Here is a 61,721-nt window from a genome sequence, read left to right on the forward strand (position 1 = left end):
CTCCTGTGTTGGCTTCATGCTACATCCAAAGAAGGAATCTAGAAGGCAAGACTGTGGCTTTTTATCTTCATGTGCCAATTGCCAAAACCAATCCCAGAACTTGTCTGACTGGCTCTACAGAGGCACAGAGATAAACAAGGCTTGAGTAAACAAAAGGAAAACCTGCCTGTCCATCACATGGCTAGGCAAGCAATGTAGGATGCCTTTGTGGGCACTTGCTAAATCAGTTCCCATCCCAGCAATAATGCAAAATATCCTTCCCGAGAAATGTGACTGATTATCATGTTGATAGCAGTGACTTAGGGAAGGAGAAGAGTAAAAGATGGGGCCCCACTGTAGTAGTAAGAAACTAAATACCTTAAGGGACTGGGGGTTTCTTAAACCTTTCTGGCAGGAGCATGCACTGGCCTCTCTTTCATGAATGTGGGTCATTCTCATCACCTTGGGATGCTAGACTTTGGCAGGTCTGGTGATGTAACAAGGCTGCACATGCTCGTGAGAAGAAATGACCTTCCCATCCTTGATCTCCTTGGTGATGGTGCATATCTTAACCAGTATCCGGGATGGGGGTCCAGAGGCACTGCAGGGCTTGTGAATCTCAGGCAGTGATGAAGATGTATAAACTGGGGTAAAATACTCCACAGCTCTGGCCTGGAAGGAAGGCTCACATTTGGTGGCACATGGGTTACAGGGAAGCCTAAGTAGAAACAACAAAAACAACAGAATTTTAGCTGTGATTAAGGAAGGGCAATACTAGTGATGGAGAAGATGGGAATGGCTAAAACTGTCAATACTTGTCATTCAAAATAAGCACTGCTGAATGCTTATTCATTCATTCATTCTGTGCTGTGGTTAGTAGAAGAACCACAATCAGAGCAATTCTATTGGAAGACTGCCTCCTAGCTTGAGAAGTAGTTTCTGGCTTAAGCTTCTACTCTAGCCCCATGGGAACCACACTGCACCAGCAGTAAAAACAGGGATAGGGCCCAGCTTTCTTGTTTGCCAGTGGGTGATGTTGGGTGAACCAGTCAGCCCTCCTGAGCTTTAGTTTTGTATGGGCAGAATAGACACAATGGGAACTAAGGAATGCAGCAAGCAAGCAGATCTGCTTATTGTCTGGGAAATGGAGATGAGTTTGATAATTTTCTTGTGTTGGGGAAAGTTTTCATATAATTAGTGGTGACTTGAATCCCACTTATGCAGGAGTTTTTAGAACATCACCAGGAAGTGTTGAAGTGCCCTTTGGATGACTCTAAGTTTTTTTTTAATTGGAGTAGCCAGAAGTTTGTAGTACACTCTTTTTATTGGATAACTGACTGGTGGCCCTTGGGCATACTGTAGTTCTTTAAAGGGACAGCGTCACTTAGCATTGTACTTGTGCTGTGTGCATGTGACAATAAAGAATACAGTGAAGAGAGGTGACTGATTGTTTTGGGGCAGTTGGTGTCCTTTGCAATTTTAATGAAGCATTTGTGGGGTTAGTTTGGCCTGAGTTACTTCAAAGAACTCATTTTTAGCTGAGTTCTTTATGGGTCGGTTGGCTTATTATCATTAAAAAAACAAAACGAAAGACATAAAGCTTCTTATTTGTAAAAGAAAAGATGTGGAAACACACATTTCTCTTGGGGTGAAGGCAATATCTAATCAGGGTTGGGGGTTTCAACATGAGCACCGTGGTCCCCTACAGGGACCAGGGTAGTTAGTCCTTTCTCTTCAGCAAAGTCCCATGTTCATCTTAGACCAAGGCTCTTCAACCTTTCTAATGCTGCGACTCTTTAACACAGTTCCCCATGTTATGGTGACCCCCCAACCATAAACTTATTCTTGTTGCTGTTTCATAACTGTAATTTTGCTACTGTTATGAATTACAATGTAGTAAATATTTGATATGTCTGAGTTCTTAGGAGGCTCCTGTGAAAGCGTTGTTTAGGCCCCCAAGGGGTCATAACCCACCCACGGGTTGAGAACTGCTGTCTTAGTAGGACGAAACCTGTAAGGAATTAATTCGGTATGTTGCTCTTCAAACCAGTTTAGTTCAACCCACAGCTCAAATTGGGACTTGGCTATGCTTGTAGGTCTTTAGAGAAGATTTGATAATCTCCATCTAAATTTTCCCATTATTGCCAAGAATATCAGAGTGTTATTCTCTGATATTCTGCCCCCTCACTGTGTGTGTGTATGTGTGTGTGTCTTTCTCACATATACGGTTTTAATTTTATATACCTGCCATCCAAGTTCTCCAGAAGGCTGCGGTAGGTGGCGATCTCACACTCCAGCCGGGACTTGGTGTCCAGCAGAACTTCGTATTCCTGGTTCTGTCTTTCCAGGGCACTCCGGATGTCTGCCACCTGAGCCTCCAAGTTATGGATCAGACCCTGAATTTGGGCCAGCAGGGTTGTGTAGCGGGCCTCTGTCTCTGTCAGAATGCATTCCTGGGAATCTCTCTATGTGGGAAGAGGAAAACAGATTCAAATGATGACTCCCTTAAAATTCCCTTAAGATCCTTCTTAAGGTCATTTTAAATAATCGTTTCTTTGTGACAGTGCTAATGGCCCTCTACGCCCTTTATTACTTCCTAGCCAAGTACATCTAAGGAAAAAATGATAATTCTGTTTTCTTTTTATCCCCTCTCTGGTTTATTTCTGCACCCCCACACCCACCATTTAATCTGTCACCCTCTGGCTCATGAGAGAGAGGGAAAAATCTGCCTCACTTCACTGAAGCTCTGACATTAAAACCATGCCAGGATACCTCATTCAGTTGGCATCTGAGTCTTTCAAAGGAAGTGGGCATTTCCCTCAGTGGATCAATTTTTTTTATAAGTAAAACATGAGTGTTGAAAGTCGAATGTGTCAAGTTCTTTCTTGTTCTATCATTTTGCAAGTCTATAGATAATGGGATTTTAGGTTTTAATAACCCTGGTTATTCACACTATTATCTCAATTTTTATAGATGACAAGAATGAGGTTCGATGAGTTGTCCAACATCACATAACTAACAGGTGATGAAATCTGGGGCAAGGTTTTCCTAATGCTCTTCCTAACAGGACATTTGAGTACTGTCTTATTTCAGAGATGCAGTCTTAGGAAACGCTGCTGGCTCTGAGATCTGATCCTGACACATTTCTTTGGTGACTTTGAGAAGGTCACTCACTGCTTTAGATCCCAGTGTCTCCATCTGTGAACTAGGTGTGATGGCATTTAGTGTGGATCTGGCTTGGGTAAATCCTCCGCATTCTTGGGACCTCACCAGTAAAGTTGGGTAATGGTTTACATCATCTCTTTCAGAACTTTGTTTTAGAATTCCAATATGATAGTTTACAATAGTGCTTTGCAAAAAATAAATCAAATTCTCTCCTGGTGTTTCTATGGGTCATAATCAGTATGATATACCCTTGTGGAGTGTGGGGGGTGTAGGGAGAACTTCTACAATCAAATAAGTTTTGGAATGCTAAGTACTGCATATCTCCTTTTTGGAGATCCATGGTGTATGTCACCTTGTAGGGCAGCTGTAGAAGGGCAAACTTTTGTTTAATCCAACATTTCCAAGACTTACGCGACCATGAATTTCTTTTTTAGCCACAGACCCCTTAACCAACAGGAACACAGTCTAGGAAATAGTGGGACACTCAGACAAGGACTGTTGCCACCAGAATAAGGTTAGGCATGGTCAGCCTCCTGGGTACCATTCGGTGTTGGGCCTGCAGTTCAACCTCAAGGGAACTCATGGTACGTCTCAGTTCAATTAAGTCCTTCTGGCAGCATTGTTGTTGTTGAGAGCTGGTTATTACTTGTTGATTCAGTTCCTCCATCTGTGGAAACACAAAGATTCCAGGCATTTTGTAAGGAAGCATGACTCAAAGAAGGACTCCTAGAATGGTCAGCATATTAGTTTTGACTTGTTTGCTCTCCCCACCTGTGTATTGAACCATTGTTCTATGTCTTTACGGTTTGTCTCCACAATGGACTCGTAACGACATCTCATTTCTTGTAGAATTTTATTTAGATCAATGGAAGGGGCAGCTGTTACTTCAATGTTGATTCTGTCCCCAAGTTGGCACTGTAAGGAATTGATTTCCTATGGAAAGAAAAAGAATGTGAAGTTATTTAGTGAATCAATGACTCTTCCCTACCATGTTCTTGTTTCAATCTGACAAATAATTAAGTTTGACTGGGTTTGGAATACATCCCACAACAAAGGGGTACATGATTTATGGGTGTTACTGAGATGCCCTACAATGATTGAAGGTGATTTCAGGTATGACTCTGTGCACAAATAATATGTGCGAAAAAAAGAAAGAATTGACTAACGAGATCAGCGTTTCAAGAGTTTTAAGATCATTTCTAGGAATGAGAAAATGGAGGCAGTAACACGGAGGTGGGTTTTGTATGAAAATACCACCATCTCCATGATGTCCATATGACATCATGTGTTAGAATTGACTTGCTCCAGAATTGGCTTTTTCCAATAGGAGGTGGAAGAAGTCTGTTCAAGGATTTCTATAAAAACCAGTGAAGATGAGAAAATTGCGATGATGGAGAATATTCTACCCATGTGGCAACAGATATAATATAGCAAGCTAGTGGTAAGAGCTGTGGTATCATGAGGGCTGACAAATGAAGAAATGCCTTGTGGGGGGATACACTTCGTTATGTACAATTAAAAGGAACCAATGATAATTTTAGGGTTTTAGCTTGTGCCGATTCTTAGCCTTTGTCTCACCTCTTCATGGTTAGTTTTGAGGCACAGGAGTTCCTCTGTCAGAGATTGGACTCGTGCCTCCTTGTCAGTCTTGCTCAAAGTCAGCACATCCAAGATCTGCCTCAGGCCATTGGCATCGGTTTCCACTAGCTGGCGTAGGGATAACTCAGCTTCATAGCTTTAAAAGTCAGAAAGAAAAGACAAGGCATTAGGAAGTAGGTGTACAAGGCAAGCTAGGCAGAACCTCCAGCTTCATTCTCCTCTGGGACGCTCACTGAGTGTTTCTATGGAAGACTTCATTCTTTGTAGAAGTGAAACCCTTTGATCCATATCATGACTTAATCTGCCAGAGGGATGCCACTTTGCTGTCTTTAGAGATGAAGGAATTTATTTTCCTTCCTTCCTTTGCTCCCAAAGACAACACATTATAAGAAAACCACTGGGTTTGGGTTCAGAAAGCCTGGGTCTGCATTTTTGGCTCTGTCTCGTATTGCAAACTTTTGTGTAAGTTTCTTCCTCATTATACCAAGGTTTTCTTGCCTGGGCCAAGGTTACCCACCTATCTCACTGCAGGTAATCCTATGGGTCTGTATGCTGTCACTGCAGGTGCTGTGTATCATGTTAGGGCTATTAATCTCAAGCAATTGAATCTGAAGGTCTTTTCTGGGTTAGTGTTGATAAGCTATGGTTAGTGGATGTGGGGACCGTCTCCTTGGGAATGTTTAAGTCAGACCCGGGGTGGATCCTATCACCGGCGACAGTGCTGGGTAGGCTTACTTGGCTCTTAAGTCATCTGCAGCCAGTTTGGTGTTGTCAATTTGTGAGACCAGTCTGGAATTCTCAGCCTTGGTACACAAGATCTAGAATTAAGAGATTGAACACACAAATGAGACGAACACCAGGATCCCCTACTTTAAGAACCAAAGGGCCATGTGTTACTTAGCAGAAGACTAGTTAGAATTTTCCTGAATCTTCAGAGGGATGCTTAAGAAATATGGGAAACATTGGAGAATCAGAGTTCATGTTATTTTTTCTGAGATTAGTGAAAAGCCATGTAAATAAAAAACTTTTTTTGTATATTTTTCTATTAAAATATAGTATCTTTTCTAATTTTCCCCCAATTTACTGTGACATACTAGAAAGCAAATCCTTGATCTCAAAGGCTAGAATGGTAGCTGCAACATTTTTGTTGGTGTTCAGTAAATATTTGTTGATAAAAACAAAAGCTAAGCAATCTCTGGACAGGAAACTGAGGTTTGGTATAGCGACACAGTAAATGCTGTGAAGATGACAACATGGGCATTAAAGGTCCTAGTAGTTACTAACATAGATTAAGGCTAAAACTATTTGGAGACTTTAAAAAACAAAACATCTTCTTAGAGCCCTGTTCCCTTATTTTTATTTAAGATATGGTAGCAACCCATTAGCTTTCAATCCTGAGTTATTTGGTTATAAAATGGCAGAACACACATTAAATAAAAAAATATAGAAAACTTTGTGTGTATTATCCCAAAATGAATTTCACTCAAGGGAAATCGAGTGAAATTTCCCTCCCTCCCTCTCTCCCACCCTCCCACCTTCCCATCCTCCTGCCCTCTCTCCCTCTCCTGCCTTCCCTCTTTCCTTATTTATTTTGTCTTTTCCAGACAGGGTTTCCCTGTGAACCTCTGACTGTCCTGGAACTCATTCTGTAGATCAGGCTGACTTGGAACTCAGAGAATTAATTACCTGCCTCTGCCTCTCAAATCTTGAGATTAAAGGCATGTACCACAACAGCTAACTTCTCTTTTTATTCTTAAAAACATACCAGCATAGAAGGATCTAGAAAGACTAAAATGTAACAGATAACCCATAGTTTGATTCAGCACTTTGACACACTTTGACGAGTTCTTACCTTCTGCTGTAGCTCCTCAATGGTGGTGTAGTAGGATAGGTAGTCAGAACACAGGACAGGCAGTGCCTTGCTGCACTCCTCCTGGATTTTGTTTTCTAGTTCTGAGTTCTCCCCTTCCAGCATCCGCACCTTTTCCAGGTAGCTAGCAAGGCGTTCATTCAGAGTCTGCATGGTCTCTTTCTCGTGACTGTTAATGCCTTCGCTGCACCAGCTGTAGTCTTCCAGACAAGGATGGAAATGGTAGGGTCTTATCAAGTAGTTAGCGGTGCGGTAAAGGCAAGGAGTGGGCCCACAGCCCCGGCTCTGGGGAGTTCTTTGAGTAAGGCCAGTTGGTTGGCTATCTGGACAACAGTTGTTGTTAGAAGAGCTGATCCGAAAATTTGTATCTCCAGAGCTGTTTTGGGGTGCAGTTGAAGAAGAAATAGTTACTGTAGAACCCTTGGTCTCCATAGTGTGTGTCCAGTTTCAGGTTGTCCCAGAGTTTGTGGTCACCACCCGAAGCACCCTCAACTTATCCCAAATGCCAGTCCTGTGGCTGTTCTTCTTTGATGTTCTTATATAGCCTTCCTTCCAGGTGGTGACACAAGAGGTGGGGTGTTTTCCTTTCTAATGTTTATATCGAATCCCACAGGAACATCTCATTAATCTGCTTTTTACTCGCCTGAGAAGAGTTACCTGTCTCATAAAAATGTGCATTTAGATGGTTACTAAGTTATTACCCATCGCAACTACTACCTGTCATTGGGCCCAGAGCTTCACGTTGGGTCTTCAAAAGGAACAGCCGTCACACTCTCAACAGCATCCATCATTAAGCAGGTGTGAGTGTGTTAGGCTCTTTAAATCCTTGTTGACCTCTTTAGCTGGCATTCAGCTTCACCAAAAATGAGTCCAGCCTTCTTTTCCTTTCTTCTTTAGAAAAGGGAAACTATTAATATCTGAAAATTATTGGAGAACTTAGAAACCAGCATTTCATTTTGATCTGACCAACTCATTTTCCTATTTCCCTTACTCAGACATAGCAAATATGGATTAAAATGTTTAAACAGGACTTTACAGATCCAACTGTTGGGATCATGTCTGAGCTTTCCCGATAGGCTTTGAGTGCTAACAAGTACTAATATTTCTTAGGAAAGACACCGATTGCTTTGTGGTTGCTCACAGCCCATATCTTATAGCATTTTTATTGCTCAGTGTTTGCATGTTACATGAATCTGTTGGGTTTGATTTGATGTTGAAGGTAGGTGTGTTCTTTCTGAGAAAAACAGCATTTCAACATTTCTAAGAAGTCACTTGATTCTGGTGCTTCATGGAGGCTGTAAGAGAGGAAGATTTTCTCACTTTTCCTAGCTTCTAGAGGCCACCCACACCTGCTGTGTTTGGATAAATGTCACTTAAAGGTCAATGTGTCATTGGCTTGGTCAATCAATGTGGTTACTATGAGGAGATGGTTGAATCTTTGGGAGGTAGAGAGAAAATTAGATGAGTGAGGGTGATCTAACTGTGTCTGTGAAGGAGATCTTGGGCCCTTAGTACCATTCTCTTTGCCCTAGTTTGATTCCTATTGCTTTAGTAAACACCAAGACCAAAATCAATTTGAGGAAGAAAGGGTTCATCTTACATCTTACAGTCTATCTGAAGGGCAGCTAGGGCAAGAGCCCAAGCCAGAACCTGGAGGCAGGAATTGAAGCAGAGGCCATGGGGGAGCACTGCTTGCTGGCTTGTTCTCCAGGCTCATGGTCAGCTACCTTTCTTAAGCCTCTCAGGACCGCCTGTGCAGGGGTGGCACTGCCCACAGAAGGATGGACTCTTCCATATCAATCGTGAATCAAGAAAGTACCCCCCCCATGCCTATAGGACTATCTGAAAGAGGCATTTCTTCAGGCGAGGCTCTCTCTTTCTAGATGACAATAGCTGTTAGGTTGATAAAAACTAACTAGTATACTCCCTTTTCTCCTGGCCACCATGAAGCAAGCAGTTTCCTCCACCACACACATCCAAGTAGGCCATGGAGACAACTCAGCATAGACTGCACCTGCTGTAAGAATGAGCCAAAATACATGTTTCCTCCTTCAAAGTAGTTCATATAAATATCTTTCCCTCACGGTGATGGAATTCTGATGACTATCACATCCTTGGTTGATGGTCCTCTTAAATCTTCAAAACCAAAAGTGTCCCTTGAGTTTTGCTAATATCATACCACTCTGACACAGCTTTCACCTCTCTGGCCCATTTAAGGACCTCTGTGATAACAGTGGGACCACCCAAATAATCCAGCATAATCAGATAATTAGAAATTTTATGTCCCTTTTGCCATGCAGCATAATATATTACCAGATTCTGAGATTAGGGCATGGCCACGTTTGGAAGGAACCCATATTTCTTAATAGTAGCAACAAACATAAAATTAAGGGAATCCATTTTGTTTAAAAAGGTACAATATTTGCATAAAAAGCATGTTCAACTACATCTAAGGACAAAAAACTAGAGTACATAGAAAGGCATGTCATGCTTTTTGGTGGAATCATAATTCACATCATTAAATGAAATCTCAACTGTATGCTAATTTAATTAACATACCAATAATGTATTGAGACCCTCTCAAAAATAAATGTTTTTCTTGAACTTCAAAATATGACATTTTGAAGTTATATGAGAGGAATTAGTCAGGAAAACAGAAATAACCCTTTTAAGATGTTACAACAAAATGTAAAACTTCACTAATTAAAATAATGTGCTATTAATGTGTGAATAGTCAGACCAATACAATAGACCAAATATCCTTTGAAAAGAGTCCTAAGAAGATTTGGATTTAGTATGTGACAAACATGATGCCTAAAAGCAATGGGGAAAATGGAAACTGTCAGCTGTACTCTGGGGGACATTCTGCATCACTATGCATAGATGGTGAGTGCAGTCTCCCCCAGGACAGACATGAAACAACAGATGAGGGAAGGTGGCAGAAACTTCCAACAATAACTGGGAGGTACTTGGCGGGGAGAGCATAGAGGATGGCTGAGGATACAGCTTAGGTAGGATGAAGAGGAGGACAATGCTGGCTAGGTCAAGGCCATGCAGATAATCATTGCCAGTCAATGTGAAACCTGAATCATTTAGTTTGTTGGCTAACTTAAGATTCCTACAAATTTTATGTTTGTTGACTATCTCAATATTGATAAAGAAATACATCAAGATAAGTTATGCAGAATATCCACAGCATAGCCAGAATGCCCAAAGTGAGCAAATGATCCGGTGGTGGAAAAATGATGTTGACAGTCCCTACTGTTCCGTGACAATGTAGAGGGGCCTTTGTGGAAGAAGAGCATCAGAACTCCGGGAAGAGGGTGCTATGGATGGGAAGCAAACGTGCTTACAGGGGAAGCAAAATGGACCACGTGCTAAAGAAAACCCACATTAGGAGTCCATCCACAGATTGTGGCTTTGCAGGAATCAAAGGGGAATCAGCTCAATAGTGCAAAATAAGGAAGTGAGTCATGAGTGAAGCAACTAACAGGGAGTGAACCACTAATCTCAAGGCTTGCCTTTTTTGGTACTGAAAGTAATAAATCAACTTGTGGAATTTATATAAAAGAACACTGAAAGAAAGCTACTGATATTACTGTTATGTATCTCCGTCTGGTCTTCTTTATACAGCTTTGAGATTATGAAATGTCTCAAACGTTATAGTCAAGACTGTGGATATTTTATAGAGTCTTCATTTTGAGTTGCTGTTACAAAGCCCTTCCTCATTCTGAAGTTTTAGATGAATTTTACATTCTACATTTTCTTTTTAGCTTGTTTGTGATTTGCATTTTATTTTTGAAAGCTTGATCTGTTTGGAATTGGAATACATGAGGAGAGCAGCGAAGGTTCAAATGTACAGTTGCAGCACATCTTGATTTCTAATTTTTATAGCAGAGGTTTGGATGTAAATGCATGGGCACGCGCACGTGCACGCGTGCGCATACACACACACACACACACAAATAATCACTCAGATTAAGAGATAGAATAGATTATCAGATACCACCAGCCTTTTAACTTCATGTTCTGGGTGGTGGTGGAGCATGCCTTTGATCCCAGCACTCGGGAGGCAGAGGCTGGAGGATTTCTATGAGTTCAAGGCCAGCCTGGTCTACAAAGCTACACAGAGAAACCCTGTCTTGAAAATCCAAAAAAACAAAAATAAAAAAATTCAAACCAACGATTAACTTCATGTCCTTTCAAGCTAAATCACCCTGCTCATAGTGGCCACCACTTCAGACACTCAATGCTGTAGGCAAGCTTTGCTTGTTCTAGAAGCTTACACAAATGTAATCATATTGTTTATGCTTCCTTGTCCCTAAGTTCCTCACCTCATCAGGTGTCTGAGGTTCATCTGTGCTCTGATAACTAGCAGCTCATTATCACCTCTGTGGACTGCCATGCTATTAATTATGCCTCAGCTTATTGATATCGCTCTGTGTGAGCAGTTGGGCTATTTCTATTTTCGTTCTATTAAGAATATAGCCACTGTGAGATGTTTTGAATGAGTCTTTTCTGTAGCATGAAAAATAAAAGACCCAGAGATAGATATTAAGGTTCAAATTTCAAGCTTTCTGAATCATCAGGCATGCTTAATAAATCATAAACAACATATCACCATACTTCTGTATGTGTGCATATAGTTATTTCTCTTGGGAGCCTAACTGGATGTGAATTTTTGGGTCATAAGAAATGGATTTTTCTAGGTAGACACTGATATGTGTACAAATTCAAAATACAAATGTGTGTTTATACATAATGTTAATGGCAAGTCTTTTGTTTCATCTCTAGAGAGAATAGAATTTCAGTATAAATATACTAAACGAGAAGCCTAAAACATGTAACATGAATAATAAAAACCCAGAGACAGATATTGGGATTCAAGCTGAAGATCAGAAAAGCAAAAGGCCAACCATTAGCTCTTACCTCTACCAACGCTGAAATGGAGATTCTGTCTTCCCTGTGACTGGAACTAAATCTCACATGAGACTCTTTTCTTCTTTATATACCTCTCTAGTGCTGGGATTAAATGTGTGAGTTCTGTTACTCTTTAGACTGATTCAAGGGTGGCCTTGAACTCACAGAGATCCATCTGCCTCTGTCTCCTGAGTCCTGGGATTAAAGGTGTATGCTATACTGCCTAGTGTCTATGGCTAACTAGTGTGGCTAGCTTTGCATTCTGATCCCCAGGCAAGTTTTATTAAATCATAAGCAGTTTATCACCACAATACCTAACTAGAGAGGTATATAAGATAGGAACAGGGCATTCAGTATTCAGTATACTGGCAATTAGTCTCCAGCCACGTTGAGGACAGGATTCCCCTTCCAGTCTTGGTAGAGGTAAGAGCTCTCTGGTAGCTTGGCTGCTTTGCTTCTCTGATCTTCAGGCAAGCTTTATTAAATAATAAACAATATATCACTATAAAACATACATGAATATGTTTATGTATTATATATTTAGAGTATAATATCCTTTATATTTAATAAGACATGGACAAGGAAGGAATATTTCACCCAGTCTGTGACTATATAACTTTCTTAGCTATTTATTTTCATCCATAAAATGATTTAATGATGATGGAGTTCAATCTACATTTAATGGTGTCCCCTGTGCTCTGTCTTTGTCTGTCATTAAAGCCATGTCTTGTTAACATCACACGTAAATATTTGATTTATCTTGAAGAACAGCTTAGTTCTTCTCTTCTATGGGACACATGGGAGGATGAACATTCTTGACTCAGGGCAGTTAGGTCATTAAGCCTTTGCTTTTTAAAATTTTATTTTTATTTTGTGTGCATGAGTATTTTACCTGCATGTATGTCTGTGTAGTATGTGTGTGCTTGGTGTCCACAGAGGACAGAAGAGGGCATCAGATCCCTTGGGACTGGAGTTACAGATGGTTGTGAGCCACCATGTGGGTCCTGGGAACCAAACTCCTGTCCTCAGAAAGAGCAGCAAGTGCTCTTAAGCTCTTAACCACTGAGCCATCTATCTAGACCTTTGATTTCTGACTCCAGATCCTTGGATAGTGAACACGTCTGAGGTGTTCCAAGTACTGGGTGAATATGTGTTTTCTCTTCTTCTGGTCTTACAATTTTGAGGTTTCTAAGTAGTAAAGTTTAAGTTCAACTTCTCTCCCATAAGAGCAAATCTAAGAAAAATGACAGGCATTTTCTTCACAGCTTTGTTTTGGGTAGAGACCTCTGGGTGTGGGGCAGGACAGGGGAAGGTGGCTTAGCAGCCAGCCTGTGATGGGTAGCTAAGGGCTAGGCATGGTCTCTCTCCTTCTGTAAGCCACTAAGGGCTCCTTGAATTGCAAACACAATCTTATCTTACATAAAAATAATATCAGTTACAATGGACTGACTGTGCAGACCAAGGTGGGGTCATAGTATATTGGAACTGAAAATATCCCATCCCCCAGTGACACTGTGACTATTATGATGTCCTATGCAGTGTTTGTGCTGGTGCAAGCAGACGGTGCTGTAGACATTACAGCACATTCAGTTATGTGTAGGATATGATTATAAACTATTCACTGGTTCATTGATTTACTATCTTGTCCCTTTAATGATCAATTTTAGAATACATTCTTTCTATTTATAAAACAGCTTACTATAAAGCCTTATGCTCGCCAGGAATGATGGTGCATGCTTGTAACTCCATCACGTGGGTGGCTAAAGTAGGAGGATTGTGAGTCCAAGGATAGTCTGGGTTACTTGGCTATACCCTGTCTCAAAGGCAAAACAACTGTAAAATTCTAATAAAGTAGCATATTGTGTCATACCAAGCAGCCTCATTTAGCTTATGTTTCCCATACTTTTTATTGCCTCAAGAGGTCTGACTGGCCACTGTCACCTAAGCTTGCATAACTATCCTCTGATGTTCACAAAATGAAAAATACTGCCTAGCAACACATTATTCAAACGTAACTCCTGTTGTCAAGTAAGATCTGACTGTCCTAAATACATACTGTGAGGAACAGGAGCCCCACAAGCCATGGATTCTTCTTATAACTGAGGTTCAAGGCCGTTGTTCTTCACTACGGCCCTTCTGGTGTGTGTGTGTGTGTGTGTGTGTGTGTGTGTGTGTGCGAGCGTGTGTGCCCGTGTGTGTGTTAGTGCTTATACATGGAAGGCCACCATAATTTTTATGTAACTCTAAGTATTAAAATTGGAGGCATCCTGCTAAGTGAATTACTAATGCTATGAAAACTTTATATTCTTAATAAAAAATGAAGACCCATCTACATTTTAATGGGTGAATTTTTATTATTCAGTCCAGAGGCAAATTGTCCCTTAAATGATTAACAATCCAGAAGAATAACTACTGTATATGTGCATGTGTCCTATGCTGAAAGGAATGTGGAGAAAGGACTCTCAGCACTGTTTGAGATGTCAAGCTTCCCAGGACTGACATCCCTGCCCTTCGTATATAATTTGCTCTTGGTTTATCATCATCATTATCGTCATCATTAGTAGAGGCAGCAACATCGTCATGAGCATCATTGGCATCAATTAATTTGTTGTGGGGTGTTGGGTGAACTGTGAATGCACAATGATCTAGATTTATATCAGTCATAGCATTGGCTTATAATTTTCCAGTATTAAAACACATATTTGAGTTTCTACATAAATGTAACTATACTGCTGTGAGGTAAGAAAAAAAAAAGATCTGTGTAATGACCTTGTGATTTCAGATGTTTTAAATCACTGTTGAAAGATAGGAAGGAATGGCCATTTGGCCTGTACAAGTGAACTATAGTAAAAAAAGGTTGAATCTTCAAACCTAACACCATTTATAAATGGTGGGGTGGGTGGGTGATTAAAAAGCAGGTTTAATATTATGCAAAGGTCTGTGAAGGGCTAAAGATAACTGGCATTGGGGGGTCCCCCAAGTGGCCACCAATGATAAAGACTCTCCTACCTTGATTTTACATGCACCCAGGCTATAGGCATCTTCTAAGTTTCCAAAGGCAAACAGATTTGCTGGCTATACAAATTGTCCTGCATGGTGGGAGGCAGCTGTGCCTATCTTTCTGATTGGAAACTCAGGTACAGTTCACCAAGAAGTGTTTACAGGTACTGAGGCAATTGTTAAGAATATACATATATATAATATAAAAGAAACTTTAATTATCTATACATAATTAATAATATGTATATATTATAATCTTACAGGTGAAACAGAAGTATAATAAGATGGAGAACAGATGGGCAATAGCCAATTGCTTGAGAAGATATTTATTTGCTGCAACACTCCAAGTGACTGAAATTTGTGATTTTCTAGCATTGTGCTCTTGTGTTTCTTGCCAATTTTATCATCATAGCAATATTAGAGATGGGATATTAATTTGTTTGGAAAACATTTTGTGTTAAGTGTTTTCACAACTTTTTATTGTTAGAAGAGCTGTATTGTATAAGCACATTTGATATAAAGTTTTAGATCTGAAATTTGACTTTACTTTAAACCCACATTAGTTGTGATTAGTGTTCAAAAGAGAGCTAGAAAAAAATGGGAAACTATCTTCTAGCTGTCTATTGAGTCTTTCTAATAGTTTTAGATTTTGAAAATTTGAAATAATTACTTATGCAAGGAAGTTATAAGGAAGACATACCAAGGACCTGAGAGCCCTGCTTCCCGGTACTTACATCTTACTTAATTAGACTACAGATGCAAAATCAGGAAATTAACATCAAAACATTGGGCCATTTTAGTTCTGTGTAATCTTCTAAACACTGTCATTTGCAGGAAAATGGGTAGAATTAGAGATCCTCATGTTAGCAAAATAAGCCAGACTCGGGGTGGGGTGGAGGGTTATGTTTCTTTCATAAGTATTCAGAATCTAGAAATAAATAGACATGAAAGTAGATGGAGAGCTATCTGGGAAGAGGAAAGGGAACTGGGAGAGGTGTTTAAGGGTCAGTAATTGTGTTGAGGTGTTGAGTGTGATCAAAATACATTGTATGTATGTCACAATGACACACAATAATTTGAACACTTAATATAAATTAACAATATGCCTGGATATATCGCAGGCTGGCTTCATACTTGCTGTGTAGCAACAGTAGATGTGGCCTCCTGATCTTTCTTTTGTCCATTTCCAGAGTGCCAGGCTTCCTTGGATACCACCTCTGAAGAGGATTTCTCACAGCTGGAATGAGGTATTACATCCAAGCTCACCACATAGTATTCACTGTGTTGGGGGAAGCCTCCGTATCACCCAGTGGGAATGAAAGCCCTGGGTCCCTTCCTCAGGCTTCTCTGACTTTACCCCAGTGGGGAGTCCAGTAGTCTCTGTAGCCTGGGAAAGATGGAAGTCTGGATTTTTCGCTTGGCCTTTCCTGGTGGGCACAGTGTCAGAAAATGATCTTTTATCCCTGTGGCATTTGTTTGGGCTGAATGGTTAGTATCTAAAGGTTTTATATCTTTCTATGTGGTCCTCTTTCTGGTTCTTTCTTCAGAGAGCTCAAGATCTCCTTGAGACATAATTATTTTGGTTTATACTTTTGCTGTTACTGGGATGTTGGTCCTGTCCTTGCTCCCAGATTCTGCTTTAGGATATAAGAGTTAAACAGGAAATTGGGGGCTACCTCAAAGTCATTCTTCTACTTTTCAGCATATTATATTATATTTTCTATTTCAGGGTTTCACAGAACTTGATGGTAAGATCCTATTGCCAAAGACACTAAGACACTTTGCTCACAGGTCATATAGAAACCATGTTGGTACTGACCAAAAGCTTTGCCCCTGCTGCTCAGCTTGCATACTTGCATATTTACTGTTATTATTGTGATAAATGGATATGTCATCAGCCTGCTATCTAAATTCATATCTCTACACCATAGAGGGGTGCTGCTATCAGACCTCATCAGAGAAATTTTTTTGCGCAGTATGCAGTGGTTAACACAGAAATTTACAACTAGTCAAAGTGCAGAGAATACATGTCAGTGGAATGCTCAGTCACAAGTGAGACATCTACAACATGTTCTTGTATCCAAGACTCAGGGACTATTGTGAAAGAGGGGATAGAAAGATTGTAAGAGTCAGAGGTCCAGGAGCAAACAGTGTTTTCTGAACATGAAATGATGCTGCACTCGTAACTTTGAATAAGCTGTGGATGCCAGTCAATGTGATGAGATATCCACCCCGCCCTCACCTGTAGCACTGACCACACCCGTTTGGGCATGGTCACAGGTGCGGATGATGGTAAGTGAGTTTTAGGTCTGGGGTCCGGACAGGTGGCTCTCTCTTGCTTCAGGTCAGGTCACAGAGAGCAACCTGTGCAGATCCTTAGAGTGGGAAGCCATTTGCTTCTTATGTAAGTGACTTCTCCCCAAAATAAAGTATATTTAACCTATATTTGAGCCTAGTCCTATGAATCACTATCCATGCCTCTGCATCTGATGCCCACCCCTGAATACTTTCTATTGTAATGGATTTTTATTTATTGATGCAAATTTAAGATCAATTTTGTGATGTATATGTTTCTCCTCTTGTCTAGGTATTATGTTTATATAGCTCATTTAAAATGTAATGTATAATTAAATACAGATTATAGATAGTTACCTATATAACCAAAACTTATAGTTAGGTTAGTTAGGTTTTCTAGATATATAGAGATATATTCCAATTAGACAGACATTCTTCAAACCTTTCAAAGACCTACAGAATATAGCATTTAAAATGATTTAGGGTTTTTCTTGACAGTGAGACACAACTGCTCTTGGCAACACCAACTATGTCAGAAGGGAAGATGGACATCAAAGAAACTCGTTATGGGGTTTGCTTCCAATATGGCAAGACTAGCCATTTGGGCAAGAAACTGCTCCTGTCTGGACTGTTTGACTTTTTGCTGTATAAAATGTATAGGACCCACAGGAAAGTGACTACTAAAACAAAATGGACATTGCTATAGAGTTCCTGCTTCATGGAAGAGTCTGCCAAACATCCTACAGGACACACAAAAAAATGAATGACAAAACTGCCAATACAGGCAGATAGTTTAAAGTTTCCTACTTCGCTGAGGAGTCTGCCAGACACACTGTAGCCTATGGTCCAGAGATGGAACATTACAGAAGAACTTCGGGTGACTGAGCAGGCAGCGAGTTGTCTCTGTCAATTCTAGAGTTTATATATTATCCTTCTGTGGTCCTTGATGGAGTTGAAGACAGATAGTCATGGTTATAGTTTTCCTTAGTTATGATACAAGATAAGTTATATGTAAGACTTTAGACTCACAAAGAAAGGATAAATGATAAAATGTTTTTTTTAAAATTCTGCTAAACTCTAATGGGCTAAATATTGTTAACTATAGTTCTTATTTGATAACTGTTTTGTTATATGTAATTTTACTATGTTAAAATTGAAACCCTTCTTTTTATTTAGACAAAAAAAGGAGATGATGGATGATGGTGTTCTGTATATGTTTGTCTTATTGGTTGATGAATAAAAAACTGTTGTCCAATAGGGAAGCAAGATAGATAGGAATAGGAGACAAGGAGGATTCTGCGAAGTGTAGCAAGAGGAGTCGCCATGTGATCCCGGGAGGAGAGGACACATGAGTCTGGTGTTCTTAGTAAGATAAGACCATGTACAAATGCATATATTAGTACTTATGGGTTACTGTTTAAGACAGAGCTAGCCAATAAGAAATCCTAGTCACCGACCAACATATTTATAATTAATAAAGTGCCTCATGTGTTATTTGTTGGCTCTGAGGCGGCTTCGGAACCAGGCAGGAATACTGAAACAAGTCAACACTTTGCCACGGAGTGAGGGACTCACAAGTCCCTGCCTCTAACTGAGGAGCTATGGGACAGTTGATGGCTTCTTCAGGAGGGAGAATCACTTTTTTTAAGGGTGTGGTCATTGATACATAAGACAGTGCTCCAGTAGATGGCCCCACACCCATGAATATGGACAGCACCAACTGAACTATGTGGGTTAAAAAAATAGAGGACACTAAGGTGGGAGGGGTCTGTGTGGAGTTGGAGGGATGCATATGATCAAACTCATGTATGAAATTCTCCAAGGATTAATAAAATATTACATTAAAAGATTTCTGGGGATTTCTCTTGGGAGGAAGAATACAGAAATGGACATATATTTAATCTTTCTGGAAGTTTCCTTCTCTCTCCCTCTCTCTTTCTTGAAGCAGTCTTTTTCTATAGCCTGGAAGCCCACTGTGTACTCCTTGCTCTACAGCCTTGAAGCTCACTATGGACACCAGCTTTAGGTTCATGCTATGCAAACTTGGTCTCGAATTGAAACAATCTTGCTGCTTCTTTTCTTCTGATTGCTAAGATTACAGATGTGAATGACCACATCTGGCTCTACTTTGCTTTTAAATGTATGAGAATAATGTTTTTTTAAAATTAAGATTAAAATGTTTAGATAACATAAGAGTAAAATTGCATAGCTGTCTGAATTGCTAGGCATAATTGCTACTATGTGGAAAAAGCAATTATAAGAAGAAAACTGGAAGTCTTGATTAAATATTGACCATTCGTGGGATGGAAATGTGAGTATGTTTTTCCTTTAATATGCAAAAGCTAAAATAAGAGAACCTTGTACACTTAGAATTAAAAGTATAATAAATGTTATTTATTTTTGAGAAAGATACATAGATCGTCTTAGGTATTCTACATTTACATGGATTATTTAATTTTGTTGAGGACTGAAGGTATTTTCAGTGTGGATTTATGCAAATTCAAGCTATAGTCATGGGTTTAGACAAACTCCCTTCTGTTAAAAGGCTATTATAACCAATGGCAATTAGCCACTAAACTCTACTTAACATTCTAAGGAAATGAAACAAGTTTTATTTGGAGATTAACAAGAATGCTTTATGGGCTCACAGAATACCACGAGCCTGCTTAAGGCAGAAGACAAAATCAACAGACCCAGGACGCTTAGTGCAGCTTTTCAGGCTCTGTAAGCTGTGTGGATTCCTGTTTCTGTATTGGGTGTACCCGATTGAAGCTCTGACTGCCAGTGGCCTAGTTGAGGTTGGACTTTTTTCTTGAGCACCAACACCAAATCTCCATCCATCTTGCTGGAGGCTTAATACTCATGCACAGCAGTTTTCAACTGCACAAATCACATAGGCTGAACACGGCTCACACGTGCTGTTTGACGTGGATGCTGTAGAACAGGGATTGCCGGGGAGCCTGAGGAAAACCCATCCAAACTAAGTTTAGCAAGAGGATGTTGGTAGGACGTGCCATCTCAGGAACCCAATCTGCCTTACAAATTGTGCTCAGGAGAGGCGTGGCATTTGACTCTAGCCTGTGGCATCTTTGAACCCAGAACAGCTATTACTCCTCCTCCAGTACTGCTTCGCATTTACTGTAGCAGGGCTTGCTGCGAAACTCCCTTTCTCTAGTTTGCCAAACGTTCTATCATTTACCATCCTGATTTCGTCTTACGGAAGTGTGATACATGGAAGTCATTCTGTTTCAGAACTTGAGGATATTTTAGGAAATTTCCACTATCATGGACTAGCTCCGGCTTTATCTTTATACACTTAGTGTGTGTGTGTGTGTGTGTGTGTGTGTGTAGGTCAGAGGACAGCCTATAGAGTCAGTCAGTTTTCTTCTTCCACCAGGATGAACCACAGGTTGTCAGGCTCGGGCTCGGCAGTAAGCACCTTTACCCACTGTGGTAGTTTGAATGAGAAACGGTCCCTGTGGGTTCAGTATTTGAACATTTGGCTCCTGATGGGCATGGCTTTCTGTGGGAGGTGGTGCAGCCTTGCTGGAGGAAGTATGGCACTAGGGGTGGACTTTGAGAGTTGACAGCTTGCCCCACTTTCATTCAGATCACTAATCACTCTCCCTGCTGTGTGTTTGCAGCTGAAGATACACTCTCTAAACTTCCTGCCCCTGCTGCCACGCCTGATTCTTGTTGCCATTCTGTCCCACATGACAGACTCATCCATCAGCAACCATTAATCAAAACAAACTCTCTTCCTTAAGTTGTCTTTGGTCACATAAACAGAGAAGTAACCAAAACACACACTGAGCCGCCCAGCCAGGCCTTTCCTTCACATTTTTTTTTAAAATAAAGACTCCCTAAACCTATTAGTGGGGGTTGACTGGTCATGCCTCCAGGAAACTCTCCTTTGGGATTCAGGGGACTGTGCAACTGTGGAACTTGCCTGCAGTCCTCACTCTCCAGCAGGCCCCGGTACGTGTTGATCTCACACTCCAGTCGGGCCCGGACATCCAGCAGCACCTGGTACTCCTGGTTCTGACGCTCCAGGTCACAACGGATCTCAGCCAGCTGGTGCTCCACACTGTCAATCAGGCACTGCATCTGGGCCAGCTGCGTGCTATACTGGGCCTCGGTTTCAGCCACCGTACATTCCAGAGATTCTGTCTGCAAGAGGAAGACCTTCTCAGAAGGATCCTGTGACAGACCTTTGCTGTACCCCTTTCCAGTTCCAAGACTCTAGGCAGGTTACTTAGTTTCTCTGAGCTTCGGTTTTAATTTATAGCCCGTGGAGAATGCAAAGTACCTATGTCAGGGGGAGGCTGGAAGGGTGAAATGAGTTGACATATGGGGAGCATTTGGTACTCTTCCTCTCTATCTCTATGACTAGTGTCCCCTAGGACTTATTTGTAATGCTTAGGGAGGGTTGACAACATTTGGGAAGTCACTTTGAGTATGAGCACTAGGCAGGGAAGAGCATCACTGTATCACAGTGACAGAAGACTGGGGGTTCAAACACCTGGATTCCGTTTCCACTGAGAACTGTAGAACATTCTGGAACTCACTTCCTTTGACCCTAGCTTTTCCCTGTCTGTGAAGATGGTCTGCCATAGATTATACCATGCCTCTCTTAGATGAATGTTCAGGTGTGGTTCATCTAGGTATACTCCTTGGACCCAAATACACACTGTGATGCCTGATGGGACCTGGTATATGTGACTTTCACCGCATGGTGCTCTTGTTGCTTGGGTGGGGAGGGATGAGGTAGTGTGCAGATCTCAGCTGTAGTATGAACATTTGAAAAATGATGTTCTTTTGGTGTATTCTAGACACGATGGTGAAACTGGAAAACTGCCCATTGATAAAAGGGAATTAAAAATCTGTTGTTAGGTTTAAGAGCCTTTGGCTCAGCTGTCCCTGTCCCACTGTGTTCTGAGATTCTTTTTGTTTTTAGTGGGTGGTTCTGGGGACACACTTAGGCCTAGGAGGACTAGGGGGACCACCTGGTGAGACCCAGAAAGCTGTTGGTTGATCTGTCTCTACTTCCAATATGAACTGTTAGTATATGTGGAGAAAGGCAGGGAAATGCCATCCTGGCTAGTTGAATACTCATATCTACTGTGAGAACTGTGAACATCTCCCTGGACTTCTGTCAAAGAGTGTAGCCTCTCCAGGCATGTCGCTGACAAGACGACACTGTTTGGCACACGAACCAGGGTTTGCTGCGCCTGGAGCTCAATTTCCAGAGTGTTGGCCGTGCGCTTCAGCTCCAGCATCTCAGTCTGGCAGCCCTGCAGCTGCTCGGCACTGGACATCTGCTGCTGGTTCAGCTCTTCTGTCTGAAACACAGACTCAGACCGCTCAGGCAAGGCTCACTCTCAGAAGCCCGCCCTTTCCGGTGGGCGCTGGCTCCCTCCCAGAAGCCTGCTCTTTCCGGTGGGCACTGACCTGAGCAGCAAACCACTCCTCCGCATCCCTGCGGTTGTTGGCCAGCACCCTCTCATACTGACATCGCATCTCATCCAGGACCTTGTTGAGGTCCACGGTGGGGGCAGTGTCCAGCTCCACGCTGAGCCGATCTCCAAGCTGCTCACGAAGCAAGTTGACCTCCTGAGAGTGGAAATGGAGTAAAGAATGTCAGAGTGGAGTGTGTGTGTGTGTGTGTGTGTGTGTGTGTGTGTGTGTGTTATCAACTTGATTAAAAAATAGCATTATATTTTGATTTTTGGCACCGCGGTAAAACTCTGAGGTTTTGATTCAAATTCTCTTGACTGAATCTCTTTTTATTACTTCTGTTTAAGAAAGATTTTTTTAAAAATTACATGTATGTGTGTCTGTTGCCACATGGAATTGGAGTTATGGGCAGATGTGAGCTCCCTGAAATGGGTGCTGGGTACTGATCTTGGGTTCTCTGGAAGAGCAACAAGTGCTCCTAACTGCTGGGTCATTTCTCTATCCCCCTCTTTCTCTTAGTTTCAAGTGTCTCAGTTTCTTCATCTGCAAAATGGCTATAATATTGTTCTCTTTTCCAGAGGGTTATTGTGAAACAGGGAAGAATTAAACAATAAATTCATAAAATTCCCTAGATGTGCTAAGCTATCTGTAATTGCCAGCTATTATTACCATCAAAATATAGCTCTGCATTTCATTCTTAAGTTATAATAGAAACAAGATTATAAATGTACTATATCTAAAAATATTACTCCTAATATTGCATGACTGTATTCCTTTTATGGAAGTGGATACACAGCCTGTTTATCAGCTCTATTTTCTTGTTGTACAGTAGAGCTACAGAAATAGCCATTAGAGGAGTTAATTCTCCACCTAAGCAATGCCAGGCAGGAGAGTGGCCTCACACTGGCACTGCTGAGGGCGATGTTACATAACAATACACACTGTATGTCCCATCTGCCCTGAGAAACATTGGGATGCACAAACCACGCAGTGGGCATGCCTCTGGCTTCGTTTCAGCTTACTCAGGGTCTGCCCTGGTTCAGTTTATACCCATGAAATCTCGGTAGAACTCTCCCTACAGTCCTTCGCTTACCTCTTCATGGCTTTTCTTAAGGCAAAGGAGATCACCTTTCAGGGACTCCACATGGGCCTCCAGATCTGACTTGCACAGGGTCAGTTCACCCAGGATCCCACGAAGGCCACTGATGTCATTCTCCACCAGCTGGCGAAGAGACAGTTCACTCTCATACCTATCACAGCAAGAGAAAGAGAAGGGAGGGGATTGCTTGGCTAAACACTGACCAAAGTGCTGGGGTACAAGGACGAGTGGCATGTGCCTCCAGAGAGCCACATGTCACAATTTCCCTTGTATCCCAAATGATGGTGAATTCAAGTTTCAAACATTTTAAGTTTAAAAAAAAGATCTCATGGAGAGAGTATTTTCTCTCTCACTGGAAGCCACTATTATTTTCAAATTAAATTTAAAATTTATCATGCAAATTGTATACATAAAATACAATGTGGTTTAAAAAGTAAATACAATTTGACTTACTTTGACCTAAAATCATCGGCCGCCAGTTTGCAGTTGTCCACCTGTACGGCAAGTCTAGAATTCTCTGCCTTTGTGCACAGTATCTAAGAGGCAAGTCATCATGTGATCAACAGCTCTTTGGAGGAAACCCACATGTTTGTTTTCACATGTGGGCACACATACACACAAAAAGAAAATGATTACCGGGCGAGCTAAAAGAGATGGCATTTGATATCTGTTTGATAAAGAATATAAGTATGCAATGATACTTGCAGAACAGATTTTAGATGCCATAATTCAGTTTCTCCCTCTCTGTAGATGACATAGTCTACAGAGAGATGCCATTTCTATAGTCGACAGTGATGATACTGAGACAGATTGCTTGTCATCTATGGCCCCCCTTTTTTCTGGTGGCATATTAGTTCATGGAATCCCTCCTTTGTTTTACATCCATAAAGCAACCCGCTCCATTATAAATATTAGAGAAATCATAAACAGGAAACAGAGAACATTAGGGGACGAGACACACAACCTTTTGTTGGAGTTCTTCAATGGTGTCGAAGTAACGCTGATAATCTGGGCACACCAATGGGGCATCGGGCTCGCATTGCTCTCGGATCCTGCATTCCAGCTCCGCATTGTTCTCCTCCAGGTTTCTCACCCTTTCCAGGTAGCTGGCCAGTCTATCATTCAGGAACTGCATGGTCTCCTTCTCGTTGCTGTTGAACGCCCCTTCCTCACACCATGCACAGCTCCCCACTAGGCACGGACTGTTACAGCCGCCAGAGAAGTAGCAGGGTGAGAGGCGACCGGCTGAGAGGTGAGCCCTGCAGAGGAAGCTCGGGGTCTGACATCTGGATGTGGCACAGGCACTGGGGAGGCAAGTTGTGTTGCTGGGACAGGGTGAGGCAGCCACACAGTCCGGTGCCTCTGCACAGGGCTCAGAGGAGCAGCACCCAGGGGAGCCGTCAGAAGTCATCTTCTGAGAAGGAATGAATAGACCGAATGCTCTGGTCTTGTCTCAAAACACCCCCTTCCCCTCCTGAGACCTTTATATCATCCTTCAAATGGGTGTTTACAGGCCATACCAATGTTTACTCTAGCACCGCGGGTGCTAGTTTTCCTACAAACATCTCATTAGTGTTGCTTATTTACTGAGGAAGTTTTATGCCTCGTAAAAGGAGGATAAGTTCAGGTTACTAAATCAGGACTAATGTCATTTCCATGTGTTGCTTGGATAAAATCCTTATTTTAGCAAAGAGCCATAGGAAACATTATCCTGTTGAAAGAATAAGGAACCCAAAAGAAAATTTGAGCCACCAGTAATCATAGGTAGAGCTCATTAGAGATACAGAAAGTATTATGTCCATATGTTTTGATTTTGAAAATCAATTGCTCTTGTCTACTTTAAAAGTGGACACCACAGCTCATTAAACTGCTCGTATTTGTTTGTGCCACTAACCACCATGGAGATGCTTATGGTAGTTAGCAACCTTGAAGTGCTTTTGTGTGGTGTGTGTGTGTGTGTGTGTGTGTGTGTGTCCTTGAAGCAGGTGCTTACATGGTAAAGAAAAAGGTGTATGCTGAGTGTGAAGCATATGCGTTCATTTTATACAATGATGAGAATGAGCTGTGTCCTGTGAGCCAAGACAGAAAGTGGTTGTCAAGATCTGAATTGTGATCTTCGGTTATCTCAAACTTTCCATCGCTAGCCAAGCAGTAATCATGTCCACCCCTGCTCAGTTTTTGAGGTTGGATATGGTCAGAGTGGACGGTCACACACATAAACTTTGCCTTCTTGTATTTCCATGTTAGATTCCTTATGATATTATTTATTTATTTGGTTTTTCCGAGACAGGGCTTCTCTGTATTGTTTTGCAGGCTGTTCTTGGAACTCGATCTGTAGATCAGGCTGGCCTGGAACTCACAGTGATCCGCCTGCCTCTGTCTCCTGTGTGCTGGGATTAAAGGTGTGAGCCACCAATGCCCGGCTCCTTATGGTATTTTTACAAAGCTGTTATTATTCATTTTGGTGTTGGGCTCAGACATAAGGTATTGTTCATACTACATATATGATATACCCCAAACTACAGCTCAGTCCTTACTTATATTTACAAGGACAGTGGAGATATAAATTGCAGTGAAGGTTTGGGAAACCTCATTGATTAGACTTAGGGAGAGTCAAGGAAGCCACAAAAATCTAACCGCCTGTTATATGGGGTCTGTTCCCTTTTGTTTGTTTAGGAACATCTCAATTTCCTGAAAATTAAAACTATTGGAACTTAGGGAGCATATGATGATGTAATGTCTGTTTTAAACAGCAGTTCCATGGAGTAAAAACTTTTGGCATGGAACCAAAGGATGTGAATTTCAGACAGAGCTTCTTTGCGTTTGTTCTAGGACTTCACCTCTATTATAAAACACAATTTCACATTGTTTTTACTTTAATTGCGATTTTTATTCTCTTTCAAAATTACACAGAGAAAATTGCTTCCAGAGTCAGTAAGAGCCCACACCATGTCTGTGTGTGGTATGTGCGTGCGTGCACGCATGGACATACATGTGTTCATGTGTCTATGTGGAAGCCAGAGGATACTTTTGGGCATCTTCAACTGCTCTTTACCTTATTATAATTCTTTTTGAGGCAGGGTCTCACTATATCGCTCTAGCTGACCTGGAACTCACTATGCTATACAGACCAGGCTGGCCTCCAAGTCACAGTGATCCACCTGACCCTGTCTCCTGAATGATTTGATTGAAGGCATGTGTTGCCTTAACTTGTGAGACAAGGTCTCTCACGGAACCTGGAGTTCACCCATTCAGAGGTAGGCTGGATGGCCACTGTGCCCTAAGGATCTTCTTGTCTCTCCATCCCCTGAACACTGGGAGTGCAGAGATTTGGTGCTGGGGATTTGAACCTAAAACCTCAGGCTTCTGCAGCAAACTCTTTACTGAAAAGATACGTACATAAAATCACATGCCAGGAGTAAACTGATAAATAACATTTGAAATAGCTCTGAAGAGAAACTCTATTGTGTACTGGTCATCTGTCATAGGCCTTGGTGATTTAAGTGTAATACTATGAAACAGAGTGTGGTGATACATGGCTGGAATCCCAGCACTTGGGAGGCTGAGGCAGGAAGATCAGGAGTTTGAAGATGATCTAGAATACATGCCAAGACCCTGCCTCAAAAACCACCTCCAAAAAGGTGTTATCCTATAATATTATTTTAAATTAACTCCAGGTAAGATAGGGAATATTCCCTTTGCCTTGAACTAAGCTGTGATTGGAGAGTTTTGGCTGCTGGTTATTGCATTTGAGGGGCATGGCTATTCATTTTGGTTTTGATTAGATGGTCACTTTTGTATAATAATGAATAACTAACTGTACTCTGAGAACATGGAAAGGGGCCAGGACACAATCTGCAGCTTATGTTCCTCAGAAGAGATCATTGGGAAAAAGGGAAATAAATGGACGTCATGAAAGATCATGATGGCAAACATGGTTGTTTCATTTATGGTGTGTTTTTGTCTTAGGGTATCCACTGACTCCTGCTGCAGAATCATTTTTTGAAAATCTGTTTTTACTCTTCCCTGATGCAATCCAAAATGTCCACCTTGGTGAACAGGATCTTCCGTCCTTGGTTGATAGCTACCTCGTTGCCTTACACTTATCTCACAAACCAAGCTCCAGCCACTCTACAAGCTTGTAGAATTGTTTCTCCTGCCCTTCCCTTCATGGCCCAACTTTCACATTAAAACCCAGTGGGGATGCCATCCAGCTGCCGGTTGGGACATGTATGTCAGGCTCAGGGAGCACTGTAGGAGAGAGGAGCAGAAAGGCAGTGGGAGCCAGAGGTGGTAGGCGATTAGAAGGAGACAGCGTTTACAAGACACAGCAGGGCAGTTGCACAGAGGAGCTCAGTGGCTGTGACAGCATATGTAAGACTCATGAAAGCTCAAGCCAGACCTGATCTGAGCATGGGGAAGAGGGGTGAGCACAAGATCCCACCCCTAGCTCAGGAGCTATTGGTAATTGGTAGCTGCTAGGAAAGGGAGAGTCAATTGTCTTAAAGAGTGTTGTTATCCTTGATAGGTTGGCCACATTCCCATGGAAGGTCACATATCCAAGGGTAAATGGGCAGCACAATTGGGACTTGATGAGTTAAAAAAAAGGTGTGTGGGAGAAACAATACAATGTTTGGTGATCAGGAAAGGGGGTAGATATGGGAGGAGTTAAGGGAGAGGATGAATATGATCAAAATACCTTGTATGAAATTTTCAAAGAAAAGTGAAGAAATCACAAACAAATTCACACACAATTTTCTCTTTTTAGGCTTATTGATTTTTTTTGGACAGAGTCTTCCTTTTATTTATTCTTTGTGTCTTTCACGTCATACATCTCTATCCCATTCATTTCTGCATCCCTTCATATCTGCCCTCTGCCCTTGCAACCCTACCCCAATAAAATAAAATAAAGATAAAAAAGAAAAAAAAGAGAGAAGGAAAAACTCAATCTTGTCATGGAATCTGTAGTGTGACACAGTGAGTCGTGCAGTAAACCCTTTTGTCCATGTATCTTTACTAGCAGGTGTTCATTGCAGAGCCATTGGTCTATTTGAGGCCTCTGGTTTCTGCTGCAGGATCAGTGCTGGACCCTCACTGGAACTCCTCTCGGATATCCTGCTATTGCCATGTGCTGTGGCGATCTTGCTGTTTTAGGTCTGCATGACTTGTCCCTTCACATGCTCTAGCAGATCATAGATGAGGTAGATGTTAGGGTGAGGGAACACATAACCCTGGTTCTGGGTCTGGGTAGTTGCAGGGTTGGTCAGCCTGCCAGCTCTCCCTTGTCGTTACCACCAGGGTGAGCTCTCCTGCATTGCCATGGTGAGTTCACCCCTTGCAGCAATGAGCAACGAGTGGGTCCAGTTCTCCTGCTTTCCTCAGGGTTCTCCCACACTTACACCTTCAGGGCCAGCTCTACTGTGTCGTCCAGGTGTGATGTATGGGACTCTCCTGAGTGCTGCAGCTGATGAGGGGTAGGGCCAACTCTCCCACTCTTATGACCTCAGGGCCAGCTCTCCTATCTGCCTCAGGCACTGATGGGTATCGGGGTGGGGTGGGGGAAGGCATCTCTTCTCCACCCATGATGCCACATAACAGATGGGTAATAAGGGCAGCTTTCCCATGCTCACAAATTCGGGGCTGGTTTGCCTACACCTCCATCAATGGGGTTGGCTCACATGAAGTGCTGCCCACATGATGTGCAGGGCTTGCTGGACAAAGCCTCTTTTAAGACATGCTATGTCTTTTCTCAGCCCCTTAGCATGTAACAGACCATTAATAAATGCTTGCTAAAGATAAATACATTTACTTCAATAGGGGCTTCTGTTTTGATACATAATTCTTTATAAAAGTTAATACTGAAGACAAGGAAAATTGGTGGAGAATGAAGACTACTGTCCTGGTAGCCATATTTTCACGTGACTAATTTAGATGTAACACTCTTATTCATTAACTATATTTTCCTTTTTCGATATGGAACTCCCTTAGGTCTTGTTTTCACCATGAAATGAAAAAATAATACCTATGTTTTTTTAATGTGTAGTTATGAACCAATAAACCAAAATGTGTTTTATTTCATAAAGTTTAATACTGCTAAATGACACATATTAGTTCCCAATGAATGTATAATTGTTAACATGTTCACTTCCTTCCTTCAAGTTAATTTGTTTAAAAATTTTATATATGTCTAGGTGCAGGTTTGACAAAGCTACACAGCCAACACCCTGGTCGAGACATTAATATTTCTTCATCTCACTGGAATACTATTTTGTGCCCTTTTCACTTGCCTCCAAAGGTAAACATTACAGTGATTCCTGCTACCATGGGTTACTATTCTGTATTCTTAAATTTTATGCACAAAGTCATACAGTGTGTATAATTTTGCATCTAGTTTCCTTCAGTTAACACTCTTATCTTTTAGTTCACTGATGCTGCGTCAGTGTCTTGTTGAATTTAAAAAGTTCATTTTGTGATTTTTTTTGTCTTTTCTGTGGATAAATGCTATTTCCAGTTTGATGCTGTCATAAATAAAACTTCTATAACATTGGTGTGTGTTTTTGTTGATGAAGAAAAAAACTCTTCTCTTGGGTCAATAGTAAGAGTGGAATTGTTTAGCTGTGAGTAGATATATATTTCTGTATTTATTTTTATAAGAAACTATAAGAGACTGGAGATATGGTGCAGGAGTTAAGAGCACTTTGTGCTCTAGTAAAGTACCTGAGTTAAGTTCCTATCACCCATGTCAGGCAGCTCACAACTACTTGTTACTCTAGCTCCAGGTCTGACACCCTCTCCTGGCATCTACAGGCCCCTACACTCATGTATACATGCCTCCTCACAGATACAGGTACAATATACATAATTAAAAAGAAAATATTTTAAAAATAAATAAAATAAATCTTAAAACATAAGCTTCTGAACTTTTCTCATCAAAGGAATTATGTTTATTTATACAACTATAGAAAAATGTTTATGATAATAACTTCAATTTATCTTGGTTCTAAAAGAAGTTTTGGTTCGTGGTCACTTTGATGCCATTACAAAGGACATCATGGCAGAAAGAGAGGGATGGAGAAAAAGAAAAAGCTGCTCACCATATGCTGGTCAGGAAGCTGATAAGGAGAGAGTCCCAATATTTTTTTTGAGTGTACTACCAGGGATCCTACTTCCTTCTAATAGGCCATTCTTCCTAAAGTTTCTACAGCCTCCAAATATTGCCATCAACCCGGGACAAAACCTTCAACACATGAATTTGGGGGATAATTAGTATCCAAACCATAAGGGGGTCATATGACTCATGCTGCCATCAATAATGGATGAGCTATTTAGTCAATCTGAGTTTTCTCCAAGTGGTCTTGTCAGATGTTTACACTTTCAGACATTTTACCCTTTGTAAGTGTTAAGTTTGTTTTACATTTTCCTAGTGTATAATTTTCCATGTCCTTTTCTTTAACCATTCATCTACTGATGGGCATCTAGGATGATTCTAGTTCCTGGGTATGATGGATAGTACAGGCATAAACATGGATTAAAGCAGCTTGGACGAGACAACCAGCGAAGTCTATCTTCAAGTACATCTCTCTACTGGCCTCTTTCATGCTGGGTGTTGATTACTTTTCTGTTGGGGTGATAAGATTACACTGGCGAGCAAATCAGGGGAGAAAGGTTTATATGGCTCGCAGTTCCAGAGGGATATAATCCATAAAAGGAGAGGGGCATGGCGGCCAGAGACGAGCCTAGCCTGGCAGTCAGGAAGGAGAGAAAGAGAGACAGAGGCACACAGATTCACACAGAGACAGAGATAGGGACAGAGACACACAGACAGAGACAGAGACACAGACTCACACACACAGAGACAGAGATACACAGAGAGACAAAGACAGAGACACACAGAGAGACAGAGAGACACACAGAGAGGGACAGAGACAGAGACACAAACTCACACACATAAAAACACACACACAGAGACAGAGAGAGAGAGAGAGAGAGAGAGAGAGAGAGAGAGAGGGAGGGAGAGAGAGAGGGGGGGAGAGAGAGAGAAATGAAGTCAGATTGTAAAACCTGAAACCCAGCTCACAGAGACACAGTTTCTACCTCTTAAAGGACCTATCACTTTCTCAATCAGTATCATTTATTGGGAGCCAGTGTTCAAATCCATGAGTCCTGGGAAATGTCTCCCATTTAAATCAGCATGTCATGTGTTCTGGTTGGTTCTTTGTGAACTCAACACAAACTAAAGCCATCTGAGAAGAGGGAATCTTAATTGAGAAGATGTCTCCATGAGACTGGCCCATAGACAAGTCTGTAGGGTATTGTTTTGATTAATGATTGGTGTGGAGAGCCCAGCCATGGGGGTGGGGCCACCACTCAGATTGGCTCTGAATTGTATACGAAAACAGGCTGAGCAAGCCATGAGGAGTAAGGCAACAAAGAGTGTTCTTCCATGGTTTCTGTTACAGTTTCTGCCACCAGGTTCCTGTCCTGATCCCTTTGATGATGAACTGTGATATGGGAGTGTAGGCTAAATAAGTCCTTTCCTCCCTAAGTTGTTTTGGGTAATGGTATTTTGTCACAGCAATAGAAACCCTAACCATAACAACAGGCCACTTAGTTTCCCCAGAATAGTAAGAGCAACAAGATCAATAAGTTTTGCTTTACTCCTGCTATTTTCAATTTTACACATGCTGATAGCTTTTCTTTAAATGCTAATTAACGTAGGGAGGTTAAGAAGCACATTTAATGAAGTCATAGAAATAAAAAGCAACTATACACCTTTGTGCTATGCCATAGACACAAAATTTATTAGGAAGGTGATGAAGAAGTTCCTTACGTTGCGGAAAGAAACCACCCAAGACTGAACTCAGAAGCCCCCAACACCCACAGAAAGCCACACACTAAGACGAAGGAGTCAACATCTTCAGAAGCCTTGACGCACCAACCGTCCAAACTGCACCTGGTTACAGGTAAAAGCCACATTACCAAAGACTCTGGTTTCTTTTCGTTGAGGCAGACAGGAGAGGTGTTGTCAATGACAGTGTCACTCAACTTCAGCTTCTAAATCAGAGCAAACTAATTGCAGGTTCTGCCAGGTAAGTGCCAGGTCTCCATGGTTGACTCTTTCGAAGACAGGCACCAAGCAAGGTCAACAGCACCTTGGGGTGCAGGGCTCCTCACAGCCAGGCTGCACATAGGTGGTGAGGTTGACAGTCAGCAGGTCTGGGGTTGGGTGGCAGGAGTTGAGCAGGAAGCAGGTGGGCACACAGGGCTGGGGGATGTGGCAGGGTGGGGGGCAGTTGTCACAGCAGGTGGGCTCCAGCTGCCAAATGGTGTGTGGGCAGGTGCTGGGCAGGCAGACTCCACAGCGGCAGGACTTGTCTGAGGAGCAGATGGTGGTGGCAGGGCCAGTGGGGACGCTGCAGCAGCGGGCAACACAGCAAGCCATAGTGATGGAGTCTGGTTGTCTTTGGTCCAATGCAGAGATGAAGTGTCTGAGGTTCAAATGTCTCCTCTGGCTCCAGGGTTATTATATACCCTCCCCAGTGGGCGTTGGTCCCACCAATGGGCTTCTTTCCTGGTTCTTGTTTATGTTCATGTTCCCATTATCCTTTAATTGGCCTGACATTTAGATGCCTGTAAAGAGTCCCTATTTTGCTAATTACCTTTTATTTGAATTCGTTGCCAAATTTTAGCTGATTACTCTTGCTATTTGTCACTAGGACACAAGCTTTATGATGTGCCACAAAAGGCTTCTACTATTACAGTGTCACCACCAGGCTAGCCAGGGACCACATGGGCATGACAGTAATGTGCAGAATGCTGCTCTCCACGCCGCTGTTGTTCACTTTTTTTTCCTCTTTGCCCCTTTCTCTATCAGATGGCGTCCTGAGCTGTTTCTATTTGGAAGAACTGGATGGGAATTTTATTTTAGTTGCTGTCTGTGAACTTTGAGGTACTTGAAGCTCAAAACTAAAGTGGGAAAGCAGCTTTATGAGAAATATGGCAAAATTAAAAACCCTTATCATTTCAATAAGAAATGTTAAATAATCATTATGATTTTCAAGCTGTTGAAAACCTATAGTGGAGTCATCTGGGAGCATTACCTATTAATATATATGTACGATAAAATTATTCTTGACTATATGTAATCTTTCATTTTTACATTTCTAGAATTTTATGTAGGTTCTTTCATTATCCTGCATTCCTAAGTATATTTAATAATGTTATTTTTAGTGTTCTCTGGCATTTATCATGTCGTACTTCTGGGTTACTTTGAGATTTCATTTTCTTAATCATTTGCTTTATTTCATTTTTTCTTTGATAACTGTGGCAATAGAGAGAGAAACCCTCTATATGAATCTTTATGCTTGATCTGGTTATTCTGAAGCAGAAATAATTACCAGATAGAGTTGTAGGGACAAATATTGAAGTCTAGTATTTCCAAAGCCTTTGATATTCGCTGCACTACTGCCCCCCAATGCTTTCCCAGCTGTGTTTGGTTGAGAATCTTGGTTCTCTGTGCATTTTGTAAATATCTAGTTAGGTTGACACATCCTCCCATTATACCTGTTCCAGGCATTTGTCTCCTATCAAGAATTTCCATTACTGTTGCTTTCCCCCTTTGGCTGTTAAATGTAGAAGAGTTGAATTTTTAACCTTTACACAGAATGAAAATGAAATACTAAATCAAAAAGTAACTTTAACTACAATACTAGAATTCCAGTAAAACCAATCACATGAACCCAGAGCAGATTGATTTTAGTTTTTGTTTCCTAATGTGTTGAAAGTCCTGAGTCTACTCTCAGGGAACCATTTAGACTTTGGGACTCTTCAGTGTTTAAGAGCAAGTTCTGGGAATTTTCCTGGACAGCATTATCTCTGTGGCTTAGCACATTTCCACGCAGATTGGACTCATGCATCCTTTAAACCAAGGTTCTCACACTCTTCTCATGTCCTACTCTAAGGCTACCGGTCCATCAGTGTATGATGATGGGTGTGTCCAGATGTTTGGGGAAGAGATGTATGGAACCTAGAGGACTACACTCAGAGTCAAAAAGAGCTCTTTATTGGTCCCAGGAGTACTGAGTATGTCCCTTGTTACTACAAGCAATTCACTTTTTGGACTCTTGCCATTCTTCTCTGCTAAGCGAGGGCAGTAAGTAATATGTACATTCTTTCACCTAAAAGGCCACTGTGAGCCTCATGAGGTGAAAAGAGATTAAAGTCCATGGTATGAGAAGATGAGTATTATGACTGTTTGGTTTTTTTTTTTTTTTTTTTTTTTTGGTTTTACGAGACAGGGTTTCTCTGTATTGTTTTGGAGGCTGTCGGTCCAGCCTGGCCTCGAACTCACAGAGATCCACCCCTGCCTCTGCCTCCGGAGTACTGGGATTAAAGGCGTGCGCCACCACCGCCCGGCTGAGTATTATGACTGTTGAAGCAAGCTGCAGATCAAACTTAAGGCAAAGTGAAGAGAGAAGAAACATAGTCACAAGAAAGAGGAGGGGAAAGGGGGAAGCAAGTAAGAGAGGAACCTTAGATGAGACAGCAGACACTGATATCGAAAGTTCATGCCAATTAAACAAGTAAACAATTAAAACGTTAACATCTGCAAGCAGAGAAACTAGTTGGCATATACACTAAGTTAAAAAACTTAAAATTTTTTTTCTCTGTGGTTTTCTTTAAAAGAGAGGATTTGACAGCTTCTGGTTCTCTAGAACTGTCCTGGGATTTTGCACTGAATGAATAGCTGCCAAATTACATACCATACTGCTTAGGGAAAATGAATGTAGTGTGTGTGTGCGTGTGTGTGTGTTTGCTTGTATTTGGGTTCATGTGTGTGGAGGCCAGAGGACAAATCCCATATTGTTCCTTAGACACCATTCACCTATTCTTCCCTTTAAAGAAACATTTATTATTTGTATTTTTATGTATATGAGTGTTTCCCCCATATGTGTGCATGTGTACCATGTACATGTCTGGTGCCCACAGAGTCTGGAAGAGCGCATCAGGCCCTCTGGAACTGGAAGCCCAGATGGTCATGTGGGTGAGCTGTCCTGCGGGTACTGGGAACTGAACCCAGGTCCTCTTCAAGACTAGCAAACACGTGCTCTTCACCACTGAGCTATCTTTCCAAGCCTCCACCTTTTCCTTTTGAGACAGAGTCTCTCACTGGCTTGGAGCTGCTCAAGTAGGAGATTTGACTGACTAGTGAGCTCCAGAAATCCTCCCATCTCCATCTCTTCAACATTGGGCTTGCAAGCATGGGCCTCAAAGTCCCATTTTAAAATTTTATTCTTTTTATCTTTAACTTTTAATTTTGTTTTTGTGGCTTTGAGACAGGGTTTCTTTGTGTAGTCACTGCTGTCCTGGAACTCTCTATATGGACCAGGCTGGACTCAAACTCACAGAGATCCACCTGTCTCTGCCTTACAAATGCTGGGATTAAAGGCATGGGGCACTATGCCTGACTTTATTTCTATTTTTTTAATGTGGATTCTAGCAAGGCAAATACTTTGCCGATGGAGTTATTTCCTCAGCCCTGTCTCAGTCATTAAAAAAAAACAATGACTTAGTCATTTATTGAGGAATAATGGCAGGCGCTGTGGAAATGTTGGCGGTGAACAAAATAAATTTGACCTCTGTCCTCGTAGAATTTACAGTCTGTTGGAAAGGCTTATCACACACATATTATAAATTGCTGATATTAGAAATCATAATAGGGAAGGAAAGATTAGGCTCTAAGAGTAAAATAAAAAAGGGAATGATGTTACTTTGATATTTTCTGGAGACGTTATAAAGAAAAAGTAGTGTGTGGATCATCAGATTTTCACGGCCATGGCCAAAAGATGCCCATCTATTCAGGGTGCACTATTAATCTGTATCGACAATAAAAAGATGCATTACTGTGTATGTAGAATATCATGCTTCTCTAGTTATAAATGAGATTTAAGGTTATATTAATAGAGTCAAACAGTCATTAAATAACAAATATATGATGATAATCTTTTTATTGACAAGACATGCAGTACTTTATGGATATATTTCCTCTTCAGTGGCCTAAGAGACCTGGATATTACTCTGCTTTGCTTATGAATGAGATAGTGAGACCTGGAAAGGTGAAATAATAGTCCTTAGATGATCTGGTGACTCATTTACCAAAGACCCAGTAAATATAGGATCCAGTGGCAATAGCTACGGTTTCCGTAAAATGGAAGTCCCATGCATGGGACTCTTGATTAAATGGCAGAGTTTCAAAGATCTGGGAATTTGCTTATTTGAAGCAGAAGCATCATGAAGCCTATGGGGATACTCTGGGATAACCCTCTCTAGTGACACTGATGGGCCTCTGAGGATACTTTAAACTGATTTCTTTAGGTATTTACTCCTCTTGCTTTCTTACCGTATTCAGTTTTTGAACACACCAATATTGTTTTGTCTTTCCCTTAGGGATTTTTCAGATTTTGACTTGTGTATTTTTACATGTGTTGTTGGTATATGTGTATGTATTATATAGTATAAGCTTATATATGTAGTGCTTGTATAATACATACACATTCTTCATAGGCTCAGAAAAGGGTAGTCTCTATGATATAAATTTATGTGTGTTCATAAAATTAGCTAATGGGTTTGATTAGTCAATTTCTTTCTTTCTTTTTCTTTTTGTGACAGATTCTCCTTGTGTTCCTCAAACTTGTTCTTGAACTCCTTATCCTTCCGTCTCAGCCTCCTGATCATTGGAGTTACAGGCACAACTGTCCCTAGCTTTGATGGACTTTTCAGCTCTAGGTCTTCATCTGTCACCCAAGAGCAGCTGGCATTGTATTGACTGCTGGATTAGAACTTCTGTGTGGCCTGGGTTAGTGTCCTGATAGTGACCACTGGAGCTCTCTAAGTGGAAATGAGATTGAAACGCAGATCTTTCAGCTGAATACCTGTCAATTTTGATTAGAGCCAACTTACCAGCTTTCTTTAAAAGTTGATTGTGACAATTTCGTTGAGGAATCTTACTTTTTTTTTTACATTTCTCATGTATGTTTTGAATCTATGCATAGGTATTTGTGTTGGAGGCTTTCTGATGTGGGAAAGAATTGGGCTTTAAGTCAGACATACTAGGGGTTAAATTCTGGTTGCCTTAGTAATGAACTCTATAATTTTGAGAACACTTTAAAAGCAACTTTGCTCATATCATTATGCAATGATGTTTTGAGGATTCTGTGAGTTTGAGGGAAAGGAGAGAAGATGAATGTTAAAGATAGACAAGAAATCAGAACTGCATGCCAGCATACTAACTCCAATGCTGCCTTCATCTGGAACATTCTACAATAAATAAATGATCCTGTATTTTGAAATGCAAGAAATGAATTTCAAACACTAACATAAATAAAAAAAACACATACGGCCAGGGAAATACAGTTTATTAGAAAACCCATTTGGAGATTATTTTGCCTCTGAAAATACTCAACACAGGAAATAAGATCCTAGAAGCAACATGACCCTAAACCCCATAATTTGAAATCTCGAAGATTTCAATAGCATTTTCATAAGGGAAGGCATTCATCTATTCAAAAGGATAAGATGACTATTCATTCACTTTGCATAAACAAATTTCTTGGCTTTCTTGCCTTTAAAATCAAAGGTAGGGTTTTCATAGACTAGACCATCTGCCTACTTTAACATTGTGACTACTGAGACAAGAGGACAGTGGCTAGGCAGCTCCTGGGTCTTCAGTATCAGTCTCTGAGCCAGGGAGCCGCAGGTCAACAGCACCTTGGGGTGCAGGGCTCCTCACAGCCAGGCTGCACATAGGTGGTAAGGTTGACAGTCAGCAGGTCTGGGGTTGGGTGGCAGGAGTTGAGCAGGAAGCAGGTGGGCACACAGGGCTGGGGGATGTGGCAGGGTGGGGGGCAGTTGTCACAGCAGGTGGGCTCCAGCTGCCAAATGGTGTGTGGGCAGGTGCTGGGCAGGCAGACTCCACAGCGGCAGGACTTGTCTGAGGAGCAGATGGTGGTGGCAGGGCCAGTGGGGACGCTGCAGCAGCGGGCAACACAGCAAGCCATGGTGATGGAGTCTGGTTGTCTTTGGTCCAATGCAGAGATGAAGCGTCTGAGGTTCAAATGTCTCCTTTCAGTCTGGACTCTTTTATACCCTCCTCACTGGGTGAGAGTCCAATCAGAAGGCTTCCTTCTTACCCTGCCTTTTTGTTTATGACACCTTTTCCCACAAAGATTATCTAATAAGTTTGGTATTTTCCTGTCTATTAAGAGTTACAGCCCTTATTAATTCAATTGTAGTTTTGAGTCACGGAGCTATCATTTTTGTCATAAGATCATCACATTTTATCTTTCCAGCATTGTGACATGCCCAAACTGGTATGAGTTACAAGTAATTTGACCAAGTGACAACCCAAGGACACTTTTAAGGTTTAAAAGCTTCCTCCTGTCTTCATAATTTTAAATTATCTGCCTATATACAAATATAAGTATTTCACCTGTCGATATAATCTTCAAACATTTCCTTTATTTATTGATAATAAAATTCAGACTCTCCTGAGCAAGCAATGGGACAGACAGGATGGTATAGGGTTAGACTCCTTTTCATTGTTTGAAATAAATCTACAGTAAGAGATTTCTTTTTGGCCAAGTGACCTTTCAAAGGTGGTATTACATTTTACTTCTCTACAGCTTCTGTTTTCTTAAAGCTGAGCCAAAGTATAAAAACCATTGGAAAGAGTAAAGAAAAACACCGCAAAACCCCCCAAATAACCCTACCCCCAAAAAACAAAACAAAACTAGTTTTCTCTCCTTGATCAGATATATCATATCATAGATTGTGAAAATCAAACCAACCAAATTCATTCACATGAACATAAGACAAAATGGGGTTCAAAAGGAGAAATCATGTGTCACAGAGTTAGCAGCAGGTTTAAGACGGCAACTTATGCATTGCAATATAGAATGAAGGACTTCATTAAAAAGTGTTTGTCATGGACCTCCCTCTGTATTTGTTTGTGTTCCCATCTTGGATCGTCAAATAGATAGTAATTCCTCTGAGATACCTTCCACAACATTCCTCACCTCAGCTGACCTTGATTTGTCTTCCTGAGGGCTGAGGTGTGACACAACAATGTCCAATGGGCAGTAGTTGACGGTTCCAACATCTTCACAAGTTTCTTTAGCACAAACCACTCAGCCAGTGGAATCCAAGTTACATGATTCATTGGATGGAAAATGAGTTTTGGTTAAGCATAGAGTACACATTCCTTGGTGAGTTGTTGTTTCAACCAACATGGCATGTCTGAAAGAAGGATGACCGAAAAAGCATTAGATGATGCCACCATGAAGTGTCCTGCGTTACAGATACAAAGAGCAGGTCATTTGGCTTTTGTTTGAATACTGTGTTTACGGTGAATGAAAATGTACCCTCTGTCATCTCACTCAGATTGCTGATTTAGCTCAAAGTGCCCTGCACTAGTGCTCTGCTTAAGGAATCATTCTCATTCTGGAGGCTTTAGCCTACATACCTTCTTTATAAATGAATCCTTCCAGATGTTTTCACAATTGTCTATGCTGCCAAATTGACCTTGCTTCATTCTGCCACATACTATAGTTTCCCTTACATTTCTGGTTTTCACGCCAGTGCAAAGCCCTTGTGATAGGAACTGTTTCCTTAGTCTTGCTAACCTCCCTCAAGCTCTTGAGAAGACACCTGGGGCATCGGAGGGATCCAAGAAATGCTTGGAATGTGATTGTGGTGATGTCTAAGGCCAGCTTGTCTGTGTCTTTAGGGACACATTTGAGTTGTTTAAATATTCAGGAAAACAAAAAATAAAGGTAGGTGCTGATCTTGAAATTTAAACCAATTCTAAGCTTAGCGTGAATGTGTTTTATGATTCAGGTGATGTTCTTCATGTATCTACATATCCTTGGGTGACTTCCTTTCAGCTATGAGATTTATGTTGGTGTCATCAGAAAGTGTATTTCTGCTGCACACCTTTTAGCTTCATGATGCATGTGTCAAGAGTCCTTGTGTAATTATAGCATTAAACACTGAGACAGCACAGGATTTTGGGGGTAGTAGTGTTTATTTACTTTTAAAACAAGGAGATCCAAGATGAAAACTTTTCCATTTCTCTGAAATCCTTGCTCAAAACACAGAAAGAATAATTCTGCAGATATGAAGTCCCAGTGTCAAAGCATCTTCCAGAGTGCCTAACTAAAGCCCTTCGCTAAGGAGCCCTCAGTAACAACCGTTGCAGATCCTTAGGGCAAGGTGGGTAAGCTCTTTACATGCCTTCATTTAGCTGCAGGAGGGTTTACACTCACAAGATTGGACACAGTTGGAAACAGAGATCCCTTTCAGGTTTGGGGCAGGGCAGTCCTTGTTGAGCAGCCAGCATGAAGACACATAGGAATCAGGCACACAGCAGGGTGGGGGGCAAGTGACACAGCAGGTGGGCTGAAGGAGACTGACCTTGTGTGGACAGGTGCTGGGCAGGCAGACTCCACATGGACAGTATATGTCAGAGGAGCAGAGGGTGGTGGCTGGGCCAGTGGGGACACTGTAGCATCCTTGGACATAGGAATTGCAGCCAGTCATGGTGACAGTGGATCAGGTTTGGTTGTTGAGGAAGGCGTTCTTCCACAAAGTTGTTCTGGGAGGGCCTTTTATACGTGCCTATTTCAGAGAACATGGCCTCTGCCTTTAGCGACATGCTTCCTTGTTGATGTTTGCACAACCCTGAACAAATAACGCAGTACCTTCTTGTGTCAGCCATGGGACATGCACTCCTGAAGTTTTATTTGGCTGTGTTGCTTCATTCAAACTTGCTTCCTGCTACATTTTCAAAATGGTGTCAGTGTACTTCTCCATTTGCTCAATGATATGCTTACGTGCTTGGATTTATCCTGAGTTTCTTCTTGTTCATCCCCTAGAACGTCTTCCTACAAGTGATCTATACTGAGTGTGAAGTATCAAGAGTGATGTTCCCAAGAACGAAGAAAGAGTCTTTCTCAAACTGTGCACCCCTGATACACTTGGGAATCCCAAACCTGTAGAACTTTTCTTTTTCTATAAGGTACACAGTGGTATTTTTGCATGGATCTGAGGGAATAAATGAATACTGAAGACACACAATGTGATTGTGCTTGGAGATGACAGAACTTGCTAGATGATTTTCTGTATATTAGCACTACATCATCTAAACAAGTAAATATGAATATGAGCAAGCCTTTAGTTTTGCAAGGGATTGGTTGTATTAACTGCAAATGGAAATAGATTTAAATACAGGCTCTTGGGATGTTATATGGTCTGAAAAATAAAAGTATGCATTTCTTTGCAAGTCAGCATGAAGAGTTTTTGCTCTTTACAAAAACCAAACTGCTGACCTGTCATTTCTATTGTTTAAAGCCACACTCAGTGCTGACAGTGGTCAGTCAGTCAGACAGACAGATAGACACCATTTCCATGTTCTTTCTGCTGTAATTCTGTTGGAGTGCTAGCACTTTATGATTTAAATTTGTGTGACCACAGTATAGGTCATTGGTGAGCTAATTAATTCATTGGAAATCAGGTGCTCATTGACTTTCTAGTATTCCTACAGGGTCAGGTGGAGACAGGAAAATAGAAGACACAGATGTTCCTGGTCCTTGTAGGCAACATGATCTGATGGAAGCCACTAGCAATATTTTAGGGTTTTGCTCTAAAGACATTTAATCAAGAACTTGGTCAAGCTATGGAGTTTCATTTTGATTTCTTCAGTCTTAGTGGAGTGGTGGGGTGGATTCTGCAGGCTGAAACACATGAGTAAACAATTAAGAAGTGGAGATGTCAAGTAGTGGTCATTGGCAGGTGTTGTGCTCTGATTGTGTATCACAGTTGACCCAGGAAACAAGGGAAGATTCAATATCAGACAAGGTACTTCAACAGGGAGAGTTTTAATGTAGATGATTTGCTAAGCGTCTATCAGAGGATTGAAAATCAAAAGAGGGAAAGCTGATAGCTCTAAGGCTGGAATATAGGTAACATCAGCCTTATCTGAACATGATTGGAGGGGTGGGTATCAGAGCAGAGTTTTGACTTCCAGATGCTGAATGGTGTTCTTACAACCATGGAGATTCCTGGGGATCCCCGACAAAGTCACTAAGTGGTGGTAGGGAGGGGAGAGCTTTAACTGCAACAAGCTGGTAGCTTGGGAGAATTTATTTTAGAAAGGCTATTGTCCTGGAGCTGTGGTTCTAAACCTCCCTAATGCTATGAATCCCTAGTACAGTTCCTCAAGTTATAGTTACCACAAACCATAAAATTATTACATTGCTACTTCATAACTGTAATTTTGCTACTGTTATAAATTGTAATGCAAATATGTGTGTTTTCTGATGGTCTTAGGCAACCCAGTGAAAGCATCATTTGATCTTCAAGGGGGTTGCAACCCACAGGTTGAGAAACACTGTCTTAGATGTTTCAGGAGTGAGATTTTTGTGAGTCATTGTGGGGAGACTTTGATCTAATATTATTATGGATATTTTAGTGACATGATAGTATATGCCACTTGAACCAGCTTCTAAGCATAGTTGAGGCTACTGTAAACTCACAGGGAGTTCACTTAAGGGAACAAGAAACAATAAATGCTGATATCCACACAAAAAATGATTATTCAGAAAGACAACATTTATCCAAACCTCCTCTTACTTGTTTCCTTTTTTAACAAATATTTGAGCAATGAGTGATCATGCTGATGTAAATATGTAAATTACAGCATAGGAAGCTTAAACCATGAGACATTTTGGTAAAATAGATGCCTAGAAGTGCAAAGCAGCTTCATGTTAAGTGTATTGATTCGCAGTATTGTTAATTTATACTTCTTTGGTCTCTGATTCCTGTTTTATGCTGTGTAATTTCTACTTTTACACACTTTGAGCTATTTTATCCAAGACAGGACATACCCACACACATGCATGTACACGTGTATACTTTTAAGTGTTCCCAAGGAAGCTAGTTCTACTGCTAAAGTTTTTACACATTTACTATTCTCCCACTCCAGAGGGGGAAAAATTAAAACACAATACAAAAATGTAAGCTTCCATTTACTTTAAAATTATTTTCAAAGTATCTTAGATATAATTTTGAAATGTCTCTTTTCCCCTGGACCCTAGAGCCTGGAATGGATGGCTAACTCTCCCCAGGTGTTCTCCAGAAATGCCTGCCTATGAAACTAATTTATGAAAACAGAGTAGAAAGAGGAAGGCATGGTCAAGTTGATTAGGGGGAAGTCCACACTCTACAGCTGTATTGTAAAGTCACAGCATAAATTAAGGCTCTTAGAAGCCCTCCCATGAGGAGCTGCTTTCCCTAGACTTGTCTGTGGGTGCACTGACTTGTATTTAGAGTTTGGAATTTCAAAATTATGTCAATTGTGAGCCTGAAAAATTTGAAGACTATGAGCAAGGGGGTAGAAATTGTTTCTACATGCCAGCACAATGATCATTTTTTCTTAGTTAACCAAGGAAAAACATTAATTGAATAAAAAAAATTAAACATTATATACATGCCTAGATCCTACATGGCACAGTAGATAGCTCCCAAAACATTCCTTAAATAGAAAGATCCTACAAAAGGGCCTGCTGGAGTTTTCACTGTTCAAATGATCACAAATACTAACATACGACTTTGAAATAAATTTCAGTATAAGACCTCACTCTGTTGGGTTGTATAAGAACATGCTTTCAGGTAGAGGTTGGCATTCCAGTTTCCTGAAGAGGAAACACAGAAATAAGCAACTAAGAAGCCACGAATGCTAAGCCAGAATGAACTTTATTAATGAGTAGTCCAAATGGTTATCTCTCAAAAAGCAGAGACAGAGCTTAAGAGAGAGGAGGAACAAAGCATTAAGAATGCCAGCACGTTCATGGGCCTCTGTTCCTGGACCCTGGAGTTGATTAAGTTTTGATGCAGGCAGAAGCAGTTGAGGAAGGGCCGGTGATGGGCAGGATGCAGAGCCTGGAGAAAAACTTGACTGGTTAGCAGCAGGGCTCACAGGGACTCTCACAGCCAGGCTGGACGAAGGTGGTCAGGTTGATGCCACTCAGGCCGGGAGTTGGGTGGCAAGAGTTGAGCAGCCAGCAGGTTGGCACGTACACTTCAGGTTGACAGCAGGGTGGGGGGCAGGGGTCACAGCAGGTGGGCTGCAGGAGGCTGATCTCATGTGGGCAGGTGCTGGGCAGGCAGACTCCACAGCGGCAGGACTTGTCAGAGGAGCAGATGGTGGAGGCTGGGCCAGTGGGGACGCTGCAGCATCGGGCAACACAGCAAGCCATGGCTTTGGGAGTTGGGTTGTGGTTGGGTTGAGAGGAGAAGTCAGTTGATGTCTGAATGCTCCCGACTTGTGCCCTGGCTCTTATATACCTGCCTCCCTGGGTGTCAACCTATTGCTAAGATATTTTCCCCATGTTTCAGTTTATGGCTGCTTCCATAAAATCCATCTAATTACTTAAGTGTTTATTACCTAAGACACATTCCATCCCTCATAAAAGGGATTCAGGTTGTTTTGCTGTCAAAGGAGGACTCTTCACATTGGCCAGTGGTCATTGCACAGACAGCTTCATCATTTTAGTCTTCAAAAGCACAGAGCCATTATCTTCCAATCATTGTGCATCACTAATAGGGGCGTGGAATGGCAGGAATCTGCAGCACTTCCCTGTGCTCTGTGTCTCTTTTACAGATGAACACTTCATTGGCTTTTGGATTTTTCTTCTTCCAGCTACCATGAGTTTCCATGAGATAGTTTAGGTTCTCTTACCAAAAAAGTGAGGAAAAGGAATTATGTCTTGTGGCTCCAAGAGGTTGAGTAGAAAAAGCGTGGGTAGAGTCTATAGAGAGTAGGTTGGGGAATGTGCAAAGAAGTAGTTTTTTATATATATAAATGAGAAACAAGCTTGCTTCACATGTCAATCCCAGGTCCCTCTCCCTCCCCTTCTCTCCTGTCTCCCACCAGCCCCCCAAATCCCCACCCAATCCCCACTCCACTCTCCAGGGAAGTTGAGACCCTTCATAGGGGATCTCCAAAGTCTGTCATATCATCTGGGGCAGGGCCTAGGCCCTCCCCCATGTGTCCAGGCTGAGGGAGCTTCCCTCCATGTGGAATAGGCTCCTAAAGTCCATTCGGATGCCAGGGATAAATATTAATCAAGTGCCCAAGGCCCCAAAGAATGCCGAGGCCTCCTCACTGACACCCATGTTCAGGGGGTCTGGATCAGTCCCACGCTGACCTCTCAGTCATCAGTCTGGGGTCCATGAGCTCCTCCTTGTTCAGGTCAGCTGTTTCTGTGATCTTGACCCCTTTGCTCATCACTCCTCCCTTTCTGCAACTGATTTTCAGGAGTTCAGTTCAGTGTTTAGTTGTGGGTGTCTGCCTCTGCTTCCATCAGTCACTGGATGAAGGCTGTAGGATGGCATATACGATAGTTGTCAATCTCATTACTGAGGAAGGACATTTAAAGTAGCCTCTCCACTGTTGCTTAGATTGCCAGTTGGTGTTATCAATGTAAATCTCTGGAAATCTCACTAGTGCCAAATCTCTCCTCAAACCTGTAATGGCTCCCTCTATTATGGTATCTCTCATCCTGCTCTCCTCTGTTCTTCCCCAGACTCAACCTTCCTGCTCCCCCATGTCATCCTCTCTTCTCATTTTTCTCCCCTCTCTTTCTCCTAGCTCCCTCTCCCCTCCTCCATGCTCCTGATCCCCTCAGAAGATCCTGTCCCATTTCCCTTCTGTGGGGTACTATGCATATCTCTCTTAGGGTCCTCTCTGTTTCTCAGACTCTCTGATGGTGGGATTGTAGGCTGGCACTCCCCTGTTTCATGCCTAAAATCCATATATGAGTGAGTACATACCATCTTTGTCTTTTTGTGACTGGGTTACCTCATTCAGGATGGTTTCTTCTATTGCCATCCATTTGCCCATGAATTTCAGGATTCCATTGTTTTTATCTGCTGAGTAGTCTCCATTGTGTAAATGTACCACATTTTCTCTATCACTCTTAGAGGTTTCTTCCAGGTTCTGGCTATTACAAATAATGCTGCTACGAACATAGTGGAACAGACATCCTTGTTGTATGAATGGGCATCTTTTGGGTATATGCCTAAGAGTGGAATTGCTGGGTTTTATGGTAGACTGATTCCCATTTTCCTGAGGAATCTCCATACTGATTTCCAAAGTGGCTGTACGAGTCAGCACTCCTACCAGCAGTGTAGGAGTGTTCTCCTTTCTCCACATCCTCTCCAGCATAAACTGTCATTGGTGTTTTTTATTTTAGCCATTCTGACAGGAGTGAGATGGTATCTCAGAGTTGTTTTGATTTGCATTTCCCTAATGTTGGAACGGATGTTGAACACTTTCTAAAGTGTCTCTCAGCCATTTTAGACTCTTCTATTGAGAATTCTCTATTTAGTTCTGTACCCCACTTTTTAATTGTATCCTTTGGTGTTTTGGAGACTTGCTTCTTGAGTTCTTTATAAATTTTGGAGATCAACCCTCTGTCAGATGTGGGGTTAGTAAATATTTTTTCCCATTCTGTGGGCTGCCTTTTTGTGTAGTTGACTGTCCTTTGCCTTACAGAAGCTTCTCAGTTTCAGGAGGTCTCATTTATTAATTGTTGTTCTTAGTGTCTGTGCTACTGGTGTCATGTTCAGGAATCAGTACCAATTTGTTCAAGGGTACCTCCCACTTTCTCTTCTAAGAGGTTCAGTGTGGCTGGATTTATGTTGATGTCTTTGATCCATTTTGACTTAAGTTTTGTGCATGACGATAGACATGGATCTATCTGCAGTCTTCTACATGTCAGCATCGAGTTATGCCAGCACCATATGTTGAAGATGCTATCTTTTTCCATTATATAATTTTAGCCAAAGAAGTAGTTTTCTACAGAATTCTAGAAAACCATTTGTTGTCTTTCCCTTTGTATAGGCTTTGAATGGTGCCTTGGGAGGGGCATGTGGATGGTCATCCAGAGCCGTCTGGGCAACAAGAATCAGGGCTCATAACCTCATCTGATTGTATTGTGTGCTTAGATTTTTATCACTCAAAGATGAGTTGTGTTGGGACTTAAGGATGGAAGGGTGCAGTATTCCTAGAGTGAGTTCCATGAACAGCTGCTCCAGGGGACCCCAAAAGGAGACTCTTAAATCAAATGTGGGGTATACTGACTCCCCTCCCTCCCCGAGGGTTTCTCAGAGCTTTCAATATGCTAAAAATGCTCTGGAAGTTTTCAGTAATGTAATACAACATAAATTCCCCTCCAAACTCCTTGACCACACATCCCTTTCAGTCTATTTTCATAACTGAGAAGTCAGTATTCTGGGAGCATGTTCTTGATGACTTCACATGTCCTCTTGCTGTGGGGTTGTTGTTCCTAGCAGAATGAAGAAGACTCTCAAAGTAAGTGTCTGGTAGATAGAAATTGTGAGTTCAGTTTGTCAAAAGTCCTCGGACCACAAGAGAAGCTGAATTTACTCTCTCTCTCTCTCTCTCTCTCTCTCTCTCTCTCTCTCTCTCTCTCTCTCTCTCTCTCTCTCTCTGTGTGTGTGTATACTCTCTCTCTCTCTCTCTGTGTGTGTGTGTGTGTGTATACTCTCTCTCTCTCTCTCTGTGTGTGTGTGTGTGTGTATACTCTCTCTCTCTCTGTGTGTGTGTGTCTATACCAAGGAACTGAACAGAGAGCCTTACACATGCTCTCTTATTTACTAACCCACTAAAAATGACCTACGATATGTCTGGTAGTAAGTGTACATCAATACACATTCAGGTAGAGTCCTTGTTATAGTGTCCATCATAGTGGTCAAACCAGCATTCACAAAATGAACCAATGAACACATAGGAACTTCAGACAGTGATGGGTGCCACAAGGAAAGGAAACCCCTTAACATGTGAAGTGACAGGGAGATGGCAATGGAGGGTGACTACTATGATTTGGGTAGTCAGAGGTTGTTCTTGCCAGGGTGTCTGGGAAACTGAAGAATTATGATAGGATATAATGTTAAAGAAGTCAGGCAGTGGTTGTTGAGGCAGGGTTTTCCAGGATAGTCTACAAACTTTAGATTTTATTCTAAGGGCAATGAAAATTTATTGGATGATTGAATTGTTTTGAACTTATTTTAAGTTGACTTGCAATTGTACATATTTATGGCTTACAATGTGTCTTTCAATTCATGCATTAAACGTAATAGCCTGGTTAGGGTAACTATTATCTATTATCTCAGACTTGACATGTCTTTGTGTTTGAAACATTCAAACTCACCTCTGATATCTACTTTGACATATTCAGTTAACTGGCACAGATCTTTATTCTCCTCGTACATAAAAAATAAATTAGAAGTTATTTATTCTACTCAGTTGATTTAAAGCAGAGTGTGACAGGTTTCGTGATCTGCCCAGAGCTGTCTGGCATGGAAACAGACTGAATTATAGAGTCCAGGTGACAGGATGGACACTGATGCCAGTGACTGATGAGAAACTGATAAGAGAGGTTAGAATTTAGGTGACATTTGAAAGGAGAGGTGGCATGTTTTGCTGATTGAGAGACTGGGTCTGAACAGAATCCATGGATCCTGACCAGGTCTCAGATCTACTCATGGCAAGGGGCCCTGAGCAAAAGCTGCCTGGGTGGTTGGTTGATATTACCTTCAGTTCAGGACCAGCAGGGCGAAGCCCCTGAGCAGGAAGGAGTGGGACTGGAGTGAAGCACTGGAAACTTTGCTTAGCACCTTCCAAATGGAGGCTGATGATGCTTTTTATGTGTCTTAGTCACACTTTGTTGTGAGCCTGCCTGTGCCTAACCAACAAACACCTCCCAAGAGCTCTGTGGATTTCAGGGTTATCTTGGGTGAACCCTCCCACTCTGGCATCTCCTGAATCAGCAGCAATACTTGCAGCTTCTCACTCATGGGCCAGTGGGTATTTTCTGAAGCTGTTTGGAGTAGTTCATCTCATCACAATAGTAGAACATAGAAAACTTTGAAGTTTCTCATTCCAATAAAACTGGCTGTGAGTAAAAAACTTTTAGGTCTGTCTAACCCAAATCCCACAACTTTTGGTTGTTGTTGTTTTCTTCAAGACAACCTGTTATGGACCTTGCTTTGTAGACCAGGCTGGCCTCAAACTCACAGAGTGTATGCAAACACTGCCCGGCTGAATCCCACGATCTTTCACATTTCTGATGAAATTCTTATAAAAGAGATGAAAATGGAGCATGTCTGTCATCAGGACTAGTAGGAATTGTGGAAAGCCCACACAAAGGATTTTGAGCCTGGGTTTAAATGGTGGACACCCCCTCCTCCAGTTGGTGTTTTTTTCTATAGTTTGTAATTATAGTCAAGTTAGATGTAATTCTCCCTGTTTATAAATTTAGATTTATTTTATGTGTATGAGTGTTCTGCATACATGTATGTATGTGTAACATGTGCATGCCTGGTGCCTGTGTAGATTGGAGTTGGATATTGGATCTGGAAACTGGAGTTACAGTCAGTTGTGAGGTACCATGTGGGTTCTGGGAAATGAATCCAGGTCCTTTACAAGAGCAGTAAGTGCTCTTACCTGCCAAGCCATCTTTCCAGCCCCAAATTTGACATAACCCTTGCACTGAAAATTGCCTTATAGTTGTATTTCTCTTTAAGAGAAGTAGTGTTATTTTCTGAGATCAGCTGGTATTCAGCTGTGTGGGTGTGTAAAAGAGGCAGCTCTCTCACTCTGTTTCCTGTGGACTTATGTGATCTCATTGGACATGCCAGAACAGATCTCAAGGTGTTTGATCACATGGCACATATAATATTCTTGCAAGTTTTTGCTTAGCCAGCTTCCTCTGGCTGGAGTTCTTAACAGTTTTGGGAGGAACTGTAGGTTCACTTTAGTGTATTATTGTGGCCTACAGAATGTGCAGAAAGAAATAGAGAATCTAAACAGTGAAATAATGTAGAAATATATACTTTTACTAAAGCTAATGTGGCTAGGAAAATGGATGCTGAGTACCAGTTCTTTTTTTAAAAATTATTTCATGTGTATGGAAAGTTCTGATTGCATGTCCTTGACAGATGCCTGCAGAGGTCAGAACAAGGCATCAGATCCCCTGAAAATGGATGTGAATATTGTGGGTCCTGGGAACTGAACACAGGTCTCCTGGAAGAGTTGAAAGAGTAACCACTGTTGCTTTTTTTTGGAGACAGGGTCTCTCTATGTAGTCCTGGCTGTCCTAGAGTCCAATATGTAGACCAGGTTGGTCTCACAGAGATTCTCCTTCTTCTACTTTCCAAGTATTGGAATTAAAGGTGTGTGCCACTATGCCTGGCCCGCAAATGCTCTTACCCACTGAAACATCTCTCTAGCCCCTGAATAATATAGTATATGCCTGAGAGTGAGGAAAATATTATCAGGTTACTAGTGAAATCTACTGTTGTGATATTTAAATTTAAACTTACAATTATTTTATAATATCCTTAAAAGACTTAAAAGTTAAACATATTTATCTTTTGTTTGTACATGCTATGTGAACACGTGAATGTGGATGCTTGTGGGTATCAGGGGTGAGAGTCATGCTAAACCATTCTCCAGCCCCTTAAATGTTTTAGTTTTATTTTTTAGTTGACATTGGAACTTCAAAATGTTTTTAATTGTGAATTTACTAAATATATACTTACATGCAAGGATAACGAGTAACAACAAATTCATATATGTTTTTTAAAAAGTGTGATCTAAGGAGTTTCTGTGTATTATGCTATTTAATTCTTACACTACTACATAAAAGTTACTAAGGTTGTTAATCCCCTCTTTTATAGGGAAGGGATAAGAGAATTAAACTGGGATTTGATCAAAGGTTTCTGGTTTCACAATCTATTGTCATATGACTATATATTAATCTATAATGCTACTGTTAGTGTATTTTTAATAAGAATATATAATTTGGTTTATTTCCACCAGTGGTTGAGCACCCTCCATGTGACTCATCCTGTGTGAGGAGACATCGGGTGTGCAAGGGCAAGCAGGACCCAGCCACACTCTGAAGCATCTTTGTGTCTACACAGAGGAAGCAGCCCTGTGACGCAAGGTAGAGGGGAAGTAAGGCATTGCAGTGGCAGTGAACAGCAGCAGCAAATGCTGGGAGCGGGAAAGACCTGAATGTCCACAGACGACAGTGAGTAGATACTGTTCTGACCACAATCACACAAGACTGGGTCTAGCTGTAGAAGCACAGGATGAGGTCAACCTCACCAGGTCAACTATTGACAACCAAGGAAATGCTGAATATGGCAGTTATTGTCACACTGATATGGCGTTGAAGGAGTAAATGAAATACTACATTAAGATGGTTGAAGCAGTGTGTGGATACAGTAAGTGCTCAACAAACGGTTCCAGTAGACGTGGCGGTTGTTGAGTAATTAGATTGGAGCTGGGGCTCTTTTTCTGTGGGTAGCCTGGGGTAGAGTTGAGGTTTTAACTTCCTAGTGTCTTATTCCTGGGAAGTCTTGCGCTGTCTTGATCAAAACCTTTGAAGCCACTGGAGTCTCTGCTTTCTCCAGAAGGGCTAACTTCTCTCGGCCTTGCCGTGCATGAGTCCCGTGACATGGCCTGTGTGTGGACATGCTAATCACAAAGAACCATCTGGGCCCAGGAGCGATTCCCTGTCAGCTCCTTCTTTCCTTTCTTTGCTTTTTCACGTCTGTGTTCTTGGGTTTTCATTAACACTTGTGATTTATATTGAAGGGATGCCATTTAAATTCACTCAGAGACTATAGCTGGGGTATGGGATATAACGGAACCATTTATACTCCTAGTTGGCCAGTGTGAGGAAATGTGTTTTCTTGGGCAGCTGTGAAAATGAGAGCAGAAAGGAAGGAACACTACATGAGAACAGTCCCACAAGTACCCAGACTGGCTTGATTTTGTTTTTAAAGGATACACTATAAACCTCAGGTTGTTCTTGGACTGGCAATCCTCCTGTTTCAGCCTCTTTAGTGTTGAGTGTTGGGATTTTGGGCTTGTGCCGTCGTGTCTGGGTACGTGTTTGGTTTTTGAGAGTAGACTAATTAGACAAAGGACTGATCACTCAATAGAGTGAGAGATCACTTGGAGAAATCCCCTTCCTTGTTGGCACAGCTATTTCCCACCCACCCACGTGTGTCTGACTAATTCTGTCATTTTGCGACTCTAAAGTGTTTTCAGCCCCAAAAGACATAGATATGAATGAAGAGAAGCAGAGAACACTGTCTGTTGAGTCCCTACCATGTGCCAGGCACACGACTCACTTTATTGGGTACTCACAGCACTTCCCTTAGATACTGACCCCTCACTAAGCAATGAAAAGCAGCTTCAGAAAATCCCCGAGACCCATTTATAGTTAGCCAGTGAGCAAATTTGTGGTTTAAACTTGCTGATTCCATTCATCTTCCTCTTTTGTTTCCCTCCTACGGCAGAAGCACCATATGGGAAGTTATTTGTTTGGTTTAGCACATGCTAACACATAAAACAAGACCTTGGCATCTCCCCAAACCCAGCTCCTGTTCTATCCCTGGCCTTTCTGCAGCTTTCTTTCATTCTGGTCCTTTCTGTTCAGTAAAACAGTGAAGACTGGGATAAAGTTTAAAAGCACGAACCTCACAGTTTTCCAAGTGCTAGATGAAAATTCTATTATTTTGTCTCCCTTGCCACCTCCCAAGTGGAGAATGCTGTCTCTTCTTATTTGAGCTCTTTGTAACTGTCACTCCCATACACTGTCATTTCTAACTCTCTTTTAGCTCCCTCATCTTCCCTGATGCCAGCTTCTCCAGAAATGCTGAGTTACTTCTTCATCCCACGGTGCTGCTAACACACAAGGGAGGTGAGCTTAGAAACACACAGGCCTGATGTGAAGTCACACTTGTTGCTTTGGATTAGCATCTGTCACGCTTACAAACACAACTCAGCTTAATGCTCAAACCCTCAGCTTCGCCCAAAGACTCCACGCTTCAGTAGATGTGATGATTCACGTGTTTTCCTTTCGAACTTTCCCCAAATCAATTTATGTGCTTGAACTTCTAAGACTAACTTGCCCACGGGAGTTTAAAGAGCACTGTGGGATTCAGGCTTCTTCCATTCAAGTTATGGTCTGGGGCATGTCAGGAACCAGCCGAGGGTCTTCCCTGATGAGGCACCAGCCTTTCCTGTAAGAAACTTTCCATAGAAATGTGGAGGTTTCTTAACCACTGAGTACAATGCTACAGGGCAATTTTTTTCTAGTTTCTAAACCAGATTCAATGCGGTCCCAATGTGACTCTCTAGGCATTCCTGCTAAGGGACACAGGGTTGAATGTTCCCCACAATCAGCTATGATGAGCAACCAAAGAGTGAGTGAAAAGTTTGAACAAATAGCTCACTAAATAATTTTAAAAATTAAGGGAGGCAAATATAAGAATGGTTAGTCAGGAGATGTGAAACCACACACACTATTTGTACTGAATTAATTCAATGCAAACAACCTTTAAGTTGTTGGTTAGGTGGCTAAAAGAGCTTAAAGAAACCCCTAAGATCATAAATTTAGTACTTGCAGAATACGTTCATTTTAAAGGAAAGAAGGAAAACACCATTTTTTGAGGGACTGGCAGGTGAGCTGGTGTGGTGGGCTGAGAGGAGCAATGGAGTTGGTTCTCTGTGGATGGAGAAAACTGCAAACTGAACCCAGATGCTGCCAGGGCAAGGGTCCGTGCCTGCTGGGGTGAAGCAGTGATCCTGAGGAGGTAATTCTGTCACCCACTGGCATCCCAGTATCAGCAAGTGGTACAGAGGAAGAAGGGTGGGGCCCTCCTACACAGACTGCACTTTTCCTCTCTTGCCCCCTAGTGGTCACGTCTAGCAGAGACGCTGGAGAACAATAATGGGAGATGCTGGGACCAAGACCGGATTCTCAGAGATCAGAGGGAGGATGGTGGAGCTGAAAAATGTAGCTTAACAACAGGTGCACAGATCAGCTTACTTTGAAATCTACATCTTCTAAGACGGTCATTCTTAGGTATGTGGAATCCCCACACAACATCATCATTTACTTTTAGTTCCTGTTTCTTTCTAAATCACATCTGTCTGTCCGTCTATCCATCGTGTGTGTGTGTACATGCACACCCCTGTGGAGGTCAGAAGACAACTTTCAGGAGATGGTTTTCTCCTTCCACTGTCTGGCTTGTGGGGATCAAACACACGTTGCCAAGTCTGGTGGTAAACACTTTCGCCTGCAGAGCTATCTCACTGGCCCTCTTGCTTTATTTCGGAGATTCGGTTTCACACTGTAGCCCAGGTTGTCCTGAAACTCTAAGCAGTTCTGATTTAGCAACTCGAGGCCTGCGATGACAGGCTTGACTCAGTTGCTCACTTCATTGCCTCTTCCTGAGGTGGTTTTAATTGTTGTTTGCTTTTTGTTGTTTTATTTTTGCATACACCTGCCTGTGCACATGCACATATGTGTGGATGCATGTGAAGACCACAGGTCAATGTCAAGCATCTGTCTTCATCACTCTTCATCTCGTTTTTGAGACAGTCTCTCAGTGAACATGGAGCTCATCCAGACTGGCTGGCCAGGAAGCCCCAGGGAACCATTTGCTCAAGCCTCTCTTGAGCATTAAGGGGGAGGAGTTAGATGATTATTTCCTTCCCCTTTTCACAAGCATATGATACAGAATATGTTTCACAAGATTGATCTATTAAGTAAAGTTACATCCATGAGAAGTTAGCTTGGCCTGTAGTACCACAAAAGGAGCATAGAGCAGAAAAGCAAGCAAGGAAGGCAACGTCCCAAGCATATTCTAGACCCTCTAAACAATGATTCCTCCAGTGTGTTACATCCCAAATGATGCCACAGCAGTCTTCAACAGGCTGTAGTTTCTGCAACCCTTCATTCTGTAGTTGGTGATGGGGATATAGGAGGTTATTTATAATTCTTTTCTTCTAACACTCTCTTCATTTCTTTATCAGGTTCTCAGCTGGTTGGAGTTCTTAACCTGGGGGTGATTTCAACCTTCATTCTTAAAGAGTCTGCATCCACAGTGGCCCTACATTTTTGCTGTTACTTTTCCATTATTATTATTATTACTATTATTTTTTACCAAGTTTCAATGTAATAACCTTGATTCCTCATTTAGTCCTTTCTCATCACAATTGAGTGGCAGAAACCCAAACTTCATCTTAAGATTCAGGATCAAGCACAAAAGTCAGCAGAATGATCCACTTTCTGTCCCTCTGAGTTCAGTTCAGTGACAGGAAGAGACCAAAATAATGAGATGGCAACACCAGCTCCTAAGTCATTGTTCTGTCCCTGGCAAAAGTGTTTTGAGTATGTATCTAACAGTTACGGATTCATTTTATTGTTTCAGAAGACATGACCTCATCTGACACGGGTTACAGATTCAGACATGTTATAGACCCTGTAAAGAATTATTCTTTAGTGTTATCACAAAGTGGTGCCCAACAGTCTTCAGGAGGCCATTGAACATCTTTGTTAGGCTAGCTTATTTAGGGTAAGAATTTACAGGTGAAGATTAATTAGGTCCATAAGTGTAGTCCTATCACAATAATTTATTTGTATTTATTTATTATCAAAAATTTATTTCAATACGAGATGAATTATTTGATCAGAACCAATGTTGTGTGGGATAACATCACAAAAGAGAAAGCATAGGCATGGTGAAGTAGGGTATACACATACATATTCAGAATTCCTCTTCCAGGTAAGTCGGAGCTCTGATCCTATAATGGAAGGGATCCAATGCAGTAACTTTACCATGAATTGTGTAGCTGGCCCGCCCATGCCCAGAGGATGGCATCAAGCCAGGAACTCATTGTTAAAGGTGCTTTTGACAGGTTAGGGCTTCAGCAGTAAAGGCTCTAGTTTAACACTGGAGTGAGAAAACCTGTGTTTCAGAGCCTGGCATTCTATCACCGTCACTGACAACAGGCTCCATTGTACATGGTGTATCAAGCAAACACCAGTACAGCTGAGGAAAAATGCTGCATGATGTGTAGAGAACAGTCCATTTGTTCACCTGATTGTTGAGAGACTTTCCTGTTATGATCATAAACACTTCTGAGTTGGGCCTGGTGGTGAAGGCTTATGATCCCAGTGGGCAGTGAACAGTGGAATCTTAGTCTTCATTGGAAACCCAGTGGCCTACTGTCTTCTTAGTTTGTGGATGTGTAATTAAAATAATCATGTTTGACAACTGTCTGAACACTTTCTACATCAACCTGAAGAATAATTTTTAGCTCAAATGACAAGAAAAGGAAGGTCTAAGTAGGAGTTATTAGATGTTCCCTTGGGCAGTAGGATAATGATGTCAGAATTATTCTACTTCCATAGGGGAATCTTGCAGATGAATAATACTATTACCTGGGACTTGAAACTAGCCAGAATACTGCCATACTCCCTATTTGGCTCACCATTTTCTTCTGAGAAAGCAGATCAATTTTGGATCATAATAGAATAAGTCAGGTGGTGACCCCAATTGGCTTTGATATTCAAAATGTAGTATCTTTAATGGGACAAACTAACACAGTGTGCAAATAAAAATACTGTTTAAAATACCCCTTCCCCCATCAGAATATAGCTTGCTTTGACCAGTAACTTTCCTGTTGTTGCCTTGGGACTATGTCAGCTCTCCTTGCTCTGACATAATGCACACAGGACAGAAGTTAATCAAGTGACTTCCACACATTATGTCAGTCTGTTAGCTGGATGACATCATGCTGATTACCTCTGAAAAACAGGAAGTAGAAAGTAAAAGAGGCAAATCCTACAAAAATATGAAAACCATTACGTCAGTGGTATATCTTAGAGTCCAGTTGTCCAGAACATGCTGGGATCTAGATCTCCTCTGACATTGAATTAAAATTGCCGTTTCTTGAACTAACTCTAACTTGAGAAATGAACAACTCTTCATGGGCTTTGGAATACTATGATGACTATGTCTACTATATTTGAGTGTGATATTCCAACCCGTTTAATGATAACTTAAAATGCTGTTGGTGATTGGGAGGACAAGAACAATGGAAGGCATTATAGTGAACTCCTATTGTAATACAGGCTGTTACTTCATTTGGTCCCTGCAAAACAGCAGATCCAGTGATGTTGGGAATGTACCGGAGAACATATGCACTATATGCAGCCTCTGGCATGCAGCTGCAGAAGGGTTAAGAGCAGGCCCATGGGGGTTAGTGAAATGCATGCCTTCTTCAGAAAACATGTACCTACTTGTGATATGCTTGTGAGCAAAACCTTCTCGAAGGCAACAAACAGCTGCACTCGTAATGAAATAGGTGAAATCTGGCCACGAAGCTGTAAGGTCGGCGGCTCACTGGGGCCTCATGTTAAAATGGAAAAGTGGACATGAGGCTCCAGAACATACAAGTGGCACAAGTAAGTTAAGTGAGCAATGGCTCAGACTTTTGATAGCACATCGTCTAGCCTCATGGATAATTCCTAATGCACAATTCTGTAGAGAAGGAATCATGGTTTATGGGTATTCCCAGATAATGTACTGGTGTCACTGAACATAGATTAGATGCCTATATCACCTGAAAGAACAAGGTGCATTTTTCACAATTAACAAATCATCATGGGAGCCCTAAAACAGAACTTTTTCTCTAGCCGAGAGCAGAGAGCAAGTTAGAGAGATGCTGCCAAGACACTGCGGAGGTTCAAAGTATAAAATGGGATTAGACTGGCCATTCCTGGTTGGCACTGGAAGGGCTCTTAGAAAATGTGAGAAGAAAATGAATCCAAACAACAAGCAGGGAGCTATGAAGATGACCCAGGCTCTAGGGGAGACTCATTGACTGACTTCACTTATACAAACCCTGCAATTAACTTCCATGTTCAATTTTGGACAACGTCAGCTCTATGGATACAGGAAATAAATGGTGTTTTGGAGCTTCTGTTTTCCGTCTTTTATGGATCTCTGACAATGACTTGGCTTGGGTGTTGTGATCTCAAGTTTATCGATTTCCTTCTGAGGTCACTGAAGAAAAGTGCCAAAAGACAGTCTCCTCCTTGTCCATTATAGTCCCCATCACTGTCCAAGAGTCAAGACCAGCAGCCAAATGGCCCCCAAGCCATTAGATGAAAGTAATAATGGTGGGACAGTTCTATCTCATTTCCTATTGACAAGTTTAGCACCAAGTTCAAGTTTAGGAGTTCTGTAAAAAACAGCCACCAAATCTCATTGTAGAAGGAATTTTTTCTTTCTGGGACCTGTTGGGGGAAGTCCTGTGCATTTGTCAATAAAGTACTGTTGAGCCAATAGAAAACCTAGATAGGAGGGACTAGGAGTCGAGGAGGATTCTGGGAAGGAGAAACACAGGAGAGTCAACATGTAACGCCATTGGGTAGGAGCCTGGAACTATTCTCCGGTAAGAGACATACATAGATTAACAATTATGGGGTAATTACTTAAAGCAGAGCTAGCCAGTAAGAGACAAGCAAGGCCAACAGCTTCATAATTAATACAGCCTCCTGTGTGTTTATTTGGGGACTACAAGGTGGCAGAGCCCAGGCGGCTGGCGGGGGATAAACCAAAGCGGCTAGCAAAGAAAAAGCTTCTCTTAACAGAATGGTTGTCAGGAGCGGGATTGAATTTCCACACAAAATAACAAAAGCTTTAAAGGAATTTTAGAAACAGAAGAACGGAGAGAAGCACAGATTTTTGGTAGCAGCATTTTTCTCAGGTGTGCTCTGTTTTGCTAACCAACCACAAGCCGAGATTCACGTGGCTCGTTTACCGGAGTCTTCCTGACTCGGCATAAAAAGAAAAAAAAAAAAAACCAGCAAGGTTGTTTTAACAGACTCTGCTAACAATTGAAAGGTGTGTACGTATAGCTGGAAGTGGCAGCTTTTGCTGGATGTCAGCATGGACTGAGGCGGTTTGCTGGAGTCACGCTTACGCCCGCCATCTTGGAAACAACAGTTTAAAACAGCCGCGGTTTTACAGATAAGACACGTGGCCAAAAAAAACGTAAAGGTTTACAGTAAAGTCAGACTTGGATGAACAAAACCTCTAAAGGTTTACAGTGTGTTTAAAAATATACGCGAGATTGAGAGAGAAAATGAAATGGCAAAGTGGTAAATAAATACAAAAGCCGGCATTGTGGTGGCACACGCTGGTAGGATTTACTCCAGAGGCAGAGACAGTCAGGTTTCCAAAGAGAAACCCTGTCTCAGAGAAAAATAGATAAAGGTGAAAGAAATAAAGTAATAATAGATAAATAAATAAGCCACGTAAAGATGAAAAATACGCAGAGAGTCTGGATACTGTATGCTATTGTGTTTTTCAGTTTTTTCATTGCTAAGGAAGGAACAACTAAAGTACACTTGATTATAAATGCTGCTGAATTAATTCAACTTCTATCTTTTGAAAATGCCTTGACTTCAAAATTTAAGTATAATGATATGTTACTCGGAAAAGGAGATTTTATTTATGTTTCTACAGAAAATGAAAAGCTGAGGATTCCTTCCAGGCTTCTGTGGTTTGACGAACCAAGACCCCCGGAAGCAGTGGACCAGGTGTTCCAACAATTGAAACAGCTAAGATAATGCAGTCTTACAGACCCTGAAAATATGGACTTATACAGGTTTCTGAGTTTTGTCATGATCCCCATGGTATAAACAGCGCCCCCTTCCAGCATGAAGCAGTTTGGAATGAGCGACGTCCTAATTCCCATCTTGTTTATAAATCTTTGTTTTCATTTAAATGGGATTGTTTATAATTGGTTAATGATCACAACCAATCTCCTTTTAATGGTAAAAAGGGGAATTATGGTATGGGTATTGTTTTTCATTTATTGATACAAATTCAAGGTCAATTTTGTGATGTGTATATTTCTCCTCTTGATTAAGTATTGTGCTTATGCTGATCTTTTAAAACATAATACATAATTAGATACAGACTATAGATAGTTACTTATAATAGAATTTATAGTTAGGTAAGTTAGTTTTTTCTAGATATACAGAAATATATTTGAGATAGATAAACAGTCTTCAAACCTCTCAAAGACCTTCAGAAAATGGCATTTAAAATGGTTTAGGGTTTTTCTTGACAATGAGAAATGTCTGCTCCTGGCAGCACCAATTATGTCTGAGAGGAAAATGGGCATCGAAGAAACTCGTTATGGAGTTTGCTTTCAACATGGTAAGATTAGCCATTTGGGCAAGAAACTGCTCTTGCCTGTACTGCTTGACTGTTGTTGTATAATCTGGACATGCAGGACCCACAGGAAAGTGACTGCTGAACTCAGTCTTACTGGGATCCTGCTTCATGGAAGAGAATTTCTACAGGACACAGAGAAATGACTGACAGACTGCCAATGCAGATGGACAGTTTGAAATTTCCTGCTTTGCTGAGAAGTGTTCCAGACACATTGTGGCCTATGGGCTAAAGATGGATGCCCCAATGTTACAGAGGAACTTAGGGTGACTGTCCAGGCAGTAAGATATCTCTGTCAATCCTAGTGTTTATATATTATCCTTCTGTGGTTTTTGATAGAGTTGAAGACAGATAGCTACAATTATAGTTTACCTTAGTTATGATAAGAGATAAGCTACATATAGGACTTTGGATTCACAAGAAAGAGATAGATGATATTTTCTTTAAATCTTGCTAAAATATTGTAACTATGTTCTTATTTGATAACTGTTCTGTTATACACAATTTGACTATGTTAAAGTTAAGACCTTTCTTTTTGTTTAAACAGAAAAGAGGAGATGTTGGGGGAAGTCCTGTGCATTTGTCAATAAAGTACTGTTGAGCCAATAGAAAACCTAGATAGGAGGGACTAGGAGTCGAGGAGGATTCTGGGAAGGAGAAACACAGGAGAGTCAACATGTAACACCATGGGGTAGGAGCCTGGAACTATTCTCCGGTAAGAGACATACATAGATTAACAATTATGGGGTAATTACTTAAAGCAGAGCTAGCCAGTAAGAGACAAGCAAGGCCAACAGCTTCATAATTAATACAGCCTCCTGTGTGTTTATTTGGGGACTACAAGGCGGCAGAGCCCAGGCGGCTGGCGGGGGATAAACCAAAGCGGCTAGCAAAGAAAAAGCTTCTCTTAACAGGGACCACTCTTGGTATCAACTTTTGTATTAGTGAGGATCCAGCAAGGAGGGGGAAGAGTGCCAGCACCCCCCCCCCGACAGAGAATTTAATATAAGCCATTATTAACTATCTATATAGGTGGTATTATCTTAGTAATTAAAAAGGGGACAGAAGAATAGTTTACACAGAAGTAGCAGCTATAGGAAAGGAAGAGCCAGAGAATAATAAAATATATAAATTATGAGG

The 61,721-nt window shown here is 41.5% G+C and overlaps 5 protein-coding genes across 6 annotated transcripts; all 5 read right to left on the reverse strand.

Annotated features, from left to right (window-relative positions):
• Positions 1–450: 450 nt before the first annotated feature.
• Krt39 (keratin 39) lies at positions 451–7,045 on the reverse strand. The gene is made up of 7 exons (XM_005075983.1): positions 6,596–7,045; positions 5,479–5,561; positions 4,723–4,879; positions 3,916–4,077; positions 3,686–3,811; positions 2,224–2,444; positions 451–697 (listed from the first exon to the last, which is right to left on the reverse strand). Exons 1-7 carry the CDS (start codon positions 7,043–7,045, stop codon positions 451–453), a joined length of 1,446 nt encoding a protein of 481 aa, XP_005076040.1.
• Positions 7,046–19,256: 12,211 nt separating this feature from the next.
• Positions 19,257–24,795, reverse strand: Krt40 (keratin 40). Of its 2 annotated transcripts, XM_005075984.2 has the most exons (7): positions 24,349–24,795; positions 23,838–23,920; positions 23,379–23,535; positions 22,280–22,441; positions 22,045–22,170; positions 20,778–20,998; positions 19,257–19,788 (listed from the first exon to the last, which is right to left on the reverse strand). In XM_005075984.2, the coding sequence occupies exons 1-7, from the start codon at positions 24,793–24,795 to the stop codon at positions 19,689–19,691; spliced, it is 1,296 nt and encodes a 431-aa protein (XP_005076041.1). In that variant the 3' UTR covers positions 19,257–19,688. The 2 variants fall into 2 exon arrangements, with proteins under 2 accessions (XP_005076041.1, XP_021086265.1); XM_021230606.2 differs by lacking the exons at positions 23,379–23,535; positions 23,838–23,920.
• Positions 24,796–32,187: 7,392 nt separating this feature from the next.
• Positions 32,188–32,826, reverse strand: LOC101831674 (keratin-associated protein 3-2). Its single transcript, XM_013117649.2, has one exon. The coding sequence runs from the start codon at positions 32,824–32,826 to the stop codon at positions 32,527–32,529; it is 300 nt and encodes a 99-aa protein (XP_012973103.1). The 3' UTR covers positions 32,188–32,526.
• Positions 32,827–38,140: 5,314 nt separating this feature from the next.
• Positions 38,141–38,440, reverse strand: LOC101825151 (keratin-associated protein 3-2). The gene has a single exon (XM_005076041.2). The coding sequence runs from the start codon at positions 38,438–38,440 to the stop codon at positions 38,141–38,143; it is 300 nt and encodes a 99-aa protein (XP_005076098.2).
• A 5,958-nt stretch (positions 38,441–44,398) lies between these two features.
• On the reverse strand, positions 44,399–44,695 carry LOC101831944 (keratin-associated protein 3-1). The gene has a single exon (XM_005075986.2). It carries the CDS (start codon positions 44,693–44,695, stop codon positions 44,399–44,401), a length of 297 nt encoding a protein of 98 aa, XP_005076043.1.
• Between the last annotated feature and the right edge of the window lie 17,026 nt (positions 44,696–61,721).

The sequence above is a fragment of the Mesocricetus auratus genome, unplaced genomic scaffold, assembly GCF_017639785.1.
Source record: "Mesocricetus auratus isolate SY011 unplaced genomic scaffold, BCM_Maur_2.0 Super-Scaffold_100007, whole genome shotgun sequence".
Taxonomy (NCBI): domain Eukaryota; kingdom Metazoa; phylum Chordata; class Mammalia; order Rodentia; family Cricetidae; genus Mesocricetus; species Mesocricetus auratus.

Excerpts from the sequence above, each read along its gene's own strand:
- LOC101825151 (XM_005076041.2), bottom strand. The coding sequence starts at position 38,440 with ATGGCTTGCTGTGTTGCCCGCTGCTGCAGCGTCCCCACTGGCCCTGCC.
- Krt39 (XM_005075983.1), bottom strand. The coding sequence starts at position 7,045 with ATGGAGACCAAGGGTTCTACAGTAACTATTTCTTCTTCAACTGCACCC. Across the intron at positions 5,562-6,595 it reads TTGAGGAGCTACAGCAGAAG|ATCTTGTGTACCAAGGCTGA; the intron begins GTAAGAACTCGT and ends TCTTAATTCTAG. Across the intron at positions 4,078-4,722 it reads TCAAAACTAACCATGAAGAG|GAAATCAATTCCTTACAGTG; the intron begins GTGAGACAAAGG and ends TTCTTTCCATAG.
- LOC101831944 (XM_005075986.2), bottom strand. The coding sequence starts at position 44,695 with ATGGCTTGCTGTGTTGCCCGATGCTGCAGCGTCCCCACTGGCCCAGCC.
- Krt40 (XM_005075984.2), bottom strand. The coding sequence starts at position 24,795 with ATGACTTCTGACGGCTCCCCTGGGTGCTGCTCCTCTGAGCCCTGTGCA. Across the intron at positions 22,442-23,378 it reads TTAAGAAAAGCCATGAAGAG|GAGGTCAACTTGCTTCGTGA; the intron begins GTAAGCGAAGGA and ends TTCCACTCTCAG. Across the intron at positions 20,999-22,044 it reads TCCAGGCGCAGCAAACCCTG|ACAGAATCTCTGGAATGTAC; the intron begins GTTCGTGTGCCA and ends TTCCTCTTGCAG.
- LOC101831674 (XM_013117649.2), bottom strand. The coding sequence starts at position 32,826 with ATGGCTTGCTGTGTTGCCCGCTGCTGCAGCGTCCCCACTGGCCCTGCC.